The 72,089-nt window shown below is 36.5% G+C and overlaps 2 protein-coding genes and 1 long non-coding RNA gene across 5 annotated transcripts; 1 reads left to right on the top strand and 2 right to left on the bottom strand.

Annotated features, from left to right (window-relative positions):
• Window positions 42,118-43,460, top strand: LOC109823200. The gene is made up of 2 exons (XR_002242397.1): window positions 42,118-42,286; window positions 43,118-43,460. It is a non-coding gene; the product is annotated as an uncharacterized LOC109823200 (long non-coding RNA).
• On the bottom strand, window positions 43,835-45,823 carry LOC109823180 (protein FAR1-RELATED SEQUENCE 5-like). 3 transcript variants are annotated; one of them, XM_020389467.1, is made up of 5 exons: window positions 44,797-45,823; window positions 44,624-44,676; window positions 44,485-44,518; window positions 44,118-44,189; window positions 43,835-44,014 (listed from the first exon to the last, which is right to left on the bottom strand). In XM_020389467.1, the coding sequence occupies exons 1-2, from the start codon at window positions 45,788-45,790 to the stop codon at window positions 44,624-44,626; spliced, it is 1,047 nt and encodes a 348-aa protein (XP_020245056.1). In that variant the 5' UTR covers window positions 45,791-45,823; the 3' UTR covers window positions 43,835-44,014; window positions 44,118-44,189; window positions 44,485-44,518. The 3 variants fall into 3 exon arrangements, with proteins under 3 accessions (XP_020245056.1, XP_020245062.1, XP_020245069.1); XM_020389473.1 differs by lacking the exon at window positions 44,624-44,676 and adding an exon at window positions 44,694-44,772 and having other exon boundaries at window positions 44,485-44,623; window positions 44,823-45,823; XM_020389480.1 differs by lacking the exon at window positions 44,624-44,676 and adding an exon at window positions 44,694-44,772 and having other exon boundaries at window positions 44,823-45,823.
• On the bottom strand, window positions 45,811-55,314 carry LOC109833512. The gene is made up of 2 exons (XM_020401213.1): window positions 55,035-55,314; window positions 45,811-46,125 (listed from the first exon to the last, which is right to left on the bottom strand). The coding sequence occupies exons 1-2, from the start codon at window positions 55,312-55,314 to the stop codon at window positions 45,848-45,850; spliced, it is 558 nt and encodes a 185-aa protein (XP_020256802.1). The 3' UTR covers window positions 45,811-45,847.

The raw sequence follows: 72,089 nt of genomic DNA, 5'->3' as shown, positions 1-72,089 counted from the left end.
TCTTTGAATACATCAATATTTAATCTATAAATATCACAAAAAAATAATCTAAGAAGAGCTTAAACTCCTTGTTCATAAGGTCCATGAAAAATACAGGTGCTAAAGCAAGGAATTTGTAATGACGATATCTGGTACAAAATATAGTCTTTGGAATATCGTCAGCCTTAATCTTCAATTGATGATAGCCCGATCAAAGATCGATCATGACAAATAATCTAAGCTCCTTACAATTGGTTGAACAAATCATTAATCCTTGATAATGAATATTTATTCCTTATAGCCACCTTATTGAACTCCCGATAATCAATACATAATCACATACCATCATCCTTCTTCTTTACAAATAACACCAGTGCTAAACCCCTTATCTAGAAGTTCCTAACAACTGCTTTTACTGCTGGAGTCATTCTGTAAGGAGCCTTTGAAATCATATCGGTGTCTAGAGCTAGTTCAATAGAAAATTCTATTTTCCTATCAAATGGAATTCTGATGAGATATTTTAGAAAGATATCTGGAAATTTAGGCATGATAAGAATTTAATGCAGACAAATTCTTTTTGGCCCAAGACTTGCACTTATGCTAGGAAAACCAGTGCATCCACTTCTCAACATGTGTTAAGCTTGAAGGGCTAATACAATGCGCACAAGCTTTTGCGCCTTACTACCTTTAAAGAAAAACTCTGATTGTTTGGGTATTCTAAACACCAATTTCTTCTCTCAACACAAAATAGATGCATGGTTTTTAGATAGTCAATCCATCCCTAGGATGATATCATAATCATGCATACGAAGAATGATCAATTCCGCTGGAAGCTTCCTATCCACTATTTTTATCTTACTTTTGCAATACTTATTAGGTATATGTATGCTCTCTCTTGGTGTGCTAACATGCATTTCATTCTCTAGTATACACATGGCAAATCTTGCTTCCTAACAAATTGCGTAACAAAAAAGAAATATGAAGCACTAGAATAAAAGATTACTCAAGCAAAAGTAGAAAATTATAGGTAAGGTAGCTGACACCGCATCATTATTTTCTTGAGCCTCTTGATTGGTTAGAGAGTATATTTGACCATTACCTTGAGAATGTTGATCACCTTGAGATGCTTTACAAGTCAGAATTTTAGTCGACTTAGGACAATCTACAATCTTGTGATCCTTTTGGCCACATCTTTGGCAAGCACTAGTCATCCTCCAATAATTCTTTGTGTCATGGTTAGGATTGTCACATATGATGCATCTCATCGACTTCTTGTTCATATCTACTTTTTTTTAATCTACCTTTGGTTTCTTATTTTTCCAGTTCTTGTTATGACCTTCACATCTGTCTGATCTGAACCTCTTCTTCATATCATCATTCTTGTGATCTATTATAAACTGAGAAAATGTCCTTTCTCTCCTTTTCAATCATTAAAACTTTCTTCAATATAGACGCATAAGAAGGTGGCTCAAACGAACTAAATTAGAACCTTATCTTAGGTTGCAGACCCTCCTCAAAATGACATGTTATATATTCTTTGGTTACAATAAACTAGGGTGCAAATTTAGATAAATAAGTGAATTCCTCCTTGAACTCTACACTAGACTTATAAATTTTTTTACTTCAACTCATGGTATTCCTTCTTCTTCTGTTAGCAAATAGTCTTTGGATAGTATTTCTAATAGAATATTTTTTTAAACTTCACCCAAGATATCTGATCAACACCATCCCCCAAAATCCTCTACTGTATATGCCACCAGTTATATGCACCTCCTTTCAACATATTGATTGCATAAGATATTTTCTTCTCTATCAGACACTTTATATAAGTAAAGACTATTTTCCATCTCTATGATCCAGTCCTTAGCTATCATAGGATCAACACTTCCTTTAAAGGTAGGTAGTGTCAGCCTCTTAAACTCTACCATGCAAGTTCATCAGTGACCTTGATGTTAGTTAATTTGTTGCTACTGATTTTGCATCATAGTGGTGAGATTTTGCATCACCTACATCATAGCATTTGCATCCACTTACTTAACTTACTCCAGAACTAGATCCACATGCTTTTCTACCTTTAAATATTTAGCCCAAAATCTGGTTCAAATCACTTTATCGACTTGAAGGAGTGCTCGTATTGTTCCTAGTCATCTAGTTACAAAGCCAACAAATAATATGTTAGTACTCACTAAAGGAAACTATAAAACTTATTTTTAAGAACCACTAAATATAAACTTCTAAGCCTAGAACTTCTAAACCGAGGTTCTGATACTACAACTTGTCACGTCCCTAAAATGCATAGTTTATTTTGAGATGCATGACAACGACAATATGTGCAAAAGCACATGCTAAACCCACTATACAATTCCATATCACAATTAAGACTTTGAACAAAATAAACTTTATTGACATATAAAGTCTCAGAGTAAAAACTAGATTGTAACAAGTACACTCTAATGGGACGAGGACTCTTATTACATAAGTATAACAACTTGATTAACGTAGCTATAAACTCAACATCAAAGCATTCTCGAGATGATCCTTCTCATGTCCCAAACTCCAAGCTATAGATAAAGTTGTCTAATTCTTATTTAAAAATGATTAACAATATTGGGTGAGTTTACACCCTGTGAACATGTAACTTACCATTAGCAGGTCAGACAAGTTTAGAAAATAAATCAGTGCAAATTTAAATAGCTACCATAAAGGATGATTTTAGAAGCATACAAGATATTAAAAAGAAGGAATTTTGCAAGTATTGCATGAGACTATCATAAGAAAATTACACAAATTAAGAAGACACACCAAATTGAGTACTAAATACTTTTTAACTGTAAAGCTGATCTTTGTAAATTGCAAAAATTCCTCAATCATCACACAAAGACTACAAAAATTATAACCTGGTAGCATATGAATGCACATCGATCACTATATGTCAACCTGAGGATAGAATGTACGTAGCATTACTATAGTTGCCTGAAAGTCGTGTCACTTTTTCCAAAAAGGCCACTTTAACAGTGGTCCGTATATTCAATACCATATTGCAGGCTTAAACAAATTACTTTACTCCATAGCAGACTTCAGAGGATTTTTAATAAAAAACATTCTTTTAACTCTAAATATCACTTCCAAATTCCACTTATACGGAAAATAATATAAATGCTAATACACTTTAGTAAATTTTTCTCATTTCTTTTTCATGAAATTCTAGAGAAATCTAATTTGTTTTATGAAATATACAAACAATAAATGTCATGTAAATAGTAACTTAAAACATATTTTCAATAGTTTGAGTATTAGATAATATTTATCTTTTTAAAGATAAATTACTACTAAATATCAAATTCTTTTATCAATTTTTCTATGAGTGAAACAGACAGAACATGTCTGATCCAATAGTTTATCTTTACTGAAACAAGACTACTATATATGATAGACTATTTTTATATCAAAGTATTTTGAAAAAAAACTAATGATAAGAAATCTACTCACCTCATGAATCAACAACACCTATGGAGAATCGTACTAAAAAAATCTAATCCTTCACCAAACTTTAAGCACACAAACATAAAAATTTCTAACAATATATCGGTATAACAACCCTTGACATATCCATCAATTGTTTATAAATAACTAGGTGTACTAGAATTAGTATTTCTGAAAATATAGGGGCTTAAAATTAATTTTCCAAAAACTATGCATGTACACATATTTCCAACGCTAATGTTTTTTTATAACAAATCAAATCTAAAGGTAACATATCTAGCACTAAGGATTAAGGTTAACTTTCCTCCAAATTGGTTCTCAAAAGGCACATGCCTTAAAAGTTGGACTTAAACTTTTATAATCCTGGACTTACAAGTAAACTTTTATGAACTAAGTGTAGGCAATAAAAATTGCCTTTATCCCTACACAACTAGTTGGAACAAACAAAGGAACTCCACGATCCATCTGAGTGAAGTCAGGCCCACCTGAGCGAAGTCAGACCCACCTGAAATTCAAGTTTGCCTGAATGCTTGACTTCACAAAACAAACAAAAATACGGATATCTCTCAAACTGTAAGGAATTTGATAAAACAGACGGGAGCAAATCAAACCCTTCAGGTAGGTTTGGTCGGCTCCGTCTCATCGAGATAGTTAATTTTCATATAATTCATCAATTTCCGGCTTACAGTGCGAAAGTTATGACCTGTTCTTTATAGCATGTTCTTGAGCTGGCCTGAAGAGCAAGCTCGCTTGCAAAGGAGTTTAGCTTGCCTAAAGGCTTGAAGCTTAAAGCTCGCATGTATGCTTGAAGGTCCCCTGCACAAAGCAAGCACGCCCAACAGCTGGAAGCTCGCCTGCATGACCCAAGCTCGCCTGCACGTATGAAGATTGCCTGCACGTATGAAGCTCGCCTGCATACTTAAAGCTCGCATGCATAAGGCAAGCTCGCCCGACAGCAGGAAGCTCGACTTTATGAGTGTTAGGGCCATGAATTTTGATACTAGTTAAAATAATTTTTAGTATTTTAAAATATTTAATTATAATTTTTAAAAATAGTATTTGTATTTTCTCGACTTTCTAGAATTTTCTATGATTTAAAGTCTAAGTTTTATATTTCTTTAAATAGTTTTGATAATTATAAATTAGTTTAGTGCAGTAAAAATTTCTAAAATTTACCCGTTGTGTTACTAATACTATTACGTATCATTTTGAATAAATATTGGTATTATTATTATTATTACGTATATTTTCGTATAATACATTGTATTATTAATTACGTATTATTTGTACAATCTGTTGTATTATTTCTACCATTACATATTATCTGTCGTATTAGTATAACTGGTACGTTTTACTGTGTATATAATTATCTCCTAATTATTTGATTTTAAATGTAAGTAAATATATTTTAATTATTAATTATTCTTATTTAATTGTACAATATGTGTATATTTCGACTATTTCGTATCAACTGTTGTATTAGCACAACATGTACGTTTTATTTGTAGATAATTATTCTACAATTAGTTTAAATTTTAAATATCCGTAATTATTTATTTAATTATTGTAGTTAAATAATTAACCCTAACCCTACGTATATAAACTATATAAACCCACGTACATTTTCTCCTCCACCCTACCTCGTTTTCACACCGCTACACCCATCTCTCGCGTAACCCCCTCCCCCCGTCGTTCTCTCTCTTTCTCCGAACCATCTCCGCTATCAAAACCGCCAAAGCCCACATCATCGTCGATGAACTCCGACCGCCCTATCTCCCCTCCTCTCCTCTGGCCAGCCGCAGACACTCGACAGCATCTCCTTTCTCTCCGGCCAGCCTACACCGCTAGAAGCCAAAACTCCCTAGCGCTCCCCAGCCGCTCCTCTCGACGACGCCCCGACGCCATCCTACCCACCACCAAATGCTCAGCCCTAACACCGCCAGCCACCACCCATAGATCGCTCAGCCATCCCCGCTCGTTCCTAGATCTCTGCGAGCGGAGGCCGCGTCGACCACCTCCGCCGCTCAGACCAACACCCGCCTGCCCCGCCGCAACAGTCGCCGACCTCCCCTTCCCCCTGGCAGCGACGCCTAGTCCCGCCTCTCCTCTTTCTGAGCTCCTCAGCCCTTCGTCGTCAAGCTGCCGTTCAGCCCGACACTAACAACCCTTGCAACCCCACATCACCACTACCTCCTCAGCGTCACCCGGCAGCCAACAATCCCCGACAGCGCCCTGCCGAGTCGCAGACCCGACCCACAACCATCCCTCTCACCGTCATCGCCTTGCAGCCTTACGTCGAGGTCCCCTCCACAGCCCCGTAGCCACGCTGAGATTTCCGCACCGTCGAACCCGTCGCCGATGTCGCGCGTCAGCTTCGCGCATCGTCAAACAACGAACATCAAGAAATGACGTCGCCGCCTTGTCCATAGGTCCCTTGGCCTCGCAGGCAAGATCCCGTTACTTATTGACTCATCTTTACAATTTTTTAGATATACTGTTAACTAGTTGTAATGTGAATATTATGATATCATGTGTGGATTCGTCGTTGAATGATAATGAACAATTTTAAAGGAAATTGTTTTGTAAAAAGATTATTTAAATTATTAAAAAATATTTTTAAAAGAATTTATTTGGCAATAGAATCATTTTAAGAAAATTATAATAAGTTAAAAGAATTTAGTTCGGCAAAAGAATCATTTTTAGATAATTATAATAATTTATTTTAGAAAATGAATTATTTTTAGATTAACGGATAAGAGAAATAATTTAAAATGAATTAATTTGGAAAAAAAATATTATTCTTCTGAATTATGCAGACGATGTTTATGATTTATACTTATTAATTTTGATTATCCGTTATGCCACGATGTTGTTGTTTGGAATTAGTTTTATTTATTATCTCCTTGTTGTGATTAAGAACCTTAGTAGTTCATGACTTAACGGCCTCGTGCATCATGAACAGACCTAGTGACATGTGTGGGTGTGATGACCGAGTTTAGGGGGTGAACCCGAGTTTCAATGAGGATTATGGTTGATTTAGAAATAAACGAGAAGAGTTGGGATGGGGAAGTCCATGTTCATGTGATCGGATAAAGCTATTGATGAATCTTCCAGGATCGCCCCATGATCCAGTGTAGCTTGGGGTTAGTTTGTTGGGTCAAAGTGAAGCCAGTGTAGTCACTTTGGTCCGTGAATTTGATATTCACCCGGGTTTTGCTTGAGTTCAAACCAGGCTAAAAACGGATTGCGTGTAGCCCTCTGACCGTTCCAGTGTAGCGGCGTATTAGGTGCACGTAGAGGATTTGTGAACAGTCACTTATCCGATGATATGAGCGTTGACTCTGTGTGAGATGTGAACCAGTGACCTGTTATAGGATGGCTAGTTAATGTGAACCAGTGACCTGTTATAGGATGGCTAGTTACATGACTCGTTTCTTGGCTAAGTATGAGTTCTTGTGAGATATAGGCTAGTTGTGTTTCTTTTCATACATAGATCGGGATTAATATTTAATTATTTACAATTTGAGACATATGGTATATACATGAGGGTTTCCTTGTTTGGATTACATATGGTATATACATGAGGGTTTCCTTGTTTGGATTATTTCGCTCGACGTACTACGTCTCATGTTGTAAATTTTTAAGTATTAATTTCATCTAGTTATATGACCTTATCACTTGGATGATTAGACTAATAGTTAGCTACATGATCTCATTACCTGATCGATTTTGGATGCTTTATGTTTATCTTGTTTTAGTAGTGTTTTCGCATATTGATTTTGTTAGATTTTCGGTTGTACGTTTCTTTTGCCTTTCTGTTATCGTATCGTTTTCTACTTGGGCTTTCATTCGCTCCATTTGTTTTATGGGGTCTTACCGTGTGCCATACATGCTGACGTATACATGTTTTCTCTGGTGTACGTCAGACTTAGAGGAAGAACAGGTTCAACAGGAGCCAGAGGATTCTCAGCAAAGTGCCTTGCAGACAGAGTAGAAGAAGAGTCGAAGCCTATTCTTTTCGTTTATTAGTTAATGGTTCCAGTTTACTTTTGTAGTTCTGTCCATTCCTGCCTGAACAATGTAATTCATATTTTTTCAGTTCATTTGTTCAGATTTGTATAAGGGCATGTTTGACTTGTAATATTATGTCTCGGATGTTATCCCATTTGTGATATGATATTTTTTATTCTGGGTTGTCCTTATATTCTTGCTATTGTGATCGGGAACATGTGCCTTCGTATTGTTTTATTTCCAAACGCTTAGCGTATTAGATTGAGTAGAAAGAGTTTTATTATTTATTTCTACTCAACCTAATACGTCGCGGGCTTGTTCGCGTCCCGATTCCCTGGTATTTTGGGAAGCAGGGCGTGACAGGGTTTTTTGGTGACCCATGCAGGTCACGGTCCCAAGTCCTCACTAGTAAGAATATAATGGGTGATTTAGAAACATATCATATTTCATCCGTGAGACTTTTCTTGAGCCCTTATTTTATTTTCTTGATAGATTTCCTTCTGTCCCTATCATATCACTCTTTGACTCCGGAGTTTTCCACGGTTCTTGTCCCATCGCTTTGTGATCACCCTCTCTTTGTATAACTCCTATATCCTCATGTCGGTCATTATTTTATATGTTATTATTTTTATACTATATTTTCTTTGATTTGATTTGTATATCGTTTGATTGTATTAAATTCTGTATTATTTATTATATTATTTTATGTATCAAATATAATATAATATTGTATGTTTTCAATTGTTTATAAATCTATTTTATCTTTCATAGTTCATGTTTTATGTATTATATAATTTATTTATGTATATTACGTTGATTGTATTTATGTGATTTTTGACTACTATACAATATACTACTATGTCTAAATTGATTTTATATAGTGATGATTATTATTGTAGTATCTTGTTTATATTTATGAATATTACTAATACTTCTAATTTATCATATTATTGATGAATATATAACTATGTTCTTCTTATCATGTTTTAGATAATATGTTTGTTTTGAATCACGTGTTTACTCTTATGTCTATTTTATCATATAATATCTTGTGACTCTTTCCATCAAAATTTATTTTTGTTAGCATGATTAGTACCATGAGTATACAGACTTTTATATGATTATTATTATGTATGTGTTTTTATTTTAACACTTATTATACATAATGATTTATTTGTTATACACATCATATGTTTCTGAATATTATTTATCCCTTTTGCTTTTATATCTTTTATTTTTATACTTTGATTTTATTTGTGTTTCTTTGAGCCTAACTATGATTTTTATTTTTATACTTTGATTTTATTTGTGTTTCTTTGAGCCTAACTATGATTTTGTATTATTTACTTTGTTTTATATAACTGTTTGTATGCTAATAATTATTGTGTATCATTTCATTCTACTATTGATTATTATTATGATTTGCCTCTGTTTGTTTTGTCTATATGTATTGATTTGTTTTTATCTATGTTTATTTCTTAACGTTATTTCAATTGTGATTATGTATGTTCTATATACCTTATTATAATCTTTATTGTCATTCTGCCTGATTGTTCTGCATTCTTGCATTATATATTGTGCTTTTCTAGTGATACTGTATCATTCTCGTGTTTAGTATATTTTAGTTATTTTACATTATCATTGTCTACTATTGTATATTATATTATAAGCATATTATTAACTTGCTAGCTTGTTTTATTATGTATAAAATAGTTTCATTTAGTATATTTCATTTCATTCTTTACTTCCAATTATATGTATCATCATTGTTTGATTTTATTTATCAATCATTCATCTTTCTTAGTTTTGTTTATGTTTTGCTTACTTATTTTCTATATACAGTTTCTTATTCATTCTAATACTTACTTTTTTTGTCCTTTGTTCATGTTAGTCTGCTTCATTTATTTAGTGATAATATTTATATAAAGTGTGTGTTTTCGATAAATATTGTTGTGGTATATGACTATAATTATTTATTTTGTTTTGATATGATATACTACATATAATTCATTTCTTATATGTTGTTGTGTCATATCACCTTGCCTTACCATGATTATCTGTTTTGTATTGTTTTGTATATCATATATTTTTGGTTTATGTTCAATTACCTTCTAATATTCCACTTGTATTGTGCTGCTTATTTTTTTTACATAATTATATTGTTTGTCGCATTCTAATTTCTGTATACTGCTTTACATGATTATTTGATTGTATAATTGTTTTAATAATTGTGTTTAGCTATTTATACTTGACTGTCTTTATATCTTTTCTACGTTGCAGACTACTTTATATCATTCCATCAATTAAATATGTTATCTTTTATTTGTGTGTATTTTGTATATATTATTATTCTAATTGCTTTATGATTGCTTTCCTATTATCTTTGATTTATACTTATTATCATATCATTCTATTTTGTTATATGATCCTGTTGATGTTCGTTATCACTCATTTACTCATTTTTATTGATTTTATATCTGACATTGTGTTTTTAATATCTTTAGTTTGAGCCTGTATTGATTGTGTTTTTCATAATTATTTTTTTTGTTTTTGATTAACCATTGTTATACCCTTCTATTATTTTTTGTTTAAACTATTATGTATTTTAGATTTTTTGACTTTTCTTATTATGTTGTTTATGTTTCTGTCTGTTTCTATTGTATTTGACTTATTTTTGTGGTTGCTTTAGATTTATTGTTCTTACTTGACTTATTCTTACTTAATATATTTCTGCTATGTTTCTATGAATGCTTGTATATTATTTGTATGATTCACTCTATATGATTGTTTATTTATATTGTACCTATTTTTTTATTCTATATTATTGCTTATCTTATACTTTAAACTGATTAGATTGCTTATATATTTACAAGTACTATATAACAAGTTCACATAGTTAATTATGTTGGTATCATAGTATTTGTTTAGATTTTGTTGTGAGTCTGAAATGCGATAGCGGTATCTTAGCTGTCACAATTGTATCTTACCTTGTGTCGTTTTTATTTTACATTATACTCTGTTTATGGATATCGTTCCATATCTCTGTCCTTGGATTCTTTCTGCATTACTTCTATTTTAATTCCGATGATGGAATTTGTTTTAAGGGGGGTAGAATGTAAGGGCCATGAATTTTGATACTAGTTAAAATATTTTTTAGTATTTTAAAATATTTAATTATTATTTTTAAAAAGAGTATTTGTATTTTCTCAACTTTCTAGAATTTTCTATGATTTAAAGTCTAAGTTTTATATTTATTTAAATAGTTTTGATAATTATAAATTAGTTTAGTGCAGTAAATTTTTTTAGAATTTACACGTTGTGTTACTAATACTATTATGTATTATTTTGAATAAATAGTGGTATTATTATTATTATTACATATATTTTTCGTATAATACGTTGTATTATTAATTACGTATTATTTGTATAATTTGTTGTATTATTTCTACCATTACATATTATCTGTCGTATTAGTATAACTGGTACGTTTTACAATGTATATAATTTCCTAATTATTTGATTTTAAATGTAAGTAAATATATTTTAATTATTAATTATTCTCATTTAATTGTACAATATGTGTATATTTCGACTATTTCGTATCAACTGTTGTATTAGCACAACATGTACATTTTATTTGTAGATAATTATTCTGCAATTAGTTTACTTTTTAAATACTCATAATTATTTATTTAATTATTTTAGTTAAATAATTAACCCTAACCCTACCTATATAAACCATATAAACCCACGTACATTTTCTCCTCCACCGTACCTCGTTTTCACGATGCCACACCCATCTCTCACGCAACCCCCTCCCTCGTCGTTCTCTCTCTTCTTCGACCATCTCCTCCATCAAACCGGCCCAGCCCATATCATCGCTCGCGACTACGCAGACGCACGCCCGCATCTCCCTTCCTTTTCGCTCTGGCCAGCCGCAGCACTACGACAGCATCTCCTCTTTTCTTCTCCGGGCTAGTCGGCTACAGCCAGCTGTAGCAAGCTCCCCAGCCGCAACGCCGAGTTGAGCACAGCTCGATATACCGCGCTCCGCCGATCGCCTCAGAGCACACCCGCCCGCGCCGATCCGCAGATCATACACTCACGTGGCCACGCCGAACGGTCACAGATTCAAGGTCAGTGTTACGACACCTAGAGCCGCCAGTAGGCACGTGCTAAACAACCCGAGAGTAGATCCCATTCGTCCAAGATCTTCCCCCAGAGGTGCAATAAAACTCCGGACCCTTCGTTCCCAGATGGCTTGCGCGAGCTGAGGCCTAGTGCCGTCGCGGGGAAGCCAGTATGAGGCGATGCCGGATCCGGATCAAAGACGTCTGGGCAGACCACTTTCACACAGCGCATATGCAACGCTGCAAAACTGGCACCGCCACAGCAGTCGCTCCGGATCACCCCTTCCCTGCAATGAACGCCGCAGTCCATCCAGTTACGCCGGACTTCGTTTTGACCCCCTTCCTTCTAGGCGGCTAAAAGATCCTCGCTTCCCTTCGTTCCGGGCAAGCCGGCTGGGCTCGCGATCAGCCGCACACGGAAGATTAACCTCTTGCAGCGGGCGGCCAGCGTCAGCCGGCGCTGCCGCGGATTTAGCCTGCCGTCCTCAGTGTCGCCGGCAACCAACAATCCACAGAGCAGCGCCCGCGCCGAGAATAATCGGCAGCGGCATTCAGGACCCAACTACAGTATACCAGTCTCCTATGCACCGTTCGTGCGCTTGGCATGCCAAATTTCTTACAATTAAGGTCGAGTCTCGTCGGCCACCTTAAATTTTGCACACCTCCAGCGAGGCCACCCGTAGCGCACGCTAAGATTTTTGCGGGCCGGTGCGAACAACGCCGTCGGGCCGATGTCGAGCCGTGCATATCTCGCACAAGGTCGCCCAGTCGTCGATCTGCTGCGCGCGTCGTCAAACAACAAACATCAAGAAATGACGTCGCCGCCTCGTCCGTAGGTCCCTTGACCTCGCAGGCAAGATCTCGTTACTTATTGACTCGTCTTTACAATTTTTTAGATATACTGTTAACTAGTTTTAATTGTAATATTGTGATATCTTGTGTGGATTCGTCGTTGAATGATAATGAAGAATTTTAAAGGAAATTGTTTTGTAAAAAGATTATTTGAATTATTAAAAAATATTTTTAAAAGAATTTATTTGGCAATAGAATCATTTTAGGAAAATTATAATAAGTTAAAAGAATTTAGTTCGGCAAAAGAATTATTTTTTGATAATTATAATAATTTAAAGGAATTTATTTTAGAAAATGAATTATTTTTAGATTAACGGATAAGAGAAATAATTTAAAATGAATTTATTTGGAAAAAAGATTATTCTTTTGAATTATGCAGACGCTGTTTATGATTTATACTTATTAATTTTGATTATCCGTTATGCTACGATGTTGTTGTATGGAATTTGTTTTATTTATTATCTCCTTGTTGTGATTGAGAACCTAAGTAGTTCATGACTTAGCGAGAACAGACCTAGTGACATGTGTGGGTGTGATGACCGAGTTTAGGTGGTGAACCCGAGTTTCAATAAGGATTATGGTTGATTTAGAAATAAACGAGAAGAGTTGGGATGAGGAAGTCTATGTTCATGTGATCGGATATAGCTGTTAATGTATCTTCCAGGCTCGCCCCATGATCCAGTGTAGCTTAGGGTTAGTTTGTTGGGTCAAAGTGAAGCCGGTGTAGTCACTTTGGTCCGTGAATTTGATATTCACCCGGGTTTTGCTTGAGTTTGAACCAGGCTAAAAACGGATTGCGTGTAGCCCTCTGACCGATCTAGTGTAGCAGCGTATTGGGTGCACGTAGAGGAATTGTGAACAGTCAGTTATCCGATGATATGAGCGTTGACTCTGTGTGAGATGTGAACCAGTGACATGTTATAGGATGACTAGTTACATGACTCGTTTCTTGGCTAAGTATGAGTTCTTGTGAGATATAGGCTAGTTGTGCTTCTTTTCATACATAGATCGGGATTAATATTTAATTATTTACAATTCGAGACATATGGTATATACATGAGGGTTTTCTTGTTTGGATTATTTCGTTTGACGTACTACGTCTCATGTTGTAGATTTTTAAGTATTAATTTTATCTAGTTGTATGACATTATCACTTGGATGATTAGACAGATCGCTAGCTACATGATCTCGTTACCTGATCAATTTTAGATGCTTTATGTTTATCATGTTTTAGTAGTGTTTTCGCATGTTGATTTTGTTAGATTTCCCGTTGTACGTTTCTTTTGCCTTTCTGTTATCGTATCGTTTTCTGCTTGGGTTTTCATTCGCTCCATTTGTTTTGTGGGGTCTTGCCGTGTGCTATACACGCTGACGTAAACCTGTTTTCTCTGGTGTAAGTCAGACTTAGAGGAAGAACAGGTTCAACAGGAGCCAGAGGATTCTCAGCAAAGTGCCTAGCAGACAGAGCAGAAGAAGAGTCGAAGCCTATTCTTTTCGTTTATTAGTTAATGGTTCCAGTTTACTTTTGTAGTTCTTTTCATTCCTGCCTGAACAATGTATTTCATATTTCTTCAGTTCATTTGTTCAGATATATATAAGGGCATGTTTGACCCGTAATATTATGTCTTGAATGTTATCCCATTTGTGATATGATATTTTTTATTCTGGGTTGTCCTTATATTCTTGCTATTGTGATTGGGAACCTGTGCCTTCGCATTATTTTAGTTCCAGACGCTTAGCGTATTAGATTGAGTATAAAGAGTTTTATTATTTATTTCTACTCAACCTAATACATCGCGGGCTTGTTCGCGTCCCGATTCCCGGGTATTTTGGGAAGCGGGCGTGACAATGAGCCAAGCTCGCCTGCACAAGGAAAGCTTACTTGATAGCAGGAAAGTTACCTGCATGACCTAAGCTCGCCTACACGCTTGAAGCTCGCCTGCATGCTTGAAGCTCTCCTGCATAAGAAAAGATCGCCCGCAAGCTTGCCAAGCCTACCCACTTGAGGCATGGGAGAGGTCACTTCCCACGATTTAAGAGAATTGCTATGATTCTCCTTATGGCCATGCCCAGTATGGGAAAGATCACTCCCCCACAATTTAAGGGAATGATTATGATTCTCCTCATGGCCATACCCAATATAGGAACAGTCACCTTCCTTGATTTAAGGGATTGGTTATCCTCTTGACCATACCCAGCATGAGAATAGTCACTTCCCACAATTTAAAGGAGTGGGTACACCTACTCCCCCATGATTAAAGGGAGTGGCCATGACTCTCCTAGGCTATTTATAAGCCACTTTGGGCTATATGAGAGAGGTCCTTGGATCAGAGGCCGACCTTCTTCTTTTGAGAAGAGCTTGGCATCTTTAATCTCTTGTGGCTGCCTCTCTCTTGACCTGGCTACTAAAGGCTCTTCTTTGGTCTTGCACAAAGAAGAGATAACACCAGGGGCAGCCTGACTTTGGCTTTCAAGAGAACATAGCCCAAGCATTGCTTAGGCAGTCGGTCCTTGGTCTTCTCTTGCTCTTGGCATCATCCACCTCGGGGGCTTGCTGACCGACAGGAGAAGGCTGAAAATTTTCCACCTCTCCATCTTGGCATTCTTGAAAATCTTGAGGGAGATTCAAGAGAACCGAACCCAAACACTTCTTGGGTAGTCAGTCATTGATTCTTGGCTCGGGTACTTAACTCTGATCAAGCTTCTACCATGTTCGACTCCCTAGGAGAAGAAGACTGAACTTCGAGATCTTGGCATTTTTAGCCTACAAGCCCTTGTTTGGCCTCGATTGATTAAACTCAACCAATAGCTTCTACCAGGCGAGGAAGCTAATCCCACCAAGCTTCTACTGTGCACTGAGGCTCAATTGCAACTTCATTCGGATTGTCCAAGGGAAGCAAACTCAACACAAGCATTCGAAGGAGGCATTTTATCGCTATCAAAGAATCAAGATTAAACAAGAATAACATTCTCTTTGCTTCTATTGTAATTTGATTCTTGATTTGTCATAAGCCATTCTTATCAATACAAATCCTTAGAGAACTATTTTACGCCGTACAGAAGATGGCGACTCCGCTGGGGACAACTGTTCATTCAGATGAATTAGTGGTGACGCAGTTCGACAAAGTTATTATAGGGACCATTGTTGAGTCCATCCTCATTGAGTTCGATCAAGCAAAATATGAAGAATACTTGTCTTCGGCTTCTTCTTATGGCAAAACATCACGCAAGTACCACAAAGTCTTGCGAATGACTCAGCAACAATCAAAAATGCCCAAGAGCTTTACCTAAGTAATCGCTGGGGTTCCAGTCCCCCAAGGCGATTGATGCCGACCAAAAGGCGAAAAACAAACACTAAGATCCTAATTCTGGTGAGCTGCATTAATCAAGCAAGCCTACCTACTCAGGCAAGCTTCACTCCATTAGCCAAGTTCTTAAATTTGGTGAACTGCCCAAATCTGGTGAACTCAACATTTTAGGCGAAGTTCCTAGTTCTAGTGAACTTTGCAAATCTAGCAAACTCTGCGGTTTAGGCGGGCTTTATAAAATAAGCAGACTTCATCAAGCTCGCCTGCAAGCTCAAACAGGCGGACTTCACCAAGCTCACCTGATGGTCCAAGTTCGCCAGATGGCCAAACTTCGCCAATAGGGCCGAGCTCACCTGATGGCCCAACTACATCCGTAAGCCGCCCTTTGCTAGGTAGGCGCACTGCACCAAGCTAGCCCAATAGGAAAGCCTCACCAGGATGGACCTCGCCAACACATGCGAGCTCACCAATAGATGCAAGCTCACCCAATAGGCGAGCCTCGCCATGACGAACCTTGCCTAAAAGGACCACAACTAGCACCCCGCTTGCAAGCAGCGGTAGTTCGCAAAACGGACGAACCTCGCCTGAAAGAAGAGTAATTTTGCTGGGCATCATTCAGAGTCCTACTGGCGTAGTAGATCACATGCGGTTTTCCATCAAACCGTTATCCTAAAACAGCACTAATCGCGAAATCAGATGCATCACACATCAGTTCGAAGGGTAAGGTCCAGTCTGGTGCATGAATGATAGGAGCTGTGGTTAGCTCCTTTTTCAGATATTCAAAAGCTTTGAGGCAGTCGGGAGAGAAGACAAATGATGTATCCTTGCCTAAGAGATTGGTCAAAGGTCTAGCAATTTTACTGAAATCCTTGATGAAACGTCGGTAAAAACCAGCTTGGCCAAGAAATGATCTGACATCTTTGACAGTTTTGGGAGGAGGGAGATTGGAAATGAGATCTACATTAGCTTTGTCCACTTTGATTCCCCTATTGGAAACTACATGTCCTAAGACAATGCCTTGTTTGACCATGAAATAACATTTCTCCCAATTAAGAGTCAGATTTTTCTCCCTACACCATTCTAGGACCAGTTTAAGATGATGCAAACATTGGGAAAATGTGTCACCAAAAATGAAAAAGTCGTCCATAAAAATCTCGAGAAATCGCTCTACCATGTCGGAAAAAATACTAATCATGCAGCGTTGGAAAGTGGCAGGTGTGTTACACAGCCCAAAGGGCATGCGTCGGTATGTGAATGTTCCATACGGACAAGTGAAGGTGGTTTTTTCCTGATCTTCTGGAGCGATAGAGATTTGATTGTAACCTGAATATCCATCCAGGAAACAATATAACTCGTGCCCTGCTAAACGCTCTAACATTTGGTCAATGAAAGGAAGAGGGAAGTGATTTTTCTGATTGGCTAAGTTGAGTTTTCTATAGTCAATACAAACTCACCATCCAGTTTGGATTTGAGTGGGAATCAACTCATTAGCCTTATTTTGGATCACGGTGATCCTAGATTTCTTTAGAAAAACTTGGACCAGACTCACCCATGAACTATCAGAAATGGGATAAATGATCCCATGATAGAGACATTTCAGAACATCTTTCCTAATGGCTTCTTTCATCACTGGGTTTAACCTACGTTGAGGATCTCTAGTAGGTTTGGCGTCATCTATCAAATGGATTCGGTGTTGAACAAAGGTTGGACTAATCCCATTGATATCAGTCATGGTCCATCCAATGGCTTCCCTATTCTTTCTTAAAACATCTAAGAGAGCTTCTTTTTGACCGGTAGTCAAATCAGAAGAAATGATGACTGGTAAAGACTCGTTCTCCCCTAAGTAGGCATACTCTAGATTTTCAGGTAGAGGTTTGAGCTCTAACTTAGGGGGTTCCTTTACAGATGGGTGAAGGTGGATTCGGGGTTCTATCTCCAAAGGTTCTCGTAGCCAGCCAGCAGTAGAAACATGATTGACCAGCAGATCTAACTCTAGTTCGTCATCAGAAAACTCCTTAATCATTAAGTTAAATGCATTTGAATCAGACTCACACTCTCCCTCTTATTGTTCACTGAATATTCCTTGAATGAAAGTCACTTCCATGAGTTCTTCAGATGGATCACTAGGCTACCTTCCTAGGTTGAAGATATTGAGGTCAACAGTCATATTCCCAAAAGATAGTTTTATTTGATCGGTTCTACATTGATCAAAGCATTTGAGGTGGCTAAGAACGGTCTTCCTAAAATAACGGGGATTTAACTTCTAAGATTGGAAACGGGCTGCGTTTCCAAGACAATAAAATTAACAGGGAAAATGAACTCTCCAACTTTGATCAGAACATCCTCTACCTCTCCTTTGGGAATTTTTACGGATCTATCAGCTAACTGTAGAGTGCATCTTGTCAGTTTAAGTTCTCCTACACCTAGCTGTTGATAGACTGAATAAGAAAGGAGGTTGATGCTGGCTCCTAAGTCTAGAAGTGCCTTATCAATGTGAGTGTTACCTAAGACGCATGGAATTGTGGGACAACTAGGGTCCTTATATTTTAACGGCATGGGTTTTGAAAAAATTTCACTGAGGTTGGCAGCTAAGAAGACTTTCTTGGGGACATTGGTGGTTCTTTTCTTAGTGCATAAGTCCTTCAACAACTTTGCATAAGAGGGGATTTGTTCGATTGCATCTAGGAGAGGGATGTTGATCTTGACCTGTTTAAACGTTTCTAGGATTTTCTCAACCTGAGGGGAGTTTTTCCTAGGTTTGAGTCTATCTGGAAAGGGGGCAATGGGCCTATACCTATCTAAATCAGGCTCAATCTCATGTTCAGCATTTTGGTCATCGGAAGGAATTGCTTCATTGGAAGGAGCGTGTTGGATGGGAGAAGGGGTTTGATCCGGTGGCATTCTAACTTGGTTGTCTATTTGTTTTCCTGATCGCAGTGTGTGTACTGCATTCAGTTGAGCTGGGTTGTTGGAACTGGATCCAGTGTCTTTAGGGTTTGTTGGGAATTTTCCTTTCTCTCTCTCGCTCACGGCAGTGGCTAGTTGCCCAAGTTGGGTTTCTAACCGGGTTATGGCTTGAGTGTTCGAGTTGACCCCTTGGCCGGTGGTTTTCATGAAGGAATTTAGAGTGGTGGAAGACTGGGTCAACATGTTGGTAGTTTGTGTAGAAGCTTTGATCATAGCTTCTAAACCCTTTTGTAAGACACTCAGACGTTTGTCATGATCAGAATTTGCAGGATTTGTAGGCTGGTGAGGATGAGGATGTTGGGTTGGAAAAACTGGGTTAGCTTGTTGGAAATTGTTTGGTGAGTTGAACGGGATAGTATTTCCCCTAGGGAATTGTTGGTTCGATGCGGGAATGAAGTTTTGATTTCCAGGAGAATTTCCTTGGTTCCAAGCAAAGTTAGGATGATTTCTCCAACCTGGATTGTAGGTTGGAGAAAATGGATCATTTCTAGGGTGCTGGAATGCAGCGTTCATCTGTTCTAAAGCATGGTTGCTTCCTAGGAGTGTGCATTCCTCTAAAACGTGGATAGGAGACTGACAGTTATGACAACTCAAGGCAGAAACATGATTGCTTTGAGCTGGAGCTCGTTCCTTAACTTCTAAGGCTTCTAACATCCGCATAATTGTCGCCATCTTCGCTTCAGAAGCAATGTTTGACTCCAGGGAAAGACTACTAGACTTAGATTGGGGAACTGATGAAACCCTGTCATCACAGTGTTCCCACTACATTGTTTTTTTGGATAGGCTCTCTAGGAATTCCCAAGCTTCATCTGCGTTTTTCCTTATAAAATCTCCCTGACACATCGATTCTAAAGATATTTTTGAAGAATAGTCCAATCCTTCATATATGACTTGGCAAAATCGCCATTTTTTCTAGACCATGATGAGGACATTGGATTAAAAGATCTTTGAATCGGTCAAAATATTTCCAGAACGGCTCCCCTGGGACAATTTTAAAGTTTTGATTACTGTTCCTAAGCTTTACCGTTTTATGAATAGGAAATTTTTTTTTGAGAACAACAACGACGAATTCCTCCCAAGTTGAGATGGAATTTATCGCTAAGCTGTACAACCATTTTTTAGCTTTGTCCATAAGAGAAAATGGAATAAATCTAAGCTTAACCGCATCTTCGGTTAATTCTCTCATTTTAATCAAAATACACACTTCCTCAAATTCTGAGATAAAAATATATGCATCTTCTGTTTTATTTCCTAGGAATTTGGGAAGCATGTTTATGTAATGTGGTCTAAGATCGAAATTTTCTCCATTTGCTTCAGGGAGCCTTATGCAAGACGGAATTGCATTTCTGGTAGGGTAACATATATCCTGGAGAACGGGTTGATTTGCTATTTCTTGGATTGGTTCAACACGGATTAAACGATGAGAATTATCCATAACCCAAGTTTGCATACACCAAAACAACTTTTTTTTAAGGAAAGAAAGAAAATTAGTTTCTTTTTAATGAGAAGAAAAAGATAGAGAAAACCTAACTAAAACAAATTAAAGCAATCACTTTTCAATCATTCTAATTCTAGGGTTTAGCCTAACTCAACTAGACCAGCTCCTAACCAAAAACTCCTACAGTAAAAAGATTAAAGTTTTACCCAGGTAGTTAGACAGGTAAGGATAGTACTAGAGGGTGATCAGAGATCAATTAAGTACCTCGTTCCTTGCGGAGCGCTTTACGCAATCCCTAAACCTTGCCTTAGACACCAACTAATCTGAGAAAACTTAAACCGGTTCACTTAAGGATTTCTTATTCTTTATTGAGCTTGAATCCTTAGGGGCCAACGTCTATTGAATTTTAGGAGGCTTGGGTTTGTGAAGTGAGGAATTAGTGATTTGTGAGATAAGTAAAGGGTGATGAAATCCCTTACCTTATCTTGATTAGAGGGTTTTGCCCTTAAGAATGTTTTAAGTATGTGCCAAATCAAGTGATACAATCACTTTGGTGAATTCCTACAAACTATATAAAATGCAACCCTAGAAATTAAAAGCGACTAAAAAGGATGATAAAAAGAAAATTTTTATATTTTTTATTAGGGTTAACAATCAAACAACTATGAGAAGGGGGAACATTGTTTGAGTTTATTATCTTGTTAGTTAATGTCCAAGTGAAAGATGGATTTTATTATGATCAACAAAAATAATTTTTTTAAAATCCTAATTGTCTCTAATTGTGAAACTAACTAAAAAGGGTGGAAATGAAAACGTAAGAAAAAAGACTTACCCGAAAGCAATTCTCTAAGTTCTTGATTTTCAATCCAAGATTTTCAAGTTCCAAGGGGTTCCTTCAAAAGAAAAACACACAAGTTAAAGAACTAAAATAATAAAATCCTATTTTAGCACCTTCCCCTGAAACGGTGCCAAAAACTTGATGCGGCATAATTATGTACCAAAATTGCAAGTGCACAATTGATCAAGTTATAGTATAAAAATATCGATCCCACGAGGAAGGTGTATTGTAGGAGAAAATTAGAATCGGTTCTTATGTTGTGTGTGTGACAAAATAGGATTAAAGAATAAGTGTGATTGTGGAGAGAGATATGATGATTGATTGTTTTTGTTGTTAATATATGCAAGTAACAATAAATTGAATTTTAGAGAAGAGAAGTAAGAATCAAAGAATAAAATAAAAAGCAAGAATAAAAAGAGAAAAATCAGGAAAACAAAAGATGGATGATTCAATTAAAGATATGAGAAATCTAGAATTGAATCCACTAGCTAACTCAAATATAAAATACAAACTATTCTCTTTTTATCATATTTTAACTTAGATTTATTAAGCATAGACTATCAAACCATTTAAGGAAAGTATAACCTATCAAATTATCATCTAAGTCAAAATTACTATTCATGATATGAACAACAACAAGATAGTAATCCTAGAATTCATAAGCATAATCTATAAAACCATTTAAGATAAGTATAGATTATCAAATTCTTCTTCTAACAATTAGTTTTCTAGTTGATTATCCTAAACATAAATATTTTAAGTGAAAGAGAATAATTCATACAATATAAAGGAAATTAGACTAGTTTCATACAATTCTAAGATTCCTGTAAGAATTAATTTCACATCTTAAGAAATAAAAGCAAGAAGAAAAAGAACTAATTATAAATATAAAAAGAAAAGAAAAATCTAAACTATGAACAAGAAATAAATCTAACTACAAAGAATTAAAATCTAAACTAGAAAATAAATTGCAAAAATTAAATGCAAGAAAATAAATCTACTCTACAAATTAAAGTGCAAAAAGAAATAAAAAGATAAGAAAATAAATCTACACTACAAGCATGAATGTAAATCTAACTAATAAGTAATAATAAAGAAATTACAAAAAAGAAATAAAAGAAGAAAATAAAAGAAATACAAACCTTCAAATTGCTCTTCATCTCCATCCTCATCATTCAACAAAGAGGATAAAAGAAAAATTTAAAGTGAAGAAAAAATTATTATTATTAATCGTAACAAAAGTTACAAATTTGGAAGGCCTTCTCAATTAAGAGTAGCCCTCCTCTCCAAATAGAGTTACAAAAATTTTCACACCACTAACTCCTCACTCTCTACCCCTATTTATAGTAAACATCAGTGAATGAGAGCCCTTGCATTCAAATCTTATCCAAAACCAATAAATTTTAGCCTTAGATCTGTAACAAAATGCCGTCGCTATCGATACGGGCATCTATAAGCCTATCGATGCGGATATCGATAAGCGCATCGATGCGGGTATCGATACCCGCATCGATGTGTCCATCGATATCTACTTCTTTCCTTTTTTCAACCCGCAGCTTCTTCTTGTGTTTGGTTTTTGGGCTTGGGCCTTTGGCATTTTGAGATTTTATTCTTCTTTTTAGCTTGGGCTTTTGGATAATTTGGTAATTGATTTTCCAATGGGCTTCTTTTCTTCATTTCTTTATTAAATCAAGGGCTTTTGATGAGAGATGAGATTATTGGAATTATTCTTCATTAACCTGCATTTAAAAATAAAAACAATTATTAGTGACATATTTATTCATATAAAATAGATAATGAGGGTATAAAATTATAATAAAATATGATTATCAGAAGTCGAATTAAACCTATGAGTTTTATGCATGCAAACAATGAGTTCAAATTACATTTAAAGCCTTCATGATCAACTTTTGGGTGAAATACCCAAAATACCCCTCGTGTTCAAGGTTAAATTTTAGCCACGAACACCTTTGAATTTGGCCATGATCGAGGAAGGAAAACCATCGTCCTTTATATCTCACAATTTTAGCCAAATTTTGTAAATAAACCCCTCTACAAATTTTGGCCAACTTTGCAAATGGACCCCTCTACAAATTTCGGTCCAATTTGCACATATACCTCTCAAAATTTTGATCATGGGTATGTAGTCCAAACTCTACAAATTTCAGCTCTAAAATTTTAGCCACTTTGCAAACAAGTCCATCAACAAATTTTGACCACTTTTTGCAAATAAACCCCTCAACAATTGGTGATCTTTTTGCATGAAACACCCCTCAAAGTTGTGGCCAAATGGGTATGCAATCAAAATCCCAAAATTTTAGTCCACTTTTGCATAAAAGCCCCCAAAAATTTTAGCCCTATTTTACACAAAAGTCCTCCAAAATTTTGGCCTTGTTCTTGCATAAAACCCCCCAAAATTTTGGCCACTTTCAAAACTCATCACCAAGATTCAATCTTTTTCACAAAAGCTACAATCTTTGCATACAAATTCATTGCATACTCCTATTACAAGACTAAAGTTTCAATCTTTCTTGTGAAACCTATGGATTCTTAACTAAGAATGCAAAAAAAATGTTCTTGGAGAGAAGCTTACCCAAACCAAGAAGCTTGAAAACCCAATTCCAAAAATCAAGTCTTGAGCTTGAAGAAGAGATATAACCCTAGCTTGGAGAGGAGACAAATTTCGGCCAATGAGGAGGGAAAATCCGAATTTTTTTTGGGTTGAGGGGTTTTAAAAGAAAGAGTTTAAATGAGTTAAGAATTCTTGAAGAAGAGAAAAATGGGTTATGAGGAGTTTGGATAGGAGGAGGAAGAAGAAATTAGGGGGGATAAAGGACTTTTTTTTTTGAAATTTGAGAGTGAGAGGGAAATGAGAGTACACAACAAAACAAAAAAGGAGAAAGGTGGGGGGGGAGTGTCTCGGAGTGTCTCGACCTTTGGGCCGAGACACCCAAGGGTGTCAAGGAGAAAGGTGGGGGGGGAGTGTCTCGGAGTGTCTCGACCTTTGGGCCGAGACACCCAAGGGTGTCTCGACCAAGGCCAAGACACCCACAGGTGTCTTGGCCCAGGTTGAGCTCCCGGATGTTTTTTTACGATCCTGTTTCGCCTAATTTTGACGGTGATTAGTTATTCTGATAAAAATAAACACAAACAACACCGGGCGGTCCGAAACCCTAAGTCAACACCGGCCAACGTGTAACCCTAGGTTAACGCCAGTCAACGCGTTGCGATAAAAAAGTCAACGTCATGCGATCTGAAACCTTAGGTCAACACTGGTCAACGCGTAACCCTAGGTCAACGCTAGTCAACGTGTTGCAATGAAAAAGTCAACACCGGGTGATCCGAAACCCTAGGTCAACGCTGGTCAACGTGTAACGCTAGGTCAACGCCAGTCAACGCGTTGCAGTAAAAAAGTCAACGCCGGGCGATCCGAAACCCTAGGTCAATGTCGGTCAACACGTAACCCTAGGTCAATGCTAGTCAACGTGTTACGATAAAAAAGTCAACGTCAGGCGATCTGAAACCTTAGGTCAACGCCGGTCAACGTGTAATCCTATGTCAACGCCAGTTAACACGTTGCGATGAAAAGTCACCGCCAGGCGATCCGAAACCCTAGGTCAACGACGGTCAATTCGTAACCCTAGGTCAACACCGGTCAACACGTCATGGTGAAAAAGTCAACTTCAGGAAACCCTAGGTCAATGCCGGTCAATACGTAACCCTAGGTTAATGCCAATCAACGCGTTACGTTAAAAAAGTCAACGCCGGGCGATTCGAAACCCTAGGTCAATGTCGGTCAACGCGTAACCCTAGGTCAACGCCAGTCAACGCGTTGCGATGAAAAAGTTAATGTCGGGCGATCTGAAACCCTAGGTCAACACCGGTCAACGCGTAACCCTAGGTTAACGCCAGTTAACACGTTATGATAAAAAAGTCAACGTCAGGCAATCTGAAACCTTAGGTCAATGTCGGTCAACGTGTAACCCTAGGTCAACGCTAGTAAACGCGTTGTGATAAAAAAAGTCAACGTCGGGCGATCCGAAACCCTAGATCAACGCCGGCCAACGCGTAATCCTAGATCAACGCTAATCAACATGTTGTGGTGAAAAAGTCAACGCCGGGGGATCTAAAACCCTAGGTCAATGCCGGTTAATGCGTAACCCTAGGTCAACACTAGTCAACGTGTTACGGTGAAAAAGTCAGCGTCGGTCAACGCGTAACCCTAGGTCAATGCCAGTCAATGTGTTGCAATAAAAAGTCAACGTCGGGCGATCCGAAACCCTAGGTCAATACTGGTCAACGTGTAATCCTAGGTTAATGCCTGCCAACGGGTTGCGATGAGAGTCAACGCAAGTCAATATATCGTGATGGAGATGGTCAGTTCAAAGTCAACTCGACGATACGAGCCAAAATAAATTCACCAGTTTTGATTCAAGATTTCAACGATGGCTAGATGATAAACGTAGCGTCATGAGAACTTCAGCTATTCATCAAAATATCGAATAGATTGAAAATCGAAGGAGTCAAGAATCAAAGCTAACTATAGGTCCTTTTACACCATCTGAAGGATTGAACGATCATATCCGAAGTATTTTAGGATCATCTATAAAACAAACGAGACTGAAACACTTTGGAGGGGTATCTGTAGACGTCAAAAATTACCTATAGGTCCCCGCACACAGTTCAAGACAGAGAGGAGACGATGAACGTCGCTATTCGAGTCACAGAAGCTCATTTGACGATAACAAACATATGAAGTGAGTCGACGGACCATGCGAAGCAACGGAATTTCGAAATAACCGAAACACGAATGAATCAGGAGCTGCACATCGCTTACGAAAGATGAAACACCCCTCGTGTTCCATTTACTCCACACATGATTCAATCATGAGAGCTTGTAGATCTCCTCGTAGGCTTTCCGACGTATTCTAGATTGCGTGATTCTGAGTTCGGATGATGAAAATACGGCGAAAACGGACGGAGCACGCGAGACTAAGCCCTGAGTCAAACCAAGACATCCCACGGTGTCTTGGCCAAGCCGAGACACCCATGAGTGTCTCAGCTTGGCCGAGACACTCGAGCCCCCCGCGGGTGTCTGCAACTCAAAAAATCAGATTTGGCGGTTAAGAAGCCATTTTTCGACGTTAACCACCTAGATTTGTTTTAACTGGTATGATATCATCTAAGAACATGGTTAAGTGATTACAACTGAGGATAAGATAAAATCAGTCATTCTTATCCGAAAACAAAGGTCCCGAAGCCTATAAATACAGCCCCAGGGCCTTTATTTTTTAAGATCTGGAATTCTCGAGCGTTGGCGAAGCCCTAACTGAAGACTGAAGGAGCACGAATTTCAAAAGAGAGGAGGAGATCGATCGAGTTCTTCGACGCAGGAAAGAAGAGTTCATCAGATCTGCATATCCCGTGTTCTTCCCTTGAAATTACCCTGTTATGGTAATCTTAAGAAGAGTAATTATCTCACCATTACTGAGATAATTGCTTCAGCTTCTTGATTCCTTCGCGAATCGATGAAGCGTTGGACCTGATCTGATCGTCAGGTGGTCCACGGATATCGACGTCCCCATCACCGGCCAAGAACCCACACAAGCAAGAGCCGATAAAAGAATCTTGTGTTTATTTTCGAGAGAGTTGTATTTTTTTTATTTGAATTCGTTGCAAATGACTAAAGTTATAATAAAATCAATCACAAAGGTGACTTTCGAAGGAAACAAAGCTGTCAGAGCATAAAGCTAAGCACATAGGAATGTCAGGAGGAATGACACTGATGCCAATCCTCGGCAAGAGCTGGGGCCAAACTTGGCTAGCGAGGTTACATGAGAGGAACAGATGGTTATGAGATTCTTCCGCTTTACAAAATACACAAGAAGTGTCATATAACCAACCATGGGAGGCTAATCTATCCTTAGTCTTCAATTTGTTCATACTCAGTAACTAGAAAAAGAACTGAACTTTGCTAGGCAGTAAGCTGTTCCAAACTATGGAAGTGTGGAGGTATCGGGTTCCAGCATCAGCCAAGAAAAGTATAAGGATTTAACTAAGAAAGACTCATACAGTGAGAGACCAAGAATGCTTGTCGAGAGAAGAGGAGGGGGAGAGGTTATTGTCGGTCAAGAGCTGGTTAAGGGCTTGAACTTGCCTTCTCGCAATCTCTTGAGTAGGCTTCCTAATGATAAGTCTCCAAGACCATCCCATTGAAACCACCTAAGAGGGGGTGAATAGGTTTATTGTTAATCTTACTAGATATTAATGCCGATCAAATATATACCAATAATATTGGTATTCAATTTTATTAATGCAAGGATATATAAACAAGAGTAAATCAACAATGGTGATAGTGCACAAAAACAATCACAAACACATGATATGCTCACGGAGTTCGGTCCCCACGACCTACGTCTCCGCTCCTCACCTCGAGGAGATCTCCACTATAACAACTGGGGTTTTTACACTCACCCGAATAATGTTTACACCTCACAATTTGGTTTTCTACTTCACCAAAAACTTTACACCTTACACAATTGCAAATACACTTCACATCCTCTACGTGTTGGTCTAGCCCGTGTCACCTTCCTCAAGTGTTCGGAATTACCACCTCTCACTAGGATTTACTACCGACCCCATTTCCCTTGGAACCGACCCCGTCTCTCACCAACCACTTCTCTCGGTGTCCAAGTGTAATAAAATATGCAACTCACAATAAAGCTCAAGTAAAATAAAATGTTCTCTAATATGGATGAGAAATCGATGTAAGCTCAATCTCACAAATCATAATCCCACAACCCAATATATGATGTATGAAATGCTACAACCTCAAATAGGGTGTGTGTGATAAAATGAGTATAAACAAATTCTAACTCAATTAGCAAAACTAGCAATGATGATAATATGAAAATCAAAAACAAATTGCTAGAGAAAAGAGAATGATGATAATATGAAAATCAAAAACAAATTGCTAGAGAAAAGAGTTAGGAAAACTTCTCTATAAACACAATAGAGAAAAACAAATTGCTAGAGAAAAGAGTTAGGAAAACTTCTCTATAAACACAATAGAGGTTGAAGAAGATTAAAGTTGAATTCTTCAATTGGAAATGCAAGCCTCCTCTTTGTAAACTCAAACTTAAAAACTTTTAAACAAACTTAAAAACTCTTTAAACTCTTTTTAAAACCCTCTTTGATAAATATTCTGATGAGAACAATAGGGGTTTATATAAGATGAAAAACCAAGGCAGAAAAACCAAGAAAAACCAGCAAAAATGATAAAATAACCAAGGCTGGAAATATAGTCGTTATAGCTTATCAGTCGACTGACGGAAATCATCAGTCGACTGATGAGCTGACCGTTATAGGCGTCAGACAGCTCATCAGTCGACTGACTAGATTTATCAATCAACTGATAGATCATCAGGCGACTAATCAATCAACCAAAACAAAATAGAAACTTTTAAAGATTGTAGACACATTCTTCAGTCGACTCATCAGTCGACAGATATCATCAGTCGACTGATAACAGGTTATCAGCCTGAAACGGTTTTTCAAGTTGAGTTTCAAGGCTCAATAAAAAATAGCAAATAAATTCCAAAAAATGTAAAACATTGGAAAAAGTTTATAAACATGAATATGAACATGTTGGAAAAAGAATTTTTCAATTTTCTTTTACTATTTATGAAATCACAGAAATAATAAAAAGTACTAAAATACATGTTTTTCAAATATGTTGATTTTGTCATTTTAGCTCAAATCAAGTTATAAAAACTTGTGTAATCTTTTTATTAACATAATAAAATATGTTAGCATGGTTTGTATAGTCCAAACGTATGTGAATGTATTTTGCATAAAAACACTTATTTTCATGAAAATTCAGAAATGAAATGTGTGTGTGTATTTGAGTTTATAGAATAACACACATAATATAATCATATACTAAGTATACCAAGAATGATTCTTCTAAAGCATGGACTTGAATAGATTGACTTGTTATGCATGGCTTCAATTAATTGGTTTTGCTCAATTTCTTGAATATACATGTATATACTAAACAACACAAAACAAAATACTAAAACCAATATTAGTCGTAAATTGTTTGTTAAATCATTATCAAAACAAGAGGACCTAACACCCACCCTAAGAAATCTGCCTTGGGATTCAACAAAAGTGTGTTTGGAGAAGGCAAGGAGGTAGGCCAACGAGAAAAGACTAGCCAAGGATTCTCGTCGCTCAAGGATCAAAAGAATAGCTAAAAACCAAAAGAATCAAAAGAACTAGGAACCACAGCTCAAGGATTCCCGTCGTTGTCCTTGCTGGATTCGATGATGTCCACAAGCCCAGAGGAACGAATGATGTTCTTTAGCTTGATTGCCTTCTTGGAAGAAGAAGCATCTTCCTAGAAAAGAATAAAGTAAGCTGCCTTGGAGATGATTTGTTGAAAAGTGGTGATGGAGTTTGAGAAGATGCGATCATTGCGAGCTTTCCAAAGGATCCAACAGAAAGTTGGGAAACATAGGCCCAAGAAGATGCATAGAAGCATGGACGGAGCTATCAGAGCATAAAGCTAAGCACATAAGAATGTCAGGAGGAATGACACTGATGCCAATCCTCGGCAAGAGCTGGGGCCAAACTTGGCTAGCGAGGTTACATGAGAGGAACAGATGGTTATGAGATTCTTCCACATTACAAAATACACAAGAAGTATCATGTAACCAACCATGGGAGGCTAATCTATCCTTAGTCTTCATACTCAGTAACCAAAAAAAGAACTGAACTTTGCTAGGCAGTAAGCTGTTCCAAACTATGTAAGTGTGGGGGTATCGGGTTCCCCCATCAGCCAAGAAAAGTATAGGGATTTAACTAAGAACGACTTGGATACAATGAGAGACCAAGAAGGCTTATTGAGAGAAGAGGAGGGAGAGAGGTTGTTGTTGGTCAGGAGCTGGTTAAGGACTTGAACTTGCCTTCTCGCAATCTCTTGAGTAGGCTTCCTAATGATAAGTCTCCAAGACCATCCCACTAAAAGCACCCTAGAGGGGGTGAATAGGGTTATTGTTAATCTTGCTAGATATTAATGCCGATCAAATATATCCCAATAATATTGATATTCAATTATATTAATGCAAGGATATATAAACAAGAGTAAATCAACAATGGTGATAGTGCACAAAAATAATCACAAACACATGATATGTTCACGGAGTTTGGTCCCCATGACCTACGTCTCCGCTTCTCACCTTGAGGAGATCTCCACTATCATAATTGGGTTTTTTACACTAACCAGAATAACGTTAACACCTCACAATTCGGTTTTCTACTTCAACGAAAACTTTACACCTTACACAATTGAAAATACACTTCACACCCTCTAAGTGTTGGTCTAGCCCGTGTCATATTCCTCAAGTGTTCGGAATTACTACCTCTCACTAGGCTTTACTACCGACCCCACTTCCCTTGGAACCGACCCCGTCTCTCACCAACCATTTCTTTCAGCGTCCAAGTGTAATAAAATGTGCAACTCACAATGAAGCTCAAGTACAATAAAATGTTCTCTAATATGGATGAGAACTCAATTTAAGCTAAATCTCACAAATCACAATCCCACAACCCAATATATGATGTATGAAATGCTACAAGCTCAAATAGGGTGTGTGTATAGTCCAAAAGAATGATGTATGAAATGCTACAAACTCACAATGAAGATTGCAAGCACATTCTTCAGTCAACTGATCAGTCGACTGATGTCATCAGTCGACTGATAACAGGTTATCAGCCTGAAACGATTTTTCAAGTTGCGTTTCAAGGCTCAATAAAAAATAGCAAATAAATTCCAAAAAATGTAAAACTTTGGGAAAGTTTATAAACATGAATATAAACATGTTAGAAAAAGAATTTTTCAATTTACTCTTACCATTTGTGAAAACACAGAAATATTCAAAAGTGCTAAAATACATGTTTTTCAAATATGTTGATTTTGCCATTTTAGCTCAAATCAAGTTCTGAAAACTTGTGTAATCTTTTTATGGACATAATAAAAAATGTTAGAATGGTTTGTATAGTCCTAAACATATATGAATGTATTTTGCATAAAAACACTTATTTTCATGAAAATTCACAAATGAAATGTGTGTGTGTGTGTGTGTGTGTATTTGAGCTTATAGAATAACACACATAATATAATCCTATACTAAGTATACCAAGAATGATTCTTCTGAAGCATGGACTTGAATAGATTGACTTGTTCTGCATGACTTCAATATATCGGTTTTGCTCAATTTCTTGAATATACTTGTATATACTAAACAACACAAAATAAAATACTAAAACCAATATTAGTCATAAATTGTTTGTTAAATCATTATCAAAACATAAACAACACAAAATAAAATACTAAAACCAATATTAGTCATAAATTGTTTGTTAAATCATTATCAAAACAAGAGGACCCAACAATCTCCCCCTTTTTTCAATATTAGTCATAAATTGTTTGTTAAATCATTATCAAAACAAGAGGACCCAACAATCTCCCCCTTTTTTATGATGATAAACAATTTACCAATATAAATAAAAGATCAATAAACCGACTAAAATAAATACTATATACTCACAATTTTCTCCCCCTTTGGCAACATCAAAAATGGGGAAAAATAACATAACGAGAGCTAGAAGCTCCCCCAACATATAAGCACAGGTGAGATATATAAAAAATAGGGATTCTCACCCTATTTAAAATCCTGTAAGAATGGTTAGCCATAACAGATAATGGTTGTGAAACATTAATACATAGAGAGTAAACATGACAACAAATACATCCACACATTTACATAGAGGCATTATGATCTGATCATGAAATATATATATATATATATATAACCAAAATTTAGAGTTTACAATAACTCTCACCTGTTCAAACACAAACCAAGCTTACACAAACACATAAAACCAACTACATAGTGCCATATACAACCAAAAAGAGTGTTTCAAAAAGCATAAACAAATACATAAACCAAAATACTACATCAAATTGTTTTTTCAAACTACAAACCAAATACATAAAAACATAATAAAAATATGCATCATGAGTAGAAGGTCCTGGACCTTGGGATGAAGAAGATGGCTTCAAAATACTCAAAATCTCTGCAAGCTGGTGCCCCAAGCCATCAACTTGGCATCCCAAGCCATCAACCCTCCCAAACAACTCCTCGCGAATCTCCTATTGTCGTCGCTCAAGGCCACTCAAGCGCTCATAAACCCCAGCCATAGACTCGGGCAAATGAGATGAGTCAGAGGGGGATTGGAGAGGAGGCCTATACGATGAATTTGAAGAGGAAGACTCAGCAGATCCTGCGGGCTCAGGAGATAGAGGTGGAGGCTCAGGAGAGGGAAGCCTATCAAGAGCAAACTGGGTAGTGGGAATACCCATTCGATTAAAGGAAGCGGCATCGATGAAAGGTTTGATTTTGATTGAAGGCTCACCGGAAAGATCGACATTGAAATGTTTGAAGATAATGGTAAGAATAGCCCCGAAAGGAAGGAATTTTGCATGAATGGAGGCCATAAAGTCGAAAATAACTTTCCCCCAAAGCATATCTTTATTGCCAATAATGGCGTAGATAGAATTTGCAAGATCTTGGGAATAATGGTCATAACCCCAAGTTTTGGGGATTAAGTTATAGCTCAGAATTCTCCCAATGACCTTAGCAAGAAAAGTGGTATTATGGGAATCAAGTGGAAGTTGACGACCGAGAAGAATGACTAATGAGACAATAGCGGGATCATCAAACTCAATATCAGCTAGATGGGTGTCTCCCCTAGGTATCCTAAGAATTTTCGCAAGTTCATTTATGGTGAAAGAAAGATGTCAATCCTTTACAACAGATGTAATGATAGGAGTATTAGGGTCAGCGGAGTTGACTTGAAGGTTTGTATAAAACAACTACATTAAATGAGGGTAATAGGGGGATGGATTAGCAGAATCAAAAAGGTGAAATAGACCGGCATTTTTAGGCTTGTAGAGATATTCAAGTGTTTACATTCCTCATAATTTACGAATCTACCCGGAAAGATTTTAAGTTGACAAATAGTGCGATATTTTCCGAGTAATGAAGGAGATAGAAATTGATTTTCATAAAAATGTAAATTTTTTGCCGGTGGATCTTGAGTTCTAGGAGTGGGGTTAGGGGTTTGAGAGGAAGAGGCTTTTCCTCTGCTAGATCTAGGGCATTTGTTACCCCATTGCATGATTTTAGAACAAAATGAAATTGAAGAGCAGAAATTAACTCCTAGAACTTAGAAACCCTAACTAAAACAAACCCTAGAACTGAGCAAAAGGATTGAAACAAGAGAGTAGAGAGAGATATACCCTCTAATGGAGCTCAGTTCAGGCAGTCGATAGAGGTGCGGCGATCGCCGGAGAAGACGATGGAGAGGAAGCTTCGATCAACTAAAATTTGGGGAAAATCAGGTTTGAAAAAAATTGGGGAAGAACAACAGTTAGGGTATAGGGATAAAAAGCCAACTGTTGTGATGCACTCTCGAAAATGAGAGAGGGGCCAGGAGTGAATAGGCAAAATAGGTCGGGTTCAGAACAAATCAAAAAAATCAGATCCAATAACCAGCGAGCCCGTCAGTCGACATATCAGTCGACTGATATGTTGAAAACATGTATTCACATGTAAAACTTGATTTTCGAGATTTTGAAATATATATATATATATATATACTCATAAAATCAATGAATAATCATATCTCAAGAAAAAATATCACAAAAATAAAATTTTCTTATGAAAGTATAATTGTAAAAAATATCATTTTAAACACATCCTATAAACAAAAACTAATAAAACAACAAAATTAAAGAAAATTAATTTTGTTTTGGCACCCAAGCATTCTTGGTGCCGAAAGATTTTGGGACATGACCACCATCATTTAAATTCAAGGCCCTAGGGTTATGAACTCCTTTGGACGTATTTTGTGCACGGATACAGTCAAAACAAAAATTGTAAATATGACTCATACGATTTCAATTTGTGCAATGTAAGGGTTGAAAAGGTTTGTGTTGACCAAAATGTTTTGCGCGTGACTCATTTGCAAAAATATGTTTATCTTTAAAATTGTTTTGCAAATGAGAAGTTCTTCTCAAATCAAAACAAAATTTGGTCAAATGACCAAAACGACCACAAAATTTACACTTATACACATAAGCATGTTTATGATATCACTATGTATGTGTGCATGTGTATGAGATGGAGAAACTTGATGAGATGCACAAACATGATTAGGCTTGTTAGGCTTTTGTGCATTATAACAAATTTTAACAATATGGCCTTTACGACCGCAAATTGAACACTTGTAAATTTTGTTATACATATGTGCATAGTAAGTAGTTTTCTTAGAAGAATTTGTATGGGACTTTGCACATATGTCCATAAGTTTGTTGTTATTATCAATTCAAGTTTTTAATGTTGAATCTAAAGTGGATATTCTACTTTTAACATGATTCAACTTATTATTTTCCATACAAGTATTGTTATTAGAAGTAGAACATGTACTATTAATTTTGAAGGAATTAAGCTCTTTTCTAATGTTCTCAACTTCTAATATAGCATCATATTTTTTTATAAAACAAACCAGCATTTTGTAATTTTAATTTTTTATTGCATTCTTTAATATTTATATTTTCATTTGCAATGAGATTAAACTTAGTGGCTAGTGTTTCATGAGAGGATTTTATTTCGACATGCTTGCTTTTTAATTCAATATAGCTACGTTGTAATTTTTTATAATCATGCATTAATAATTTATAGCCATGTGCAAGTTCATCAATAGTAAGATCATTTTTGTTATCGGACTCGCATACCTCACTAGGGTTATCGCCTAGTGACCGTGAGCATGATAAGGCTCCTTGTGAACTTGAAGAGGGAACCGTCAAAGATCGTCTGATCGCCTCCAAGTTCCCTTAATGTGCTTCAAATAATTTTTAAATTGTATAACCACTATCAAAATGAGCAAATTCGTTAGAAATACATGGTCCAAAGCATTGTGAATAAATTCTGACACTAACTTGTTCATTGTAAACATTTTCTTGTCATGATTACTCCACTTGGATTTTTCCAACGTGGGCACAATATAAGCATTGTCAATTACTTCCCATAAATCAATATTTTTAGACTCAACAAAAATTTTGAATCTACTATACTATTGATCATATGGGAAGTTACTATATCTAGGAGCAACATTTATGTCATAGCCTACACCGAACATATCCATAATATATGAGCAAGCAAAATATATAATATCAAAACAAGATTACAAACAATATTAAAGTTTGGACCGTTAACTCAAGGTGATTAAACCTTAAATCAAGAGCATCAAGCTCTGATACCAATTGAAAGCACCCTAGAGGGGTGTGAATAGGGTTATTGCTAATCTTACTAGATATTAATGTCGATCAAATATATCCTAATAATATTGATATTCAATTTGATTAATACAAGGATATATAAACAATAGTAAATAAACAATGGTGATAGTGCACAAAAACAATCACAAACACATGATATGTTCACGGAGTTCGGTCCCCACGACCTACATCTCCGCTCCTCACCTTGAGGAGATCCCCACTATCACAATCGAGTTTTCTACGCTCACCCGAATAACGTTTACACCTCATAATTCGGTTTTCTAGTTCACTGAAAACTTAACACCTTACACAATTGCAAATACACTTCACACCCTCTAAGTATTAGCCTAGCCTGTGTCACCTTCCTCAAGTGTTCGGAATTACAACCTCTCACTAGGCTTTACTACCGATCCTACTTCCCCTGGAACCGACCTCGTCTCTCACCAACCACTTCTCTCGGTATCCAAGTGTAATACAATGTGCAAGTCACAATGAAGCTCAAGTACAATAAAATGTTCTCTAATATGGATGAGAACTCAATGTAAGCTCAATCTCACAAATCACAATCCCACAACCCAATATACGATGTATGAAATGTTACAAGCTCAAATAGGGTGTGTATTATAAAATGAGTATAAACAAAATCTAACTCAATTAGTAAAACTAGCAATGATGATAATATGGAAATCAAAAACAAATTGCTAGAGAAAAGAGTTAGGAAAACTTCTCTATAAACACAATAGAGGCTGAAGAAAATTGAAGATGAATTCTTAAATTGAAAATGCAAGCCTCCTCTTTATAAACTCAAACTTAAAAACTTTTAAACAAACTTTAAAACTCTTTAATCTCTTTTTAAAGCCCTCTTTGATAGATATTCTGATGAGAACAATAGGGGTTTATATGGGATGAAAAACCAAGGCACAAAAACTAAGAAAACCCAGCAAAAATGATAAAATAGTCAAGGCTAGAAATATAGCTGTTATGGCTTATCAGTCGACAGACGAAAATAATCAGTTGACTGATGAGCTGACCGTTGTAGGCATCAAATAGCTCATCAGTCGACTGACTATCTTTATTAGTCGGCTGATGGATCATCAGTCGACTGGTCAGTCGACCAAAACAGAACAGAAACTTTTAAAGATTACAGGCACATTCTTCAGTCGACTGATCAGTCGACTGATAACAGGTTATCAGCCTAAAAAGATTTTTCAAGTTGAGTTTCAAGGCTCAATAAAAAATAGCAAATAAATACAAAAAAATGTAAACCTTTGGGAAAAGTTTATAAACATGAATATAAACATTTTGGAAAAAGAATTTTTCAATTTTCTCTTACCATTTGTGAAAACACAAAAATATTCAAAAGTGCTAAAATACATGTTTTTCAAATATGTTGATTTTGCCATTTTAGCTCAAATCAAGTTCTGAAAACTTTTGTAATCTTTTTATGGACATAATAAAAAATATTAGCATGGTTTGTATAGTCCAAAACATATTTGAATGTATTTTGCATCAAAAGACTTATTTTCATGAAAATTCACTAATAAAATGTGTGTGTGTATTTGAGCTTATAGAATAACACACATAATATAATCCTATACTAAGTATACCAAGAATGATTCTTCTGGAGCATGGACATGAATAGATCGACTTGTTATGCATGGCTTTAATATATCGGTTTTGCTCAATTTCTTGAATATACTTGTATATACTAAAAAACATAAAACAAAATACTAAAACAAATATTAGTCATAAATTATTTGTTAAATCATTATCAAAACAAAAGGACCCAACACCCACCCCAAGAAATCTGCCTTGGGATTCAACAAAAGTGTGTTTAAGGAAGGCAAGGAGGCAGGCCAATAGGAAAAGACTAGCCAAGGAGTTGTCACCTATCCATTTATCCTCCCAAAATTGAATCCTAAAACCATTGCCCAGAGACCATTTGACAAAGGATGAGAAGTAGCTTCCAGAATTTGAAGCATTGGTTGGGACATTGGGGATTAAGAAGGTTGGAGGGGTGGATGGACCAGAGAACCCTGCCCACATGATTATTGATATCCAAGAATTTTCATAGCCATTTAGAGAGGAGGCAAGAGTTGAAAAGCTGGAGGTCAGGAACCCCCAGCCCTCCGCTGGCTTTAGTAGAGCAGACAGAGGTCCATCTGATAGAATGATTGCCCCTAGAGCAATCGGAAGACCTTCCCCAAAGGAAATTACATCTGATCTTGTCCAAGTGTAATGCAATGTGCAAGTCACAATGAAGCTCAAGTGCAATAAAACGTTCTCTAATATGGATGAGAACTCAATGTAAGCTCAATCTCATAAAATCACAATCCCACAACCCAATATATGATGTATGAAATGCAACAAGCTCAAATAGGGTGTGTGTGATAAAATGAGTATAAACAAAATATAACTCAATTAGCAAAACTAGCAATGATGATAATATGAAAATCAAAAACAAATTGCTAGAGAAAAGAATTAGGAAAACTTCTCTATAAACATAATAGAGGTTGAAGAAGATTGAAGATGAATTCTTCAATTGGAAATGCAAGCCTCCTCTTTGTAAACTCAAACTTAAAAACTTTTAAACAAACTTTAAAAATCTTTAATCTCTTTTTAAAACCCTCTTTGATAGATATTCTGATGAGAACAATAGGGGTTTATATAGGATGAAAAACCAAGGCATGAAAACTAAGAAAAACCAGCAAAAATAATAAAATAACCAAGGCTAGAAATATAGCTGTTATGGCTTATCAGTCGACTGACGGAAATAATCAGTTGACTGGTGAGCTGACCGTTGTAGGCGTCAAATAGTTCATCAGTCGATTGACTATCTTTATCAGTCGACTGATGGATTATCAGTCGACTGGTCAGTCGACCAAAACATAACAAAAACTTTTAAAGATTACAGGCGCATTCTTCAATCGACTGATCAGTCGACTGATAACAGGTTATCAGCCTAAAATGATTTTTCAAGTTGAGTTTCAAGGCTCAATAAAAAATAGCAAATAAATACAAAAAAATGTAAACCTTTGGGAAAAGTTTATAAACATGAATATAAACATTTTGGAAAAAGAATTTTTCAATTTTCTCTTACCATTTGTGAAAATACAAAAATATTCAAAAGTGCTAAGATACATGTTTTTCAAATATGTCGATTTTGCCATTTTAACTCAAATCAAGTTTTGATAACTTTTGTAATCTTTTTATGGACATAATAAAAAATATTAGCATGGTTTGTATAGTCCAAAACATATTTGAATGTATTTTGCATAAAAAGACTTATTTTCATGAAAATTCAAAAATTAAATGTGTGTGTGTGTATTTGAGCTTATAGAATAACATGCATAATATAATCCTATACAAAGTATACCAAGAATGATTCTTCTGAAGCATGGACATGCATAGATTGACTTGTTATGCATGGCTTCAATATATCAGTTTTGCTTAATTTCTTGAATATACTTGTATATACTAAAAAACATAAAACAAAATACTAAAACCAATATTAGTCATAAATTATTTGTTAAATCATTATCAAAACAAAAGGACCCAACACCCACCCCAAGAAATCTGCCTTGGGATTCAAAAAGTTTGTTTAGAGAAGGCAAGGAGGCAGGCCAATAGGAAAAGACTAGCCAAGGAGTTGTCACCTATCCATTTATCCTCCCAAAATTGAATCCTAAAACCATTGCCCAGAGACCATTTGACAAAGGATGAGAAGTAGTGGAAGCAAGAGTGAACGTCCTTACAGAATTTGGAGCATTGGTTGAGACATTGGGGATTAAGAAGGTTGGAGGGGTAAATGGACCAGAAAACCCTGCCCACATGATTGTTGCTGTCCAAGAACTTCCATAGCCATCTAGAGAGGATACAAGAGTTGAATAGCTAGAGGTTGGGAACCCCCAGCCCTCCGCTGGCTTTAGGAGAGCTGACAAAGGTCCATCTGACAAAATGATTGCCCCTAGAGCAATCAGAAGACCTTCCCTAGAGGAAATTACATTTGATCTTGTCGATATCTTTGATGAGCCAACTGAGGAATTTGAAGAAGGATATGTAATATAAAGGAATAGCGGACATGACAGATTTAAGGAGAACAATACGACCATCAAAGAAGAGTTGTTTGCTTTTTCAAAGAGAGAGCTTGTGATGGAGAGAGTCCAGTAAAGGTTGTCAATCAGATCTAAACAAGGAACCTCTTTTGAGCAGGAGCCCTAGGTATTTGAATGGTGGAGTAGCATAGGAGCAATTTAGAATCTTGGCTAGGCGAGGTCCCTTGGAAGGGGACTTACCGCTGTAGAAGAGATTGGATTTATTGAAGTTGATTGCTAGGTCGCTAACATTTTCAAATAGGTACAGGATGGCCTTGAGGTTAATAATGTCAGAAGGGAGGCATTGCAGAAGATGATAGTATCGTCTGCAAGCTGAAGGGATTTGATATCATTAAGTAAGCCCTTGAGATGAAGCTCTGAGAGGTCACCATGGTTGGAGCTGTTGTGGAGCATCCTACATAAAATATTGACCACCAGAAGGAACAACATGGGGGAGAGGGGGTCATCCTATTTGAGACCTCTATGACATAGGAAAGGTTTGGAAGGAGTACCATTGATAAGGACAGACAATTTGGAAGAAAATAGGATGGATCTAATCCATAAGCACCATCTGGGACCGAAACCCCTGGCCTGAAGGAGGGATTGCAGAAAATCCCAACTAACACAATTGAAGGCTTTACTAAAGTCGATCTTGATGATGCAAGCTTCGATCTTCTTGGAGAAGCACTAGTGGACCATCTCGTTGTTTTGCGCAGCGGAACTCAAATCACATGAACAAGGATGAGGAAGATCACAACCAAACAAGCCAAACACAATACCACAACAAGACAAATAAATTATATGTGGTTTAGCAAGTTGCCTACGTCCACGGGGCAAGGAGGGGGAGTTCTACTATTAGAAAATAAGAGAATACAAATAGGGTTATAAATCTCACCAAAAACCCTCAAACAAAGCTCTCTAGATCTCTCATAAATCTCCCACAATTAGATGCAATAATCCACTCTCAAAGACTGCTCAAAACGTCCTTACTTAATCCTAATTAAGAATTTTTCAATTTTCTCTTACCATTTGTGAAAATACAAAAATATTCAAAAGTGCTAAGATACATGTTTTTCAAATATGTCGATTTTGCCATTTTAACTCAAATCAAGTTTTGATAACTTTTGTAATCTTTTTATGGACATAATAAAAAATATTAGCATGGTTTGTATAGTCCAAAACATATTTGAATGTATTTTGCATAAAAAGACTTATTTTCATGAAAATTCAAAAATTAAATGTGTGTGTGTGTATTTGAGCTTATAGAATAACATGCATAATATAATCCTATACAAAGTATACCAAGAATGATTCTTCTGAAGCATGGACATGCATAGATTGACTTGTTATGCATGGCTTCAATATATCAGTTTTGCTTAATTTCTTGAATATACTTGTATATACTAAAAAACATAAAACAAAATACTAAAACCAATATTAGTCATAAATTATTTGTTAAATCATTATCAAAACAAAAGGACCCAACACCCACCCCAAGAAATCTGCCTTGGGATTCAAAAAGTTTGTTTAGAGAAGGCAAGGAGGCAGGCCAATAGGAAAAGACTAGCCAAGGAGTTGTCACCTATCCATTTATCCTCCCAAAATTGAATCCTAAAACCATTGCCCAGAGACCATTTGACAAAGGATGAGAAGTAGTGGAAGCAAGAGTGAACGTCCTTACAGAATTTGGAGCATTGGTTGAGACATTGGGGATTAAGAAGGTTGGAGGGGTAGATGGTCCGGAGAACCCTGCCCACATGATTATTGATATCCAAGAATTTCCATAGCCATTTAGAGAGAATTTGAAGCATTGGTTGGGACATTGGGGATTAAGAAGGTTGGAGGGGTAGATGGTCCGGAGAACCCTGCCCACATGATTATTGATATCCAAGAATTTCCATAGCCATTTAGAGAGGAGGCAAGAGTTGAAAAGCTGGAGGTCAGGAACCCTCAGCCCTCCGCTGGCTTTAGGAGAGTAGATGGAGGTCCATCTGATAGAATGATTGCCCCTAGAGCAATCGGAAGACCTTCCCCAGAGGAAATTACGTCTGATCTTGTCGATATCTTTGGTGAGCCAACTGGGGAGTTTGAAGAAGGACATGTAATATAGAGTAATAGCGAACAGGACAGATTTAAGGGGAACAATACGACCGCCAAAGAAGAGCTGTTTGCTTTTTCGAAGAGAGAGCTTACGATGGAGAGAGTCTAGTAAAGGCTGTCAATCAGATCTGGACAGGGAACCTCTTTTGAGCGGGAGCCCTAGGTATTTGAATGGTGGAGTAGCATAGGAGAAGTTTAGAATATTGGTCAGGCTCACAGTACAAAAGTTCACAACGTCTAAATTAAACATTAAATATCAATTTAACTCACAGTACAAAAGTTCACAACGTCTAAATCAAACATTAAAGGAAAAATCAGTTCCTCATTCATCAAGCTTGCCTATAACATGATTTTATTCCATCAAACATATGATCTTCATATTCATGCAGAGCATTGTATTCCGACACAAACAGAATGTTGGCAACTACCTAAATTTAACTCACAGTACAAAAGTTCACAACGTCTAAATCAAATATCATTCTATCAGATTTGATTGACAACCTCTTTTGAGCGGGAACCTCTTTCGAAGAGATTCTTCGCCGATCTCCGCCGAAAATCCCCAAAATCCCCGATCTCCGCGGATCTCTTCGCCGTTCCAGACCTCACCGCCGGCGCCCTCGTCATCCCCAAAATCCCAGTCTTGGGTTTGATCAAGAGGATCATCTCTCGGCATCCTCAGGTACATCTTCTAACTTTTCCAATCAGTGAAGTCCCTAAGCATCTCCTCCCGGTTACTCAAAAAAATGCAACCATAAACATGGACCCTCAAAATGAGTGGAGAAAGATAATTTTTTTAATTGATGTGGTGTGATAAATGCATCTGAATTGCTTTTAGAAAGAGAAGAGTCTGAATCCTCCATTATTGTTGTATTGGAGATTTGTCTCTTGTCATCCCAGGTTTTTGTGGAAGTGTATTAGCATCTATTATGAGTAGTTGATTGCTAACCGAATCATTTACCTTCTTTAAGTAATTAAATATGATTTCGGAGAAGATGGAGAGAGCTAAGAAAAAACATTTGAGTGATTGTTCCCCTTAATTCAATCTAGTTAATGATAGTTTTTTTATTTTTTTAAAGGAATCAACCTAATTTTTATTTGCTAAAAGTTTGATGTAGTATATAATTATTAGAATTATTAAAATTTATTTTTTTAAAGGAGTCAACTTAATTTTGAGTGATTGTCCTCCTTAATTCACCCTTTGTACATTGGTCCTCATTGTAACAAAACAACCAGGTAGATTATTTTCTTTTGCGTTGTGTTTGCATGATGCTTTTAATCTTCTAAACAATAAGAGAGAGAGAGGGAGAGAGAGAATCAATCATCATTTAATGATGCAGGTTTTGAAGCAGGAAGAATTACTGGAGCATGTCCTTCGTTGCCTGAGACTGAACAAAATAGATTTTGCTAACAATGGGAAGATACCCACACTTGTGACTATTGATGAAGACTAATATCGAAGACAAATCTATTGTCACTATGTCAAACCCAATAATTGATTCAAATAGTGCAGAAGAGGAGCTTGGAGGCAGAATCATCATCTGCAAACACCTGCATTCACATTGTACCTATCAATAGGAAGATGAAGTTGCCTGTAATCTCAATGTAATAATGTTCGCATCACACATCCTCCGAAGAGCTGATGCCTTTTAGCAATGTAAAGCAAGAGATATGTTATATTATTTGCAGCGGAAACAGGAAAGGTCAAATAAGTTGAGAAGAAGTTAAGCACATCTGTAGAAAATTCAGCGAGAAAACAGTTAGGACTTGTATGTGTAAAAGTAAATATGTAACCTTTTAATTCAATGAAATTCTTTGGTGTTGCTCTTTGATTCAATGAGCTTCACTTTTGCCAATAGTCTGCATTTCCTATGAAGGAGCACGTGTTTGTCAAATTTGCATTGGTAATGGTTTTAAGTTATGGATGAATTTTGTGCTTTGTTTAATAGTGCAGTTTCAGCTGCACTATTAAGTCTAGCTGTATTACGCAGGTTTGTTATTGTTTTACATTCTGTCCTGCGAAATTGATACATTAGCTTATTACTCGTTATGATACGTAGAGAACTACCTTGTTCATTTTTTTTATCAATCAAGACCAATTCCCTTGCAATTTGCTTGGTGACATCATCTTCATCTGACAATACACATCCACCAAAAAAAATTTGAACTCATGACATTGGCATTGTGATGCATGGATCAAAAGCAATTAGAATATTTTGCTGGAAAGACGTCAAAGCAACGGAAAATTATAATGATATCCTTCATTCTCAGAAATTCCAATATTCGTGTTTCATTACAACTTCCAGTCCTCATTAGGCTAAATGCAGTTTTAGAAAGATGCATGAAATTGTAAACGCTTTGACCTCCAAAATCTAGTGGCCATATTTCTGGAACTCCCACTCGCTGTTGTCTGCATGTTTGCAGGAGGAAAAGATCAAGTAAAAATATATACGAAAACATTTAGAGATTAAAGATATTTCATAAAATAAAAATGATTTAGATGTGTTACTGACCTAAAGGGCACACTTGCCTGGTCTTGAGCCACCTACCGATGCAGTGAAAGTGGAAAGGGTGATTGCAAACTCCTGGTACAAAAGTTCACAATCAAATATCAATTTAACTCACAGTACAAAAGTTCACAATCAAATATCAATTTAACTCATAGTACAAAAGTTCACAACGTCTAAATCAAACATTAAAGGAAAAATCAGTTCCTCATTCATCAAGCTTGCCTATAACATGATTTTATTCCATCAAACATATGATCTTCATATTCATGCAGAGCAATGTATTCCGACACAAACAGAATGTTGGCAACTACCTAAATTTTAGAAACAATAGCAAAGCTGTAATTTGTTTTTCAGATCCAAAATGACTTACTGTTAGGAGTCGGATGATGAACTTCAAATTCAGCCTGTATAAATAAACAAGAATCAGATGAATAAATAGAACTAGCTGTAATAAAATGTATCAGTCAACTAATGTAAGTATCTTTTTGAACAATGAAACATTAAAATACCTAGTTATTTGACGGGTTAGCAACAAGAGAATTAGTGCAACTACTTTTATAATGTCAAACATTAAAATACCTAGTTATTTGACGGGTTAGCAACAAGAGAATTAGTGCAACTACTTTTATAATGTCCCTTTTGACCACATCTGCCGCATGTCCTGTGCAACTACTTTTATAATGTCCCTTTTGACCACATCTGCCGCATGTCCTCTTTTTTATCTCTTTTTTTCCCTGTGCTTGTTCAAGTCCCGATTTCAATCTGCTAATTGTTCTCGGCCGCCCCTTATGTTTTGTAGACTCAAGAGGGTCACGAACAGTGATTTGAGGGAGTTTCTCAATAGTATGGGAAGGAGGAGTACTAGATTCAACCCGACTTGTAGCTTCAATCCCCTTGATTTGCTTAGCACTAATATCTTTTTCATGTTTTTCCATCAAGTTAGAAAAAAATGTATCTATTTCATCAAAGACCATAGGTGATTCAGGTGCCCACTCCATCACGTTATTAAATTTTGCTCTCAAAGCCCAAGAGCGCAAAGTAGTCCATTGTTCTCTATTACTATTAAAGTTTTTCTCCAGCAACACATGAGAGACTCCAATATTACGGTGCATTGCATTCATTGTCCATCTATGCATAATGTATTCTTGAGGAATTCTTACCAACTGATTCGATATCATAATATGAATGGCATGCCTACATAATATTCCATTAGTCTCAAACATAGCACATGTACATGTTATTCTTTGTTCATTTTGATTATAAACTACATGCTCCCATACACTTCTTTCAGTAGAGATCGAGCCAACTATGTATTTAGAAATTGATTCTTCGTTTCCGATCTCATTATGAAACAAAGATACAGAACCTTTAAGCTCATCCTGAAACCTCTCAAATATAGCTCTTGTATATAACTCTCCAGCTTGAATCTCAATCGGATGGTTTAGATGCATCACAGGCTTTGTATTCAAAGTAGCAAAATCTTTACTTAATTCTTGAGAACGACGCGACAATATTGCTTTATGATATTGCTCAACAAAATCGGGCAACAATGTTTGTGAGTTGACGTATGTGTCAAAGAAGGCATTTATGCTTTCACTACGTTGGCTTGATGTCATTCCTGCAAAGAATGTATCTTTGAGATAGCATGGAACCCAATGTGTTCTTTTTCTGTACATGGTTTGTAACCAACCTTCCTCATTTTCTTCTATATTGAACTTTTCTTTTAACTCATCTCATTTCTGAATACATGTTTCAATTGTCTTGCTATGCCACCATCTATTAAAGTAGTTCGCAAACTCTTCTCCATGCAACTTTTGTAGAGATAATAAATGATCAACCATGTGCTTGCCAATATGCCATTTGCAATAACGATGTCGAGTATTTGGAAACACTTTTTGAATGGCATTGCATATAGCTTTGTCTTGGTCTGTAATAATAGCATGCGGAGCCACTCCATTCATACATTTAACCCACTCGGTAAATAACCAGACAAATGTGTCTTCTTCCTCATCTGCAAGTAGTGCACAACCAAATAAAGTTCACTGTCTATGGTGGTTAACACCAGTAAATGGAGCAAAAGGCAGTGCCAACTTGTTAGTTCTATATGTAACATCAAAAATAACAACGTCATAAAATTTTAAAAATGATGCCCTTGCCCGTCCATCTGCCCAAAATACACTCCTCATAGTTCCTGTAGTATCTAATTCAATAGCAAAATAAAAATCTGGATCAAATGATCTTTTATCTATGAATTTTTGAATGACTAATATGCATTCATTACCCATATTATTCTTTCTCTGTTTTCTGATATGATCACTACATTGTTGCGGTGTGACAATTTCCTCCTGATTCCCACTACCAACACTTATTACTCGTGAAATTGTTGCTGACGGAAGCCCTTCTTCATGCAAACTATCAATCAGACTTTGACAACCTTTTGTTCGATGTAACTTTCGATGTGAATAATGATTCTTAACCTTATCAGGACTAGTCAACTCGTGATTTGTATGCTCATTAACAAGTTTGCTCACTATCCTGTACCTTTATTAGTTCGATTGACCTGCAACATCGCCTTGCAACCTACTCTAGTATCTCTTCGACGCTTAACTATTTTTCCGTGCTCTCTCTTATCATTTGTAGCTTTTAGACCCTCCTAATTACAGACAAATTTCTTTGATATTAATTCTTTTCCTTCTTTCCTAGAGTAATTGCCTGAGCTTATGCGGACACTGAATCCTTTTATTTTTGCATAATCATTGTAATAATCATACGCAGCAATATATGTGGGAAATTCCATTCCAATCCATGGTTCAACAGTATTGGACTTGCCATTATCAATAGAATTAACATGATTAATTTTCTCTTGCTCCAGCCCATGCTCTGCATTACTACAATAAACAAATCCAATTCCTTCCACATTATCAGTGTAATAATTAATTTTTTGGGGGGTTTTATATGAGAAGCCCACGTGATATGGAATTTGAAAAAAAAACAAACAAAACAAGTTTCTGAGGGCCCATTTAAATGAACTAACAAGCTGTCAGAAAGAGGCCCACATATGTTGGAATTAGACAAGAAAAATAATTAAAGGCCCAATAGTGTTAGCAAAACCTCAAAATTTAGCAAAACCTCAAAAGCCCATTTTTCCGTATTTTCCCCTTTGATTTTTTTTCTTCCCTTTCACGTGTGAGGGAGTAAATTTCGATCATTTTTTTTCTCTCCATTAATCCCTCAACTAATTCCCCTAATCTCTCCACTAAACAAATTCCTCCATAAATCTCTCCACACTAATTCCCTTACCTAAAATTTCGTTACTAAATTCCTCCATTAAATCCAGTACCCCTTCGTTTTCCCCTAACTCAAAAAAAAAAATCTCACGAAAAAAAAATTGAGCCAGAGAGACCGAAAAAAAAATGAGAACAAGAAAGGAGAAGGACGAGTTTTGGATTCCGGATTCAGAGTCTTTTTCGACAAATCGGCAAGCATCTTTTCCTTGATTATTATTATTGTTGTTGTTGTTGGATTTTCCTTCATGCAAGCATTTTTGTCTTGCTCTTTGTTGAATTCGTTCTCATTATTATTATGCAAGCATCTTTTTCCTTAATTAAATTTATAATTTTTTATCTTACATTCATGCAAGCATATTTTCAATCCTTCCTTTAACTTCCTCCTATAAGCTATCTTTCTGATTGATCAAGGAGAATTATGGGTTGCTTGGTGTACATCCAATTTCATGCTATATCCGTAACATAAACTAATTCCTAAATTCTTCCTTTTTAATAGTTAGTTGCTTTTAGTATGGTTCATATATGAGTGTAATGCTGAAATTAATATTATTTTTGTCACTGTATGGATCTAATGCTTGTCAGTTGATGTTGATTCTTGTTATTTATGGATCTTTTATTTCCGTGGTTTCCGAGTAGAGCCTAGTATGTGGTTAAGTCTCTAGGTTGTGGAGTGAAAATGCTTAGACCTGAATAGATCTTTAGGTTCATACTTTTTCCTGTTCATGATACATGAAGTTTTAGCAATACACTATTTATTTTCCTTATTTAAGAAATGTTATGTGCTAATATTTTTCTTATATGGATCACAGTTAGATATTCAAAATCTTACTGTAAAGATAGTCTATACTTTGATGTTAGCCTACAACTATTTTAGCATTCAGTCTCTCAACTTCAGTTATTTTTGGTTTTCTTGTAATCACTTGTGATACTTCAGACTAAGATGTATTTTCCTCTTACCTACTTTGAATGGTTGTGGACATGTAAGAGAACTTGTATTTTTAGAGATGTCTTTATCTATCTATTGTCCTTGTTATCTTAGTTACATGCTTTATGTAGTAGTTTTTTTAGTATAATATCTGTATACAGGATGATCCAGAGGCGTGAATGTGACCGTAAGGTTACATTGCCGGCCGAGTCACGTCCCACATTATCATGTTTTGGAATTGGGGCGTGACAAGGTTTTTAGTGGTATCAGAGCCTAGGTTTGATAACTGGACTCTCATCCTGTACATAACTATTGGAGCTTTTAAAATAGGAATAGGAGTCTGAGCATGTATAATATTAGGCTCATTCACCCTTGCAATATCATTTTTGCGCTTACTCCTTTGATTCCACACCCAAATTCATTTTTATCTTAACAGTTAATTCTTTTTCCTTCTCAAGCCCAGTGTATCCAGATTTAGTCAATGAGCACAGATAGGTTTTTGTAGACTAGCCCTAAGCTTCATAAGTTAAGCTACCAGGAAAGTTGTCTAGTCACTAACCCTCACCTTAGCAACAACTACCGGTTCATGGCTGCCTATTTTTGGGTGAAGTTATCTTGGTTAACGGATCATCTAAATCAAACCATTTAGCTCTAGCTAGTTCATGTGACCGAACTTGGATGTTCATTATGTGCCAGCCAATTAGGATATTAGTAGACTTGAATTTTTTTTTTTCCAGTTAGCTCCAGCTAGGCTAGTATCTTAGCACCGTTAGGTCATGAGAGAGGAATGTTTTTAAGCTAACTCGATGTAGATATGCATGTAAAGCAAATTCATCAGGTGATCTATGTGATCTATGTGCAATTGATTATCTAGATTATAAATATTGAGAGTGGCTTTCCTAGTATCCAAAAATCAGGAATCGGGTGGATGATATTATATGATATTGAGGGTATATAATGGAGACTTGATTTTGTCAGACAACAACAATATAAAGTTAAGTATTTGCTTTGAGGATATTAAATGGCTATGTTGAGTAAATTAAAAATATATTCCTACGATTTATGGATTCTAATTGTATTTTTTATTTTTTTATGGTTAGGTTTGACTATGATCTTGGACTTAATGATTGTAATCTCTAAATTGAGTTAAATCGGATCTTCATTGTTTATCAATCAATTTGGGGTGTGAATTTGGTACAATATTGATGAATTTTGCAAGTTAAAATTTTATGGTAAGAAGTGGTTCGTAGCTAGTTCATGATCTCTTATAGGGGACTTATGATGAGATCACATAAGGAAAGCATAATCTGATCTGATTAGCTAGTTCATGATCTCTTATAGGGGACTTATGATGAGATCACATAAGGAAAGCATAATCTGATCTGATTAGTTAAGAGACACAAGATTGGAGTAGACTTATGATGAGATCACATAAGGAAAGCATAATCTGATCTGATTAGTTAAGAGACACAAGATTGGAGTAAACCCATGAGAACTTTATGAGGATTCATAATATTGGAATTGAGATTATGATTGGAATCTACAATGTGAGAATTTGTTTGGAAATTTTAATGGATAAATCCTTGTAAATAGGTTTAGCGGGATCAATACTAAGTGTTGTAGATAGATTAGCTTTGAACTTTGATGGATTAGAGTGGTTTAGTAATGAGTAACTACATGATATTATTTGCTTATATATTAGGTTATAAACATGATGAGGAATATGAATCTAGTCCATAATGTCTTGTATTAAATCTTCCTATCGTCATATTATATCTTTCAAAAAAAAAAATTCCGAGTGATTGCATGTATGAGTGTATGTAGCTTGACACGTGAGCTTGGCATGAACCCGTGTTTGCTTATATTTGTGCTCCTGGAGCATCCCTAAACTATTTAATGTGGGTTATGCATGGTGTATGATATTGATATGACAATGTATCCAATATATGATCGAGATATTACATGATGCTTGATATCTAGAAAAATATATAAATACTTGAGGATTGCCATTGAAACATGATTCCATCCACATGTTTATAAGCTTAAGAAATACAAGGACAAAAACTTCATGAAAAGTCTCATGCCAGGATCTACCAGTTTTATATTAGTATCGAATTATCTTAGGTTATACATGGTCATGATGCCATAGTGTTGAATGTCAAGCGAGTCCTTCAAGACACCATTGTAATAATTATATTGGGATACATGTTTTAGTGAGAGGGGGCTCGTGATCTTCCTCCACTGGATTGTGATTGGTGGTGGTCTTAAGGGTGATGATCCTTAGGACCAAACTTGGGAAAGAATTGGTTTACATGTATCACGTCTTGACTGATCTCACAGGGGATTCATACTATGGAGTGTCATTTCCAATAGGCTTATAGTATATAGTGTGAGATATATACGACGACAATCTAGATTTTGGGTAGAACATATCATGTAATCGAATAGTAAAATGAAGTTCATAAGGGATAAGGAGAAATTGATGATGAAGTTTTAATGCATATACGAGCGACCTATCATATGCATATCCGGATGCATAGATATACATTTAGGTGAAAGCCATACACTTGATATGTCAGGGTATTCCCGAGTGATAATTGAAAGTATTTATATGCATGGATGTGTTTACCATATTTCCAAGCAATTTTTTTTTGATAAAAGGTAAAATAATGAACAAATTGCGTTACTCTTTACATTTCTACAAGTAAAATACTTTTATGACTTTACTATATCAGATGGCATGTTTTCTAGACATATATCTATCATGGAGACCTCATTTACCTTTTTGCGGCATTATCTATATATACCGCCTAGGGAGAGATATATATGTTACAAACTGTTCTTTCTTGTACTTAAATAAAATTTCGAGGACGAAATTTCTTTTCTTAGGTGGGTAGAATGTAATAATTAATTTTTTTTGGGGTTTTATATGAGAAGCCCACGTGATATGGAATTTGAAAAAAAAAAAAAAAAAACAAGTTTCTGAGGGCCCATTTAAATGAACTAACAAGCTGTCAGAAAGAGGCCCACATATGTTGGAATTAGACAAGAAAAATAATTAAAGGCCCAATAGTGTTAGCAAAACCTCAAAAGCCCATTTTTCCGTATTTTCCCCTTTGATTTTTTTCTTCCCTTTCACGTGTGAGGGAGTAAATTTCGGTCATTTTTTCTCTCCATTAATCCCTCAACTAATTCCCCTAATCTCTCCACTAAACAAATTCCTCCATAAATCTCTCCACACTAATTCCCTTACCTAAAATTTCGTTACTAAATTCCTCCATTAAATCCAGTACCCCTTCGTTTTCCCCTAACTCAAAAAAAAAAAATCTCACGAAAAAAAGAATTGAGCCAGAGAGACCGAAAAAAAATGAGAACAAGAAAGGAGAATGACGAGTTTTGGATTCCGGATTCAGAGTCTTTTTCGACAAATCGGCAAGCATCTTTTCCTTGATTATTATTATTGTTGTTGTTGTTGGATTTTCCTTCATACAAGCATTTTTGTCTTGCTCTTTGTTGAATTCGTTCTCATTATTATTATGCAGGCATCTTTTTCCTTAATTAAATTTATAATTTTTTATCTTACATTCATGCAAGCATATTTTCAATCCTTCCTTTAACTTCCTCCTATAAGCTATCTTTCTGATTGATCAAGGAGAATTATGGGTTGCTTGGTGTACATCCAATTTCATGCTATATCCGTAACATAAACTAATTCCTAAATTCTTCCTTTTTAATAGTTAGTTGCTTTTAGTATGGTTCATATATGAGTGTAATGCTGAAATTAATATTATTTTTGTCACTGTATGGATCTAATGCTTGTCAGTTGATGTTGATTCTTGTTATTTATGGATCTTTTATTTCCGTGGTTTCCGAGTAGAGCCTAGTATGTGGTTAAGTCTCTAGGTTGTGGAGTGAAAATGCTTAGACCTGAATAGATCTTTAGGTTCATACTTTTTCCTGTTCATGATACATGAAGTTTTAGCAATACACTATTTATTTTCCTTATTTAAGAAATGTTATGTGCTAATATTTTTCTTATATGGATCATAGTTAGATATTCAAAATCTTACTGTAAAGATAGTCTATACTTTGATGTTAGCCTACAACTATTTTAGCATTTGGTGTTCTTTATTTTTGTCTTTAAAAAAAAATTTGATGCATAAAAATATTCTCTGGTATTTTTCTAGTTAACTAGTATTTTCCTTAAAGGGTCCCATTGTTACGTTTAATTTACCAAAAATGCCTTCAATCTCTGATTATTTCAATTTATAGCTAACAGTATCATTAAACAAGTATATATTTTTCTTCTATAAATTTTTCGAAGCTACAAACATCTTTTTCTTAGGATTTTTTTTACGGTTCTCAACATTAGTGTTAGAGTCAAGGGAACTTATTTTTTTATAATTCATAATAGTGGTTAATTATTTTTGGCCATGAGCTTGGCAGGAACTGATACTACAAGTGTTCAAAGCCTTTTTAGGATAAGCCCATTTATTTTAGAATTTCCTTGTTATGAAGAATTCACATTTATATTTCTTTTGAGTATTTTCTGGATTCTTGTAGACCGTGAACTTTGTATGCGTAGTGATGATGATGTGTGATCACCTAAAGATATGTTTGATCATGTAGTGACCTTAAATAGGGCTGACTGTGCATGAAGACGACTTCCGTCAAAAAGATGATTTATAAGCGGGCTTTCATAGCATGGCTATGCCCTCGATATCGATATCCCGATATGAGGTTTTTCCTTGGCTATTACTACTATAGCATCGACTAGACGATGCACCCATCTTGATTAGACATGTTCTGGATCACGGTTATTTTCATAGTTTTACAGAAGTCGTTCCACGGTAACTCTGTGGTTAGTGCACAACATTTCATGCACAGTCATTTAAAATTTAATCGACAAACATGGGGTTATAAAGGGGAATTAGACGAAGAATATAACATGTATATAAACGGGCATATGCGCATACCTGATATCCTGAGTTATATATACATGGGCCAAAGAGCCAATTCCTGACTTGAAGCCGTGTTCCCGGGACGGTTTACGGGGAACCGATTTATATACATGAAAATATTCTTCTCTAATTCAAATAACATGTAAAATAAGAATAATGTGTTTATATGCTTTGTGATAGATTTGGCATGCACGGTATGACCTGGATAAAGTATGGGTGATGTATATTTATATTATTTGTGTATATAATTTTAGGAGTTAATATTTAGAGATTTATAATTTGAGATATATGGTATATACGAGGGTTTCCTTGTTTGGATTATTCCCTCGACTTACTCATCTCGTGTTGTAGGTTTCTAAATCTTAACTCTTTTTAGTATAGGGTATAAGATATGTGTTTTGTGGTAGACCTTATTTGATATCCATGTTTAGAAATTTCCTTTATCATTCTTTAATTGAGTTTCCATCTTTTCTTTATACCTGCCACATACACATATACACGCACAATTTCCTCATTTTACATGCTTGCTGGGAGTTTTCTGACTCCCCTGGGGTTTGCATGCCCCCAGACTCGGGAACTGTTCTTTCTTCGCAGGACCAATAGTATCTTAAGGATTAAGACCTGCAGCAGTGAACACCTTCTCTCCCTTCAGTCTCTCAGCTTCAGTTATTTAGGTTTTCTTGTAATCACTTGTGATACTTCAGACTAAGATGTATTTTCCTCTTACCTACTTTGAATGGTTGTGGACATGTAAGAGAACTTGTATTTTTAGAGATGTCTTTATCTATCTATTGTCCTTGTTATCTTAGTTACATGCTCTATGTAGTAGTTTTTTTAGTATAATATTTGTATACAGGATGATCCAGAGGCGTGAATGTGACCGTAAGGTTACATTGTCGGCCGAGTCACGTCCCACATTATCACGTTTTAGAATTGGGGCGTGACAATCAGTCATCAAACTGTCTACATGAACATCAGCCATATTGAAATTGACCTAAACAATATTAATCAAATTCCATTAGTATAATTATATCATCCAATTGCTTATTCAATTATTTAAGCAGCAACATCTAAATAATTGATGAACTAAAATAAATAAATAACTTTATCAGACCTAACAAAATATTCCAAATCCATACACCTAAACAAGTAACTTTTATGTATGTTACGATCAGATATCTTGCAGTCTTCGAACTTTTGGCCCACAGAAGAAAACGTGGGAAATAATAAAGCTCTCTTGATAAATCAAGATGTGTGGTAATGCTCTGGAAAACAAAGATTAATTAACTATTTACAAAATCAATTAAGTATTTGAAGATATATGTTTCATAAGTTCGAAGATATATGTATCACACAAAGATTGTAACTAAATATATGGCGATCCTTAGAAAATTATGAAAACAAACACTTTTTAACATCTTTTTGTGAAGAAACCTGATAATAAAGAGGAATCGTAGCACATAGTCTGGGGCTCATGATGAGTTTCATTTTATTAGTAATAATACATATTGCGAAGACATGAAAATTGTTTGCAGGTAATGAAATTGAAATTAAAATTAAAATTCAAGAACACACAAAATGTAAGATTTTTGAACTACGAGAATCTTCTCAAAATAAAAAAGTTATAATTTAGTTTTATTTAAAGATAAAAAATCTCGTCAGACCACAGATTGCAAATTAAGGAGAAAAACTCATCAAAATTAAAAAAAAAACTTATGAACAGGGAGTGCATCAACTGTTTACTTACGAAGATGAAGGAGGGCAGCGGCGCTTTTGGGATACGAAGATGAAGCTGTGGTTGCGGGCGATGACGGAGGGGTGTCTCGTTGCGAGAAGGAACTGGAGGTGCAAGGCAATCCCGGAGTCGGGAAGGCGCCGGCGGTGCGGTTTGGGACGGCGAGGATGGAAGGGGTCAGCAGAGGTTTTCGTTTTTGGGGAAGGAAATGGGATTTGATTTTGTGGAATAAAATAGGAATGGTGAGCTGAGATTTCGGGGTGATTTGCTCTTTTACACGTAGGTCCTTCATATGTTATTAATTTAACCGTTTGAAAACCTTTCTCTGTTAGCGAATGAGAACATGACACATGGCGCCAGCGTAGGAAATTTCCTACGCTGGCAGCTCACCTCCCGTTTTCTCATATATATATATATATATATATATATATATGAAAACCAAAACTTGTGTTGTATATATATATATAACTATATATATACAAAGAAACTAATATAATGTGTGTGTATATATGATTGAGCTTAAAGTACCAACACGCATAATATAAACCTAAACTAATGTTACCCAAGCTTGATCTTGATCTTCAAAAAGCTTGACTTGGTACACATTGCGGATGAAGCTAGAACTTGGATCTTCAACTTGAATTGCATAGTCTTCACCTACTATTCCGCCAACTTCCATTGGATATGATCGTTGAAGCGCAATTCCATCCATCCTCCAACATATTGTTTGTCTATAATTGATACAAAAACACAAACACTAGACAAACAACATTAGAAGTAAATTTTTTGTAAATCACCATCAAAACAAGAAGGCCAATAATCTCCCCCTTTTTGATGATGACAAACAATTTATAAAAAGATATAAGCATGAAAGGAAATTACTATTGTAAATTATAATTATCATGCATATAAATAAGAAAGGCTATACTCATAATATTTCTCTCCCTTTGACAACATCAAAAAGGGGAAAACACCAAGAATGAAGAGAGCGAAATCTCCCCCTACATATGAGCAAGGGTGAGTATAAAACAAGTATAGGGATTACTCCCCCTATCGAAATGCCTTAATGGATATATGAAATGAATGCTAAGGCAAAAAACAAGTGAGTAAGCATAAATGAAAGATATGCTAAACAAGACAATGAGAACATATATTGATATGTCATTATGAAATAATATCTCATTACTCAAATATAAAAATCATGTATGAATAAATTTATGAAAACAAAGGAATGAGGAAAACATGAGAACCATGAAAAAAGTTTTCAAATGAAAACAAATCACTCAAATGAAATCATAAATCAAGATTTGTGTCCAAAAATAATGTTTGATCAAAAAAGAAAATTTTCTTTGTATAACTTGATCAAACCACTCATAGAATACATTATAAGACACGAATAGATGATCCATGAGCACAAACATATAAATATCATTATATAAGTGAAATATAATGAATTCAAAGCAACAAATCAAAAAAAATCTTTGACAAAAGAATTTCAAGAGAGGTAATAATATATCAAGCTCTTAAGCTTGTTCTAACCCATATAATCATTCTAGCATCCGGTAAACATGATTTGGGAATAAGCACCCAATAAACCCGGGGGGTTACATAAATATAAACCTCTCATGAAAAATCAAAACTAGTAATCATGAAAACAAAAGAATTAATCAAAGAACAATTGTTTTCTTATTAAAAAAATTTTCAAAACACGTTTTTCAAAACCAAGACAGGAAAAATAAAAAATAATAAAATTCTTGGTTTAAAAAGATTTTGGCACCCAAGCATTCTTGGTGCCGGATTGGTTAGGAACATGACCCCTATCATTCAAGCTCAAAGCCCTAGGGTTATGAACCCATTTGGGCGCATGTGGTGCACGAACACGGTCAAAACAAAAATTATGCAAATGATCTTTCCGATTGCAAAAAGTGCAATGAAAGAGGCCCATTTGATTTTGTTGACCATAAACATGTGCACGAGAAACATTTGCAAACATAGATGGTCTTTTAAGATTATTTTGCAAATGTGAAATATTTTGAAACAATGTTGGTCTACTTGAAATATTTTATGATTTTAAAACTTTTCGCAAATCAAAACAAAATTTAGTTAAGTGACCAACTCTACCACAAAAATCACAATGATACACATTAGCATACTTATGATGAACTTTATGTGTGTGTACATGTGAATGTGATGAAGAAACTTGATGGAATGCACAAGAATTATTTGTCTTGATGAGTTTTTGTGCATTATAACAAAATTTAGCAATATGACCTTTTCGACCGCAAATGGAACACTTGTAAATTTTGTTATACATGTGTGCATAGTGTATAGGTTTCTTAGAAGAGCTTGCCGCAAATGGAACACTTGTAAATTTTGTTATACATGTGTGCATAGTGTATAGGTTTCTTAGAAGAGCTTGCATTAGACTTTGCACACAAGTCCATAAGTTTTCTATGATTATCAATGCATGTGTTAAAGGTTGAATCTAAACAAGATATGTGGTTTTTCACATGATTCAACTCATCATTAGATACAACACCATTGCTAATAGAAGTAGTGCATGTATGGTTGTTTTTAAAAGAATCAAATTCATTTCTAATCTATTCTACTTCTAGCATGGCATCACTTTTAGCATAAGTTAAGCTAGAAATGGATGAGGTCAATTTTTTATTTTCTAAATTTAACAAGTCATTGTTTTCTTTAAGCATGATATTTTCTTTTGTAATGACATCGAATTTGGACACTAGCAACTCATGATCGGATTTCAAATTAACATGCTTGCTTTTTAAATTAATAAAATCATTTTGTAATTTCTTGTAGGCATGCGCTAATCTATCATATGCACAAGCGAGTTCATTAATAGATAGATCATCATCGGATTCCGAATCGCTTACCACACTAGGGCTATCGCCTAGTGGTCGTGTGCATGATGAAGCTCCAATATTACTTGAGGAAGAATCCGTCGGAATCCTTTGGATCTCCTTCAAGTTACCATGATGTGCTTCTATGAATATCCGCAATTTGTAAGTACTATCAAAATGAGCAAGCTTGTTAGGAATAGAAGAATCAAGTGCATTAAGCATATATTCTAACACAATCTTGTTCATGGTAAACAATCTTTTGTCATTTTTACTCCACTTGGATTTCTCCATAGTGGGTACAATATAAGCATTATCAATAACTCTTCATAAATCAATATTTTAGATTGCACAAATAGTTTAAATCTAGAAGCCTATTGTGCATAGGGAAAATTAATGAATTTAGGAGCAACATTTGTTTCATAGCCTAACAAAGGTGCACAATTCATCTCCATGATAAATATATATATGTGCAAGCAAGACAAATGCAATTAAAATAAGATTAGCATAAAAAGATAACTTGGATCTTTAACTCAAGGTGATTAGACCTTAAATCAAAGAGTATCAATCTCTGATACCAATTGTTGGACCCTAATGCCACTAGGAAAGAACCCTAGAGGGGGAGTGAATAGGGTCTTATGCTAATCTAATCCGATTTAAATGTTAATTAAAACTAATTAACAAATATATCCTAGCAAGTATGATATGCTACAAGATATGTGCAAGAATATACAATATAAACAAGGGTAAACAAAATGGTCATGCAACAATGGCGATATAATAATATGCAAGAATAAATGCGCTAATGCCAAACCCAAACACAAGAAAATGATCACGGAGTTTGGACCTTCCGTCCTACGTCTCCGCTCCCTACTCCCGGGGAGAATCCACTACACAACCCGATTTGGAAGCCGGAACTTCTCTACACACTCGGTTTTCTAGCTAACCGAAAACTCTACACACTCGGTTATCAAGTCAACCGACAACTCTCACTAATCCTCACAAAGTACATATACAAGCTACAACCTCAAGTGTTGGTCCACACATATCGACTCCCTCAAGTGCTCAGAATTATCATCTCTCACTAGGCCACCGATGTCACTCCTCTCGGTATCGACTATGTCCTCGCCACACACTCCTCTCGGTGTACAAGTGTATTACAAAGTGAACTTCATAATTAGGCACACAACAAATGATTGTTCTCTAAACAATGTGAGAACTCAATTAGGCACAACTCAATGTTACTATCTCTCATAACTCTAAATATATTATGAATGTAAATACAATAAGCTCAAGTGGGCGTGTGTAACAATGAGATTAATCAAATCTAAACTCAATATAAAACTAGCTTTAATAAGATGATAATCAAACAAATAAATATGAAGCTAGAAAAGAGTTTAGAAAACTTCTCAATAGATGACAAGAGATGGAGGGAGAATAGTTGATTGCTCAAACTCCAATAGATGATCTCCTCAAGCTCTTGTGGAATTGAATTCACAAACTCAAACCCTCAATTGCTTAAAAGCTTTTTAAACAAACACTAATAAACTTTAAACCCTTGTTCAAAACTTTTTTAAACCTCTTTAAAATATTCTCTTGGTTAGTTATGAAGATGAGAGCAAGGGGTATTTATACCCATTCAAAACTTCAGCAAAAACCCTAAGAAAAAGACAGAAAACCCATAAACAAACAAAACAAAAATCTAGCCGTTACTATGCAACGGCTCTCTGATAAGTCAACTTATGAGTCGACTTATGAGTCGACTTATATGAGTTGACTCAGTAGATAAAAAAATCACAACTCTGCTACACTTTGTGAGTCGACTTATGAGTCGACTCATGAGTCAACTAATGAGTCGACTAAACGTGCACAGATCTGAAATGCATAGAAAAACTCAACTTTAAACCAAGTTTAAAAATATCAAATAAATTCCAAAAATTATAAAACTTTCGAAGATGATTGTAGACATGATAATAAACATGCTACAAAAACTGGTTTTCAAAAAGGACCTTCCGAATGAGAAATATCATTATTTTATAAAATAGTCCAAAATATGAAAATGTGAACACATGAGTTTTAACATTTTGGCTTAACCATGTTTTGAAACATTTCAAAATGATTTTGTAGACTTAATAAAAGATATATATGATTATTGTTAAGTCCATAAACCAAGAAAATAATACTTAATAAAAGATATATATGATTATTGTTAAGTCCATAAACCAAGAAAATAATATTTTCTCAAAATTGCATATTCTATGCAATATATTCTTAAACAAAATAGAGTATGAAACATATGATTATATATATATGAATGTAAATTTGTTTCATATATATATAGTTAAACCAAAACACAATAATAAATATGTAATCTCATATTTATAAGCACGTAAACTTAAAACTATGTATGTATATATATATATATACATAACTATATATATACATAGAAACATATATGTATATGTATGACTACATATACATAGAAACCAAAAACTAAAATATGTATGTATGTATATATATATATATATATATATATATATATATAATATATATATATATATATATATACAAGGAAACCAATATAATGTGTGTGTATATATGATTGAGCTTAAAGTACCAACACGCGTAATATAAACCTAAACTAATGTTACCCAAGCTTGATCTTGATCTTCAATAAGCTTGACTTGATACACATTGCGGATGAAGCTAGAACTTGGATCTTTAACTTGAATTGCATAGGCTTCACCGACTATTCCGCCAACCTCCATTGGATATGATCGTTGAAGCACAATTCCATCCATCCTCCAATATGTTGTTTGTCTACAATTGATATAAAAACACAAACACTAGACAAACAATATTATAAGTAAATTGTTTGTAAATCATCATCAAAATAAGAAGGTCAACAACTTCATGCGCTTGTCAATGTCGATTAAGCTTCTGTGACTCGGATAGCGACGTTCATCATCTTCCCTATGCTTCGAGCTACGTGTGATGGCCCGTAGGCAATTTTATATGCTTACAGATAGATCTAAATTATTTTGTTAAAATACAATCCATATGTGTACACAATATGTTTAAACCATTCTTAGATTATATTTTATAGTTTTCTGAAATTAGAGAGTAATAGTTTTGACAAATTAATTAATTACTTAAGAAGATGTAGGAAGTTATAATATTAGATTTTAGAATTGGTCATATAATTTATATTTTCTTTCTTGATTGAATTTGCACATTATAATTTTGAAAATTCTAAAAAAAAATTTGAATGTCTATAATACTCGATCACTATATAATAGAAAGTGGAAGTAGACAATAGGTGAGAGTGATTTCTTTATAATTAAATAAAATTCTCTATGACCAGATAAAATTTATCATTTTATGTTGATGAATTCAATATTTATTTTTTATTAATAATAATAGTCTTTTAGATATTGGTGCTTACATCATTAATATTTTAAAAGTAGAATTCCAAATCATTAAATCGCTCTTAGATCATTAATATTTTAAGATTTTAAACCTCACTAATTATGTGGAAGGTAAAGTGTTAAAACCAACAAGATTTTATATATTGAAATATATAAAACTTTTTAATATATTATGATAATCATAAACTTTTTTACAACTATATTATAATAAATACATAAACTAAAAATCAATAATTATAATAGTTGACCACGTGCATTGCACGCGCATTCCACCTAGTACTTATAAAAGGAAAACTCTAATATAAAAAGGAAACATATAATAAAGGAAAATCATAAGTAGAGAGATGCTATAATTAACTAATACATTGAATCTACACATCTTCACAGACAACAACAAATAATATAGTGTTGGAACTGGGATGCAAGCCTAGAGGGAGAGCGAATAGGATTACTACAATTTTGGGACAAACTCAAAATACGCAGCAAAAATATAATAAGCGAAAAAACTAAAAATAGACTAACACAGGAACACACGAGATTTCTATATTGGTTCGGATCAAAAATCCTAAGTCCACTCTTCCTTTTTGCGAAGGACCGTCCTTACTATGATCAAAGTTCACCTAAGTCACAATCTGATTCAGTAGGCTTTAAAGATCGCACCTTGGAATCTATCCGAAACCAGTCGTCTAACCATATTCTTCATAATGCCTAGAAAAGACCAAACCCTAGCTAGCCAAAGCCTCAATTAACCTGGCTTGATTATGTTAACTCGAATTTACCTAGCTTGAGTACGCCATCAAACTCACAAGTTTTAAATATAATCAACACAAAACAAAAATGAACAAAAAAACAATCTTATTGTCCTTTATCAAACCATATTTTAAAATAATATAGATGAAGATCAATGAAGAAGTGGTGTAGCATTGTAGGCATAGTGCAGTCTTTCACTCTGAATAAAACTCCAATGAAAAGCACACCAAGAAAAAGTTGAACTAGGCTCTCACAAATTCTAATAAAACTTCTTTTTTTTTGCAATTTTCTTCTCTCTTCTTCTATTTGTTCTCTTCCTAAAGTCCCCTTTTTTAAATAAACGTTCATAGCATAGGAAAGTGATCATCTAATCATAGTTCTAATAGGAGATCAAAAGAATCAATGAACAGCTAAAATTAAAACTTGAAAACTGCCAAAATTTGTCGCAACCATCAATGGTGGGTCATGACCATCGATGATTGACTGTAGTCCATCGATTATGTAAATTCCGCTTTCTGGATTTCTATGTTATTGATTATAGTCCATCGATGATGGCCCTAGCGATCATCGATGGTCACCTGTAAACCATCAATTGTTCAAATCTAGTTTTTGCTTCTCCGATTCTTTCCTGTAGTCCATCGATGACTTGACTTTACAATCGATGGTGCCTCATGACCATCGATGGTGCCTCGTGACCATCGATGGTTCAAAGGCTGAAATCAACTTTCGTGCTGATTTTGCATCATTTTGAACCTCAACTTGTCCGTACGTGCTTATACCTAAAATATATCATGTTACAAATATATCACTAGGAAATAAGAGTTTGTTAGTAATCAAATAAGAGATATTACAAGAATAATGTTATACTACCCGAACAACGTTCTAACATATAGATCATCCAATAAAGATAATCAATCTTCTGAACCTTCCAATAATGTGAAAGACATAAAAGACAAATACGTTGAACCCTCTTTAAATAAAAATTAATATAGATGTAATTTCGCAAGCATCCTTCTACTCTTATAAGTAGTATATGACTAACCAGATATATCTCTTCTCCAACCTCTTTTTTGAATAAAGCATTCTTGAATATACATTCTATTGGAATGGTGTATGGTACAGATGCGTTTTGTGCCAAGCAAGAAGGCAATGAAAGGTCCCACCCCCTCCCCACCCCCTTCCCCCAACCCCAACACCTAAAAAACAATTGAATTGTGCAGTGGGAGGTGTTTTGATAAGATTTCTACTCTTCCCCAATTATTGATTGTATTTTATTTCCTTTGTATTGATTTTCAAATAAATGGTTATAATAACTAATTTCATTCATTATATTTCATAATTAATTATGTTAAAGTCATAGGAAAACAAAGCTATAAAACAATAGAACTATCAAGTCATTCTATATATGAACTCCATACGACATATCTAATATATTTTTAAAGATATAATTACATTTAATTTAATTAACAAATTGATTCATAGTGAACTTAAATGAAGAAGATTTGCATAGCCAACCCGAGAAATTTGAGATAAAGTTTGTGTTGTTCTTTTCCTCGTTATACCTTTAAATCATGAAAAATAAATGACATTTAAAGAATGCGTAAAATCTAGTTGCTAGGAATGGAGAAAGTTAGACACCATGATTATATGTTAGAGCTTTAGTTATTTCTTGTAATTTTCTTATAAAAGATATTATTCGATCTCAAACTGTTATATCCTGAGAATTACCAAGTCTAATAAGCTCTTGCGAGCCACCTACATGTTATAATTAACTGGTCGAATCTTATAAATCTGAAAGCCTGACCCAAGTATGAGCATGTTGGGGATTCGAAACAATCAATCGAACCCTTGCCCTTCCGGACCTTGTGTTGAAAGTAGGAAAGTAGGAATAAACCACAAATAAAGATCTAACCTTGTAAAAAAAACAGTAAAAGAGACGAACACACAGATTTAACGAGGTTCGGCAACGTGCCTACGTCCTCGGGAGCCACACCACACAATCTTTCTATTAATTGAAGAAGAAAATACAAGCTCTCAAACAAGGGGTAAATCTCTCTGAGATTCTCTCTCTCTTTGCAGTCAAAAAGCTCTCCTTTTGATGTAGTACAAACCCTAAAATCGTTTGGGGTACATATAGAATCTTGGTTGAAACAGATTCCTAAACAGATCAGGAAACTGTCTGGGCGATTCGCGGTCGACCGCCGTGCCAAGGCCGGTCGACCGGCCAGAGAAAAATCTGTTTACAGGGTCCTGTGCACATTTGCGGTCGACCGCAGCGGCCACGCCGGTCGACCGGCCAGAGCGACAGAAACTTCTCAGTTTCCTGCAGTGCACGCGGTCGACCGGCTCTGCCACTGCGGTCGACCGCACAGTCTTCTGACTGTTTTCTTCGTATTTTCGATTGCAGCTTTGGGTCTACACACTTAGACTAACAATCTCCCACTTAGAGACCAAAGCGTCATCAACGAGCTCACCCGAACTCTCCCCTTCTTCGCATGTATCTTTTTCCCTGAAAAATTCTTTCTTCAATCAACATCCCGACGATCGTGCCGATCCTCGTAGTGTGGCTCCGCCTTCGTCTTCTACTCGTGAAGGCCAACTGAAGTTGCGCACAACTCCAGTTTCTCAATGGTGACTGCCTTCGTCAACATGTCTGCCGGATTTTGACTCCCCAAAATCTTCATTAAGTGCAACTTTCCGTCCTCGATCAGCGAGCGTATAAAATGATATTTAACGTCGATGTGCTTCGTTCTGACATGATATACTGGATTCTTGGCAAGATGTATAGCGCTCTGGCTATCACAATAAAGAACTCCTCTCCCTTGCTTCAGATCCAACTCTTCCAAGCACCCGTTCAACCAGATCATCTCCTTACTTGCTTTAGTCACCGCGACATACTCAGCCTCGGTTGTAGACAAAGTCACAATCTTCTGCAGACGTGAGACCCAGCTCACTGCTGTCGACGCTAAGGTATAAACATACCCCGTGGTGCTTCGCCTCGTATCATGATCACCGGCGAAGTCCGCATCCACGTATCCCTGCAGCACCAACTCCTTCCTCCTGAAACATAGTGGCTTGTTCGTTGTTCCCCTCAAGTACCGCATTATCCACTTTACGGCCTCCCAATGCTGCTTTCCTGGATTGCTTGCAAATCTGCTCACAACTCCCACTGCATGGGCGATGTCCGGCCTCGTGCAAACCATCGCGTACATGAGACTCCCAATGGCTGAAGAATATGGCACCCTGCTCATATGCTCTCTATCTGCATCTGTCTTAGGCGATTGCTCCTCAGATAACTTGAACTGACTTCCAAGGGGTGTGCTAACAACTTTAGCATTCTGCATGTTGAACCTCTGAAGTACCTTCTCAATGTATTCAGCTTGGCTCAAACTCAATGTCCCTTCAGCTTCATCCCTACTGATTCGCATCCCTAGAATCTGCTTCGCTGCACCCAGATCCTTCATTGCAAATTCCTTTGCTAGCTGCCTCTTCAAACTGTTTATCTCTTCTAAACACGGTCCTGCTACCAACATGTCATCAACATATAATAACAAAATAATGAAGCTGGACTCGAACCTTTTGAAATAACAGCAATGATCCGAATTGCATCTTCTGTAGCCATTGTTCTGCATGAAGTTATCAAACTTCTTATACCACTGTCTCGGAGCCTGTTTCAAACCATATAAGCTCTTCTTGAGCTTGCACACCATCTCTTCCTTTCCTTCTTCAATGAAGCCAACAGGCTGCTTCATGTAGATTTCTTCATCCAAGTCACCATGAAGAAAGGCAGTCTTCACATCTAACTGCTCAAGGAAGAGGTCTTCTGCAGCTACCAAACTCAACACCACTCTGATGGTTGTGAGTTTCACAACAGGGGAAAATATCTCCGTGTAGTCCACTCCTTCCCGCTGTTGAAACCCTTTCACTACTAATCTGGCCTTGAATCTCTTGCTTCCATCACTCTCCTGCTTGACCCGGTAGACCCATTTATTGTGCAAGGCTTTCTTCTGCGCAGGTAGCTGGGCTAACTCCCATGTCTCATTAGTGAGTAGAGAATCCATCTCCTCCTGCATCGCATGCTCCCACTGCTGAGATTCACTCACTTGCACTGCCTCTTCATAACACTCCGGCTCTCCGCTGTCTGTCAAGAGTAGATAATCAAGTGACGAGAGGTATTTGGGATTTGGTTTGGGTACCCTAGATGACCTCCTAGGCTCCATGCCCTGGGTAGTAGTTTCTGCACTTGTAGTCTCCTTTGTTCTACGGTCAGAACTGACATCGTCGCCCCCATCTGGAAGTTCCTCCAAGTCCATGTACTCGGATCCACCTGTATCCGTAGTGCTGCTCCCACTGCTTTGGCTATCCTTGGCATTGTCCCTGTCCTTGTACATCACCTCCTCATTGAATATCACATCCCGGCTCCTGATGATCTTCCTGTTCTTCTCATCCCAAAGGCGATACCCGAACTCATCAATGCCGTATCCAATGAATGTGCACTTCTGTGACTTAGCTTCTAGCTTGTCCCTGACATGGTCACTGATATGAACATAAGCCACGCAACCAAATACCCGCAAGTGTGAGAGATTTATCTTCTTTCCACTCCAAACCTCCTCTGGAATCCCAAAATCTAATGGAACTGATGGCCCGTGATTAATAAGGTATGCTGCCGTATGCACCGCATCCGCCCAAAATATCTTAGGCAGACCTGCATGTAATCGCATGCTCCGCGCACGCTCTGTCAAGGTCCTGTTCATCCTCTCTGCAATGCCGTTCTGCTGCGACGTCCCTGGAGTAGTCCTCTCTAAGCGAATCCCATTCGTAGCACAGAACCTCTTGAACTCCTCCAGCTCGTATTCTCCACCATTATCTGATCTCAAGCACTTCACCTTCAGATCTGTCTCGTTCTCGACCATGGCCTTCCACTTCTTGAAGATCTCGAACACCTCTGACTTGTGCTTCATGAAGTAAACCCACACCTTCCTCGAGTGATCGTCGATAAAGGTAATGTAGTATCTCGAACCGCCAAAAGAAGACACACTGGCTGGGCCCCATACATCTGTATGAATCAACTCTAGCTTCTGAGCCTTAGGTGGCCTTCCACCCTTCTGGAAACTAACCCTCTTCTGCTTCCCAAAAATGCAGTCTTCACAAACCCCGACCAGTCTTCACAAACCCCGACTTCCACGGTGTCGATCCCGGTTAGCTTTCCTTGTGAATGTAGAATTTTTCATCCCCTTCTCGCTCATGTGCCCCAGCCTATTGTGCCACAGATTTGTACTCTCCTTGCCAGCTGCAATTGCGAGGGTGTCACTCGCATGTGAAGTGAGGTAGAGAGTTCCCGTTTTATTGCCTCGGGCAACAATCATCGTACCGTTGGAGATTCTCCACGAATCCCCGGTGAATGTCGAAACGTAGCCTTCTGCTCCAAGCTGTCCCACCGAAACAAGATTCCTCTTCAGCTTCGGCACGTGTCTCACGTTCTTCAAATTCCACTTAGAGCCCTTTATCTGTATCTGAACGTCGCCCTTTCCAACAATATTGCAAGGTTCATTATCCCCCAAGTATACTTTACCAAAGTCCCCTGCTACATAGTTCTGAAGTAGTTTCCTATTAGCAGTGGCGTGGAAAGAAGCTCCTGAGTCGATGACCCAAGAATCAGAATCGCTATCCATAGCAAGGATCAAGGCATCCTGCACGATATGAGCCTCCTGCTCACCCGCATCCTTCTTTGGTGCTTTACAGACCGAAGACATATGGCCCTCCTGGCCGCAGTTCCAACACTTCCCTTTGATAGACCTAACCTTCGAGTTCGGCCTCTTCTTCACTGATTTCGACCGATTCCTGTTCTGGTTCCCTTTCTTCTGGCTTCTGCCTCTCTGCTCGAAACTTAGGGCTGAACCTGAACCTTCTGATTCGGACGATTTCCTTCTAACCTCCTCGGATAGAATCATGCTAACAACCTCATTCAGCTTCAACTTCTCTTTCCCCGCCGAATTGCTGATTGCCGTCACACAACCTGCCCAACTATCCGGCAACTGCGATAGAATCAATAGGGCTTGCACTTCGTCATCAAACGTGATGTCCACGGAGAGTAGAAGGGCCTGCACTTCGTCATCGAACGTGATGTCCACGGAGATAAGTTGATCAACAATCGTGTTGAACTCGCTGAGGTGCATCGTGAAGGACCGTCCTTCTGCCATCTTGAGGTTGAAAAGAGTTTTGACTAGATGCACCTTGTTTGCTGCCGACGGTTGCTCGTACATCTTCGCGAGCGCTTCCATAAGCCCCACCGTCGTCTTCTCCTTCAGAATATTGTGGGCTACTGATTTGGCGAGCGACAACCGGATTTGCCCTAGAGCCTTCCTATCCAGTACCTCCCAATCACCATCTGACTCCGTCGTCTTCTTTCCCTTTTCCTTGCCCAGAAGCGGGCGATACAAGTCCTTCTGGTACAGATAGTCCTCCATCTGCGACTTCCAGTAGGCGAAATCCGATCCGTCGAACTTCTCAATCTTTGATTTGCTTTCCTCTGCCATGGCTTTCACATAAATTGCTGAACGAAGCTCTGATACCAGTTGTTAGGGATTCGAAACAATCAATCGAACCCTTGCCCTTCCGGACCTTGTGTTGAAAGTAGGAAAGTAGGAATAAACCACAAATAAAGATCTAACATTGTAAAAACAGTAAAAGAGACGAACACACAGATTTAACGAGGTTCGGCAACGTGCCTACGTCCTCGGGAGCCACACCATATAATCTTTCTATTAATTGAAGAAGAAAATACAAGCTATCAAACAAGGGGTAAATCTCTCTGAGATTCTCTCTCTCTTTGCAGTCAAAAAGCTCTCCTTTTGATGTAGTACAAACCCTAAAATCGTTTGGGGGTATATATAGAATCCTGGTTGAAACAGATTCCTAAACAGATCAGGAAACTGTCTGGGCGATTCGCGGGCGACCGCCGTGCCAAGGCCGGTCGACCGGCCAGAGAAAAATCTGTTTACAGGGTCCTGTGCACATTTGCGGTCGACCGCAGCGGCCACGCCGGTCGACCGGCCAGAGCGACAGAAACTTCTCAGTTTCCTGCAGTGCACGCGGTTGACCGGCTCTGCCACTGCGGTCGACCGCACAGTCTTCTGACTGTTTTCTTCGTCTTTTCGATTACAGCTTTGGGTCTACACACTTAGACTAACAGAGCATAGCTGATCTCTTTAGCAACCCAAGTCTAAAACAAAGAGCGTCTTCAAGCTGAGATTAGGTAGCAAAATTTAAATCCAAGATGAAAGAAGTCTTCTACTCGAACCCTCGCTAAGGAATATCTCAAGTAATGTGACAACCTATCAACTTCAGTGGTGTCATACTTCACTGCCCATTCATCATTGTATTTAATGCATGGCTAGAGTCATTATGACTCTTTAGGCCAAAGTCATAATGACTCTTTAGACAGTGCTAGCACTTCAGCCGTTCTGCTACTGTCACGTTAGACAGAAATATGACTCATTCAACCGTTTGTGGACACATGTACAATGCAATCTGATCAGCTGACTACACTGAACTGGTCAAATCACCAATGTGCCCTCACCAACTCTCTAAAAATAAGTGGTCACCTCCACTTCATGAAGGCACGTAAGAAATTGTTGTATAACACCCTAAAATTAGATTCTACATCTTCAAACTTGCTTAATCTATCACTGACTTAAAAGTAAGAGAGCACGCCAAAGAAACCAAATCCGGCCTTCTAATGGGGATTACCATTAAATGCTCGTGCAGGAATCTATTTCCTTCGAATTGATCAGCTATCAAAGAAGATTCCTCTAAATATCCACTTATCCACACAATCAATTCTCTAACATAAACATCAACAACTTTCTTTTATAATTACCCATTTTTTATTCAAACCCTACGCTCGTTGAGCTTCCCTTCTATTTTAACTGAGCCTTGAGGAATCCAATTTAAAATAGTCCTCCTTCAGAAAGAAAAGAAAATACAATTTGAGCACAATAAATCTAATAAAGAAATGCCTCATCGCATGGGTGAATAAAATTATAAGACAAACACTCGCAAGAAAGTGAAAGCATTTTGTTATGTATAGTTTATTGAAATGCACTGCAATACTCCAACGTACATAAAATATAGAAAGCATATTATAACTATCTTATTATAGGAGCTCAGATCTCGGCATATATTATAACTTGCCAGCAAATGTAGCCAACAAAATATTGCGGAAGATATTTGAAAGCACGTGATAAGTGAAAGGATCTCTTGTTGCCACCTCGTTATAACATTAAAAAAATCAGCATGTGGTCACCCCAAAATACACGAGGCGTCATTCGACAATCAAAGAGGAGTATTTTGGAGGAAACTAGATGTTTAATGTTAAATACTCATATTAGTATTTTAATTCCACCTCAATTTCTAACAAGGTATTTTAAATAGGCAAACCCGCTTTAAGACATTTTAATTGATCCAACTAATCAATAATGCATGTTTTCTCATCGGTGGGTAAATTTCCGACAAGATCTCGTCACGTGCATGGCACGTGATATCTCAAAACTTATTTTTAGCAGCGGCGACGGCAACAATCTCGTCATATTCAGCCCAAAGTAGTATAAAATAACGGTTATGATGCCACTTGAGATCGCTAACCCCATCGAATCGGCTGAATATGACAAGATTGTTGTCGTCGCCGCTGCTAAAAACGAGTTTTGAGACATCATGTGCCATGCACGTGACGAGATCTCGCCAGAAATTTGCCCGCCGACGAGAAACCATGCCTTATTGGTTAGTTGGATCAATTAAAATGTCTTAAAGCGGATTTACCTATTTAAAATACATTGTTGGAAATTAGGGTGGAATTAAAATACCAATATGGGTATTTAGCCAGATGTTTAATGGGAAAAAATACCAAATTGGTATATTTTGTTTATCCTTAGTGGCAGTTTGGCATATAATTTTTTTGGCGATATATTGATATATTTTTCTCCTTTGGTGACAAATAGGTTTTAAATTTGGCCGGATCTAATTTTACGGTGATTTTTCTCACATGGCGGCTCATGTGATGCGAAGATGGCTCTAACATGGCTTCCAACGCGGCTGGAGTTAGCGGGAAGGAGTTGAAGGATTTCTATAGAAAACCCCAGAAAAAAAATTCCCCCCATTCTCTTATTTCTCTCTCTTCCCCTTGAGTGTGAGAGTGTGATCATCCCCAATTTGCAGACGATCTAAGTGAATATCTTCCATCTACATTGAGGCTGAAGAGGTTATTAGGGTTATTTTATCGTCTTTGGCGCGGCGAAAAAGGTAAGTACAAATTTTATATTTTTGAAACTAATTTCAGTAATTAGATGGTCATTGAGGATGACTAGGGTTAGTTGATGAGTTGAAATTCATGGTTTAGTGTAAATTAGGGTTTTTCATGGTAACAGCATGTCGATTACAGATTTTACGTGTTTTTTGTTATGAAATTCAATTATGATCACGGTTTATTGTATAATTTAGTGGTTTGCTTGTTTATTTTAGGGTTTTTGATTGTGATATTGCAGATGGGTGTCAATATCATGGTTAAAATCAGACATAGAGGAAATTTCCTGCTTGGCTATGTGAAAGATTATATTAGTGGTAGATTTGATGTTAGAATTATAAATAAAGATGAACTGAATATGGAAAGACTGAATGATGAGGTTAAAACAATTGACTATAACAATGTCAATTGCCTGTTCTACTCTATTCCTAGTGTAGGAGTTGGCAATGGTGGATTGAGGTCTCTAAATTCAAAAGATTCCTTAATTGATATGTTAGAACATGTGGAAAGGGTGAAGGCAATTGAAATCTGTGTTGATCATGCAGTAGATGAACCTGTAGAAGTTTTTGTGGATGCTTTTGATGTGTTGTTGTTGGATGGTGTGAGTCAACCAATTGATGAATCAATAACTCAACCAAGTCAAGCACAAGCACAAGAAGCTGCTACTATTGATGCCACTACTACTAATGCCACTCTTATGGATGATAAGGCAGATGTACATGCGCAACAAGCG

Source organism: Asparagus officinalis, chromosome 1, assembly GCF_001876935.1.
Source record: "Asparagus officinalis chromosome 1, Aspof.V1, whole genome shotgun sequence".
In the NCBI taxonomy this organism is placed as follows: Eukaryota; Viridiplantae; Streptophyta; class Magnoliopsida; order Asparagales; family Asparagaceae; genus Asparagus; species Asparagus officinalis.
This window is presented reverse-complemented; position numbering and strand designations above follow the sequence as displayed.

What these genes read in the sequence shown, in the direction of transcription:
- LOC109823180 (XM_020389467.1), bottom strand. Translation starts at nt 45,790, where the DNA reads ATGTACAGAAAAAGAACACATTGGGTTCCATGCTATCTCAAAGATACA. An exon ending in CAGATGTGGTCAAAAGGGAC is followed by an intron (nt 44,677 to 44,796) that starts ATTATAAAAGTA and finishes TTAATGTTTGAC; the next exon opens with ATTATAAAAGTAGTTGCACT.
- LOC109833512 (XM_020401213.1), bottom strand. Translation starts at nt 55,314, where the DNA reads ATGAAGGACCTACGTGTAAAAGAGCAAATCACCCCGAAATCTCAGCTC. An exon ending in CGCTGCCCTCCTTCATCTTC is followed by an intron (nt 46,126 to 55,034) that starts GTAAGTAAACAG and finishes CACTACTTGCAG; the next exon opens with ATGAGGAAGAAGACACATTT.